The 72,089-nt window shown below is 39.5% G+C and overlaps 2 protein-coding genes, 1 long non-coding RNA gene and 1 other non-coding gene across 5 annotated transcripts; all 4 read right to left on the bottom strand.

The window, feature by feature from the left end:
• Window positions 1–10,857: 10,857 nt before the first annotated feature.
• LOC136217650 (uncharacterized) lies at window positions 10,858–12,782 on the bottom strand. Its single transcript, XR_010683518.1, has 3 exons — window positions 12,652–12,782; window positions 11,729–11,790; window positions 10,858–11,128 (listed from the first exon to the last, which is right to left on the bottom strand). It is a non-coding gene; the product is annotated as an uncharacterized lncRNA (long non-coding RNA).
• Window positions 12,783–29,148: 16,366 nt separating this feature from the next.
• On the bottom strand, window positions 29,149–33,998 carry LOC136220051 (DELLA protein RGL1-like). 2 transcript variants are annotated; one of them, XM_066007722.1, is made up of 2 exons: window positions 32,086–33,855; window positions 29,149–30,285 (listed from the first exon to the last, which is right to left on the bottom strand). In XM_066007722.1, the coding sequence occupies exons 1-2, from the start codon at window positions 33,704–33,706 to the stop codon at window positions 30,236–30,238; spliced, it is 1,671 nt and encodes a 556-aa protein (XP_065863794.1). In that variant the 5' UTR covers window positions 33,707–33,855; the 3' UTR covers window positions 29,149–30,235. The 2 variants fall into 2 exon arrangements, with proteins under 2 accessions (XP_065863794.1, XP_065863795.1); XM_066007723.1 differs by lacking the exon at window positions 29,149–30,285 and adding an exon at window positions 33,866–33,998 and having other exon boundaries at window positions 30,768–33,697.
• Window positions 33,999–34,240: 242 nt separating this feature from the next.
• LOC136220052 (ubiquitin-conjugating enzyme E2 32) lies at window positions 34,241–37,002 on the bottom strand. The gene is made up of 5 exons (XM_066007724.1): window positions 36,771–37,002; window positions 35,709–35,840; window positions 35,540–35,624; window positions 35,007–35,170; window positions 34,241–34,928 (listed from the first exon to the last, which is right to left on the bottom strand). Exons 1-5 carry the CDS (start codon window positions 36,879–36,881, stop codon window positions 34,500–34,502), a joined length of 921 nt encoding a protein of 306 aa, XP_065863796.1. The 5' UTR covers window positions 36,882–37,002; the 3' UTR covers window positions 34,241–34,499.
• Window positions 37,003–44,684: 7,682 nt separating this feature from the next.
• On the bottom strand, window positions 44,685–44,791 carry LOC136221283 (small nucleolar RNA R71). Its single transcript, XR_010685057.1, has one exon. It is a non-coding gene; the product is annotated as a small nucleolar RNA R71 (small nucleolar RNA).
• Between the last annotated feature and the right edge of the window lie 27,298 nt (window positions 44,792–72,089).

The following is a 72,089-nucleotide window of genomic DNA, read 5'->3' as shown; positions in this document are numbered from 1 at the left end:
GTAATAGGGGGTACGCCCCGCGTGAAAGGTAGCCCTTGCATTATTTTGGATCAGAGGCACAAAGACGTGGGGCGTGTATAAGGAGATGCCCCACGTATTATGTCGGAGTATAATTGGGATTTGGCTTTCCGTGGTAGTGAAGCGAAACGAAGAAAACAAAAAAAATGAATGGATATATACAAGGTTTGAGAGCATCAAACCAGCGCTACATTTATAGTCAGAGTAGCTCGACTTTCCTTGGTGATGCGCAAGCTCACGGTGTGGCGAGGAGTGTGGTTTCGCCTTGTTGTGGAAAAACGCCGCCGCGGTATATCTTTAGACGGTGGCCATTGACCCGGAGGGTTGCATTGTCGGGACCTTGGATCTCAATTGCTCCGGAGGAGTACACATTGATTACGGTGTATGGTCCCGACCACCGACTTTTTAATTTTTCGGGGAATAACCGGAGGCGAGAATTGTAGAGGAGAACTTGATCCCCCTTGGTGAACTCCCGAACTTGAATGTGCTTGTCGTGCCACCGTTTTGTACGTTCTTTGTAAAGTTTGGCATTTTCGTACGACCCTAAGTGAAGTTCATCAAGAGTATTGAGTTGGAGGAGGCGGTGTTCTCCTGTAGCCTGCATGTCAAAATTTAAAAATTTCAGTGCCCAATATGCTTTATGTTCTAATTCTACGGGCAAATGGCACGATTTTCCAAAAACTAGACGATAAGGGGACATCCCGATGGGCATCTTAAACGCCGTGCGGTAAGCCCAAAGAGCATCATCGAGCTTCATGCTCCAGTCTTTCCTAGAGGAGTTAACCGTTTTTTCTAAAATGCGTTTTAGCTCTCGGTTAGAAACCTCAACTTGCCCACTAGTTTGCGGGTGGTAGGGCATAGAGACTCGGTGTGCAACCCCATATTTAAGTAAGAGTTGATCGAATTGTCGGTTGCAAAAGTGGGAACCTCCATCGCTAATGATAGTTCGAGGGGTCCCGAACCGAGTAAAAATGTTTTTCTTTATAAATTTCCCTACCGCCTTAGAGTCGTTTGAAGGTAAGGCAACGGCCTCTACCCATTTGGAGACATAGTCAACTGCTACAAGAATGTAAGCGTTGTTATGCGACTTAGGGAAAGGTCCTATGAAGTCTATCCCCCATACGTCAAAACGTTCACAGACTAGGATTCCTTGTTGGAGCATTTCATGTTTTCGGGAAATGTTTCCGCTCCTTTGACAAGCGTCACATGATTTGACGAAGTCTTGGGAATCTTTGGACAAAGTAAGCCAATAAAACCCGCATTGTAAGACTTTTGCCATAGTCCGACTAGGGCCAAAGTGGCCCCCCGGCTCTTGGGTATGACACATATGTAGCACATGATTAACCTCTTCTTCCGGTATACACCTACGAATAATGTTATCGGCACAAGATTTGAACAAATAGGATTCTTCCCAAAAATAGTGCTTAGCATCGTGAAAGAATTTCTTACGCTGCTCATATGTAAGGTGCGGGGGAAGAATATTACCGGCTTTGTAGTTTGCCATATCGGCATACCAAGGTAAAGATGTTACCGCGCAGAGTGCTTCGTCGGGAAAGGTCTCCTTAATCTCAATAGCTTCCGGAGATTCGCCTTGCTCGCCTTGTAAGCGAGAGAGATGGTCGGCCACAACATTCTCCACTCCTTTTTTATCTTTGATCTTGATGTCGAATTCTTGTAGGAGTAGGATCCACCATATCAAGCGTGGTTTGGCGTCCTGCTTAGTCATCAAGTACTTGAGAGCTGCGTGGTCAGTGTATACGATAATTTTGGATAACACAAGATATGACCTAAATTTATCGAAAGCAAAAACAACGGCAAGCATCTCCTTTTCCGTGATGGAATAGTTTTGTTGGGCCTCATTGAGCGTTTTGCTCGCATAATAGATAGGGCGAAAGAGTTTATCCACCCGTTGGCCCAAACAAGCTCCTACAGCCAAATCACTCGCATCACACATTAGTTCAAAGGGGAGGTTCCAATCGGGTTTCACCATGATAGGTGCATTAACTAGTTTTTCCTTTAGCGTATTAAATGCAAGTAAACATTCGGGGGAAAAACTAAATTCCGCATCCTTTGCAAGGAGTTGGGTCAAAGGGGTTGCTATCTTAGAGAAATCCTTGATAAATCGTCTATAGAACCCCGCATGACCTAAGAAACTCCGAATTCCCTTAACGTTGATTGGTGGAGGTAGTTTTTCAATTACCTCGATCTTGGCCGGATCAACCTCGATCCCCTCCTCGGACACCTTGTGTCCCAAAACAATGCAATCTTGAACCATAAATTGACATTTTTCCCAACTGAGCGCAAGGTTAGTGTCTTCGCAACGTTGGAGGACTTTATCAAGATTACCTAAACAAATCTCAAAGGACGACCCAAAAACAGAAAAATCATCCATGAAGACTTCCATGAAATCCTCAATCATTTCGGAGAATATAGCCGTCATGCACCTTTGAAAGGTGGCGGGGGCGTTACAAAGCCCAAATGGCATCCGCCTATATGCAAATGTCCCATACGGACAAGTGAATGTCGTCTTTTCTTGATCCAAAGGATCGACGGGAATTTGCATATAACCGGATAAGCCATCGAGGGTGCAAAAGAATTTATGACCCGCCATTCTTTCCAACATTTGGTCGATGAAAGGTAAGGGAAAATGATCTTTTCGGGTGGCTTCGTTAAGTTTTCTATAATCAATGCATACTCGCCACCCGGTTACTTTCTGTGTGGGGATTAATTCCCCCTGATCATTTTCCGTCACCGTTGTGCCCCCCCTTTTTGGGAACACATTGGACCGGGCTAACCCATGGACTATCGGAGATAGGAAAGATTATACCTGCGTCGAGGAGTTGGATTACCTCGGCCTTCACTACCTCTTTCATGTTGGGGTTAAGCCGTCGTTGCGGCTGCACAGAGGGCTTGACTTTATCCTCCATAAAGATGCGGTGTGTGCAAATGGTGGGGCTGATCCCTTTTATGTCGTGAATGGTCCACCCAAATGCGCCTTTATGTTTTTGTAACACCGCAATTAATGCTTCCTCCATTTCCGCTGTCAAAAGTGAAGAAATAACAACCGGTAAGAAATTAGGAGGTTGCAAAAATACATATTTTAAATTAGGAGGCAAGGGTTTAAGTTCCAAAGTTGGAGGTTCCTCAAGAGAGGTCTTCGGCTTTTCTTTGCTATCCCGATCTAAACCCTCGAACCGGCTCCTTGCCAACAGACATTGTTCTATTTCGGATGAGTATTCAAACGGCTTGTTCAATGGCTCCTCATCCAAATGCTCAATACCATCTATTTCCGAAGAGGTTCCCGCAGAAGACCTATCATAAAATTCTTCAACAAAAAGATCAATAGAGTCCACGGAATTTAAAAAAATTACAATCCGCCATGGTAGTAGACGGGAATTTCATGGAGTTATAGACGTTAAATTCTACCTCTTCGTCTTGCAACCGTAGAATGAGCTTACCTTCGTGGACGTCAATGAGAGTCCTATCTGTTGCAAGGAATGGTCATCCTAGGAGGATTGGTACCGAATCGTCTTCCGCCATATCGAGCACTACAAAATCGGCGGGGAAAATGAACTTGTCTACTTTCACTAAGACATCCTCCACAATTCCTTTTGGCCGGGCAATGGATCTATCGGCCAGCTGGAGCGTCATATTGGTAGGCTTAGGTTCTCCCAAGCCGAGCTTCCTAAATACAGATAAAGGCATTAGATTGATGCTAGCACCCAAATCACATAAAGCTCTCCTAAACTCAACATTACCAATCGTGCAAGGGATAGAAAAACTACCCAAATCCTTGAGTTAAGTGGGAGTTTGTTTGTTATAATCGCGGAGCATTCCTCCGTGAGCGCTACCGTCTCATTATAATCCAACTTCCTCTTTTTGGCGAGGATTTCTTTAAGAAACTTCGCATATGTGGGCATTTGCTCCAATTCTTCCGCAAGTGGAATGTTAATGTGAAGTTTCTTAAAAATTTCCAAAAACTTGCCGTATTGGTGGTCCAATTTTTCCTTTTTAAGTCGTTGTGGAAAAGGGAGCTTCGGTACGTAAGCTCCAATTGGATCACACACATTTTTATTCTTATCCAAGGAAGTCGCGGGTTTTGGATCCGAACCGGGGTTGCTTACCACTTCTGGTTCATCACTTACCTGTGGAGCGGGTGGAATCGCCTTTGGAACCGGTGGTTCCAAACCCTTACCACTACAGAGAGTTATTGCTTGTGCGGTCTCCCAATCTTCTGGTCTCGGGTTTTGTTCGGTGTTAATCGGGGGAGACCCATGTTGTCTCCCTTATCGTTGGCGACTTAATTGGGCCACTTGCTGTCCCAAGTCCCTGCAAAATGCTTCATTGTTAGCAAGACGGGAAGATATTTCTTTAAGGAGATCAATTACCATTGCGTCTTGTGCATTGCTACGAGGTTGTGATTTTTGCCCTTCTTGGACATGAGGGAATTGGCCCAACCCTTGTTCCACAAGTTTACCATGGAGTTCAGATAGGGGCTTCAACACATCCCGCTTGTTATCATAAGATGGAATGTGTTGAAACCTCCTTCCGTTATTATTATTGTTATGGTGGTGATAAGCATGCGTGTTAGGATAGGAGTTATAATGAGAATTATACCTTTGTTGTCCCCCTACATAACTTACGCTTTCGGTGTCACCGGTAAAAGGGCTTCCGGCTTGACAATCCTTACCTTGGTGGCCACCACCACAGTGAGAGCACACTAGGACTTGTGCTGAATTTTGGAGGCTCATTTGCGACATTAAAGCGTCCAACTTCTTGTTCATTTCGATCATGAAGATTGTGGAAGCCTCGTCCTCTACGGCAAAGGTTTGATGTTGCGAGGTTCGGCAAGCCGATCTTCTTGCCATTGGACGCTTTTCCTAGCTAATTCATGAATGAGCTCATACGCCTCGCTTGTCGATTTGCGAAACAAATCCCCACCTGCGGCAGAATCAACGGTTGCACGATTAGTAGGTGTTAAACATTGATAAAAAGTACTTACTAGATCATGCTTAGGGATATCGTGATGGGGACAGCTTCGGAGCAACTTTCGGAACCTAGCCCAAGCTGAGTGGAGGGCCTCGTATCCAAGTGGCCGAAAGGAAGTGATATCTTTTCTCAACTTAACCGTTTTAGAGGGCGGGAAGTAGTAAGATAGGAACTCCTTCTCGAGTTCCTTCCATGATGTGATCGATCCCGCCTCTAACGAGTGCAACCATTCCAACGCCTGCCCTGTCAAAGAAAAAGGGAATAGTTTTAGTTGGACGGCCTCAACCGGAACATCGTTTTGCCGTGAAGTTTCAGCACACATAAGAAATTTATCAAGGTGTTCGTTAGGGTTTTCATGGGGTTCCCCTCCGAATTGACCGAGTTGTTGAATTAATTGGATCATGCTAGTCTTTATTTCAAATGTGTCGGCCGGAATGGTGGGGGCAACGATTCTGTGGCGGATTTGAGGGCGATGTGGAGCAAGAATCTCCAACATCGAACGCGTGTCGTTGCCTTCACCATTACGGTCGTTATTCACGGGTTGTTCCGGCACCCTTTGGTTGATCTCGGGCTGGTTAACTTCATTGTTGAGATTTGCCATTCTCTCTTTTCGAATCCTACAAAGAGTACGTTCAATTTCGAGATCAATAGGAATAAGAGAATCACTTTTAGATCGGGTGTGCATAAAGTAAAACAAGTATAAAAGAATTATCAACAAGAAAGAATAATGTTAGTAAAAGTATATATAAACAATCTATACAAAAAGAATGCTTAAACTAACAATGGAACGTTTTTGTCTAATATTGTAGGAGATTATAAATCCCCGGCAACGGCGCCAAAAACTTGATGTGCGTACCGTCTAGTGGTAGAGTTTTCACGAGGACAAAATATTTATATTATGAGTGCGGACTCTATATCTATGGATGTGATCTTTATAAATTGCTCTTAACTCTACTAGACGCTACGACTACTTAGGGGCAAGTGTACCCCGTCGTATCAAGAAATAATCCGGTTAAGACCGGGTATCGAATCCACGGGATTTATAATTACAAGTATTAGACGACTCGGTTTCGTATGTTATTTAAGCGGCGATTACTTTGGGGTAAAGTAAGACACAACTACACACTATCCCTAACTATTGGCGACTCAGATTTGTGTAGCTAAAACCCTATGAAGTGGGATGAATATCGATAAGTTATAACCACGATAAATAACGACTCTAAATGTATACGGATAATAGTTTACTCTTGCAAAGATGACTAAGTGTAGTAGGACCGACCCGTGAAGCACTTAGACTACGTGATTCCTAATCAAGGCGTGTCTAATGCGGGGGAATTAGAAACTAGGGCCCGTAAGTTCCGTGGCTTGTCAATTCCTACGGTTTCCGGTTTGTCACTTCCGGTAGGGCAACACCTATATAACTCCCTAAGGATAGCCCGAATGGCGTCGGAAATCACGTTCTCCTACACAATAATCAATTATCAATATCAAAACAAGTAGCAAACACTAACACGTAAAGGGAAATAGAGATTATGAATCATGAAATTATAAATATGAAATGTATATAAATGGAATACAACCAAGCCTAGTACATAGGAAGAGTACAAGCTAATTAGCATGTAAAAGGGGAGAATCTGCCCTTGAAACTAGCTAACCGGACTCAAAGTCGTCTCCTAGGTCGTGGAGGTGGAACTCTCGAGCTTGGTGACGAATGGTGGAGCGGAGCTTCGATGAAATGCCGGAACAACCGAACAAGCTCTCGAGGTGGAGAGTTTAGCTACAAAAACTGAATCTATACTACAACAATAATCAAAACAAGTATAGTTTGCTCTCTAGTGTGTGATTGTTTCTTGGTGGTATCAAATGAAGTTCAAGAGCTTCCTATTTATAGACATCAAGCAAGGGCAATGTTGTAATTTTACAAAGTACAAGTATGGAGCAACATTATTTGGTGCAGAAATCCCATGATACGCCCCGCGTAAGGTGGTCTACACCCCGCGTAAATGCCCATTCCGTCAGAAATCTCCTGCATGTGGACCAATTCCGTGTCTTGTTGTCTCAAGCACGCCCTGCGTAGCTAAGGTACGCCCCGCGTGTTTGAGTCTCTGGAGTTTTATTGCTTGAATTGGAGCTTTTACGTCGTGCGTAGCTGAAGTACGCCCCGCGTAAAAGAGTCTCTGAGTATTATCATTGAGGAATTGCCTAGTACGCCTCGCGTGTATGGTTATACGCCTCGCGTACGAAGAGTTTGTTGGTCCCTTGTAAGGTTGTAAGTATAGTTCCAAGGGGGGGTTAGGAACTATTTAAACTTTTTCGCAATTAGGGCAGACTTCTTTTTCTAAGGAAAAAGGTTTCAACAGCGGCGCTGAGTAAACAGCAAGATACTGGCTTAGTCAACTGGTGACTAGGTCAGTTTCTTAGCTTGAGTCAGGAGATAGCACTTAGAGTCTATTCCTGAGCTCAGACGTTTAACGCGCACAACTCAACTTGACCTCTTTACTTGGTCAGTTTTTGGTTATTTTAAGCAAGCAATATAAATAAGGAGTTAAAGGTAAGAAATACTTTACTCAGCAGATTTATCTAGGTTCGGCTTCTTCTAAGCCTACGTCCTGTCCCCGGAACACGTTCCGAGATTTCGAATCCTCTACTGAGCTCTTTAAAGGTAGAGCCTCAAACCTTTTACAATCTTAGCAACTGAGTATAACAAGAGTACCTTCCTCTATACCTCTACTCAATCCTAATCTCTCGCTGAGTACTATAACCGAGTACTCAGCCTCTCCTTTCTATCTTCTAGAAATGATAAGTGTTTGTCCTATACAAAATTTGCTAAGACACTTTAGACGATTGAAATAATCACTCTAGACTTTTACACAGATATAAGAATTGTAGTGTAAGATTTGCTTTCTTTCTTTGCTTGCAGAACTTGTGTAGAAATTTGGTCAGCGTAATGGCTTGATCAAGTTCTGTATCGAATGAAGCTTCTGATGGCACTATTTATAGAGACGTCTGGGCATCGGTCATTTCGAAATAACCGTTAGAGGGAAACGGCTACCTGTCGTTGTCATCCTAACTTGCTCAGAGCTCTCGGCCAATCAGAATTGTGTATCTTCTGTCCTCGGTCAGCTCAGCAGACTGTCTCTCCTTTTATGGTAAAGTCAACTAGACAGCATACTGTGTCGTCTGAACTTTACCAAAATAGAAATACTTTGTCTGGAAGTTTTCATTTGCCAGCTGCTGTCTTGTACGCTTTGTCGAGACTACTCAGCAGCTTCATCTTGAAGTTGTTCCCGAAGGTCTTCTAGATCCTTCTCTTGCTGAGTTGCGTTTTGTCCAAAGCGACAACGTTTTAACAAACGCGGGCCGAGTTGTACTGAGTTGTTTGACTTGGGCTTTAACACTTGTATTGGGCTTGGGCCTTTTAATTCTTGTGACTTATAAACAGTTTTAACTCAACATTGAACAAACACATTAGTATAATAAATCAAAGCATTTAAACTTAGTGTGTTTAGAATATGTATTTCAATTATACTTAAACAATTTTGTCAAATCAAAATTATATGGAAAGGTGTTTCAACAGAGTTGACTCAGGGAGACAGTGCAGTCTGACTTTCAGGATTAGGCCAATCATTTCCGACATGTGTCATACGCCCCACGTAGGGTGGCATACGCCCCGCGTATGCTGAGTCAATTCCACATGGCGCCTGCGGATAAGGCAATTATTGCTGACAACATGTTTCACGCCCCGTGTAAAGGATGATACGCCCCGCGTATTTGAGTAGATTTTTGCTCCTAGCTCGTACCTGAAATACAAATCTTGCGAGCCGAGTTAGCTTGACGTTTTTATTTCCTAAACTGATCAAAAGCACGGAAAATTAACTGAAAGTACGATATTTATTTTTATTTCTTTATTTTATCAAAACACTTTATTTTTGTAATTAAACTTATTTATTTTATCCAAAATCAACCCGTAAATCACGCTAAAAGATAGGGGTAAAATACCCCTATCAGTAGTCAATGCCTTCTTGCTGACTATAGCCTTGAGCTACAAGTCGGGCTTTGTTCCTGACTACATTGCCTTGCTCATCTAGTTTATTTTGGAAGACCCACTTAGTTCCTATGGTCTTTTGATTCCTAGGTTTTGGTACTAAATCTCATACCTCATTTCTCTTGAACTGATCCAGCTCTTCTTGCATAGCGTTGATCCAGAACTCGTCGTGCTCAGCTTCGGTGAAGTTCTTTGGTTCATGGACTGAGACGAACGCAACATTGCTAAGATATCTCCTGAGTTGAATTTTTGTCATCAGGTTGTTCTCAGCAGCATCAAGAATGGACTTCTCCGAGTGTCCTCTTGGAATTTTGATCTCTTTGGGTACTGTTGAGTTGTCAAGAACAGGTGTTTCAACAATCTCTACAGTTTTAGATTGGTCAGCAAAGGTAATTTCGGGTTCGTTTTTACCTTTGGTCAGCCCGTGCGGTAATGACTCAACAGCTCCATTTTGGTCAGCGGAAGCTGAGCCTGGGTCATCTTCGGCAGACTGACTTGACTTACCTGCAGGGTCAGTTTCATCGAACTCGACATGGACAGACTCTTCTACAACTGAGTTCGTTTATTGAACACCCTATATGCTTTACTGTTAGTTGAGTACCCTAGAAAGATTGCTTCGTCAGCTTTAGAATCAAATCTGGCAACGTTGTCTTTCGTATTGAGTATAAAACATTTACAACCAAAGGCACGAAAGTATCCAATATTGGGCTTTCGTCCTTTCCAAAGTTCATAGGGGGTTTTCTTAAGAATAGGTCTAACTAAAGCCCTATTGAGTATATAGCATGCTGTGTTGACAGCTTCACCCCAGAAATACTTTGGAAGCCTATTCCCACTCAGCATTGTCCTTGCTATTTCGACTAATGTTCTGTTCTTCCTTTCAACTACCCCATTTTGTTGGGGAGTCCTAGGAGCAGAGAAATTATGGTCAATGCCGCTGACTTCATAGAATTCATCGAACTGTTGGTTTTTGAATTCTCTGCCATTATCACTACGGATGTGAGCTAATTTTAAGTCCTTGTCAGTTTCAAGCTTTCTTATCAATGTTGAAAACATCTCAAAGGCTTCATCCTTGCTACTCAGCTAAATGACCCAAGTGTACCGAGATAAATCATCTACTATGACCAAGGAAAATCTCTTACCGCCCAAGCTGAGTGGTTGGACAGGTCCGAAAAGATCCAAGTGTAGCAATTCCAATGGACGCTTGGTTGAGACAATATTTTTACTTTGAAGAGACTTTTTAGTTTGTTTACCTTGCTGACAAGCATTGCATAATTGATCTTTCTCAAATCTGAGTTTGGGCAAACCCTCAACTAATTGCTATCTTGCTAATTTGGCAAGGAGGTCTGATACAGATTGAAAGCGATAAATGAAGGTTTTAATCGTAAACCAACAAAGAGGTTCTTCTCTAGCTAAACTAGAAGGAGTGAATCCCAATAAACAAGGTATAAACCTTAGGTTCTCAAAGAGAATGATATTTGATTGATAAAAGTTGCCTCATCCTTACAAAATGGGGGTTTAAATACATCACCCTAAAGATAAGAGAAAGGACAAGGACTACCCCTACTAGGGTTACAATAAGATTAACAACAAAAGGGTAAAATAGGTAATATGCCCCGACAATCAGTACAAAGGTACAGGTACGGAGCGTCAGGGTTGTTGGTGAATTCCTTCGGGAGGAAGTAACCCTGGAGATCCGCCCATGAGTAGCTTGAGCATCCTCCCCTAGTCAGATGTTGATACGCCTCCTTGTGTACTCCTAGATCCGTCCCGCTCGTATGTCCTGGGGATCCACCCTCCTAGGTACACTGTAACCCCCTCACTTGGATCACATGATATCTCACACAATATCAGTTATAGACATGCTTTCAATTCTCAATCATATAAACTTCCATCTCATATAAACTTTACATATTATACATAAGAGAAATCATTTACAATACACGTTTAAGTCATTATCCCACATAGAGGATTTATAAAACAAAAGTACATCACAAGACTCCAAAATGCCTAGATGAGAATGGACTGACACTGCTGGTGCGACATTAAGCAAGAAGAACTCCACCTAACCTGTAAAATCTGTTGGCAAGGGGCGAGCTGCCTACTCAATAAACATATTACGCATATATGTATATACAAAAGTAATGTAAAGAGCACAAATCAAAATATATCATCAGTACCAAGTTAGAATTTATTCACCTGTTTCACTTATTATAGTAATACTTATTTTAGAAAGGCCTTGCTGTACTTAGACAATATATATAAAATGGTCCTTGGGCCCAATCTGTATTTCGGCTCACTAAATTCGGAATACAATCATCTGTGCTATGGAGGAGTTACACTCAACTCACGTACTCATATATCTCAACACATGTGCTTCCGGCTCACAATATTCGGATAGCACTCTCAACTTGGACCATTTCACATATCCATCTAAGCAAGCTCATATTCATTTATAATCCAACCATTATTCAGTTCCAGTATGTGCACAAGGCTCAACATGTCGTTTTTACTCATAACACTGCAACATACTCAATCATATCACTTTCTTATCAATCATGATGTATCACAAACATTCAAACATTATCCACATCATTCACATCAGATTCAACCACATCTCACACTCAACAAGTCACAAGGCACAATACATTCATACACACATATAAGCAATATGCTTACCGTCGCACTTGGTTCGATCTATTCAACACGATCAGGTGTGCGTTCAATTGCACCTTGTCCTCCTAATGTCACATAACATTTGTAAAATTAGCCTTAACATAAATTTAATGAAAATATAAACTAATGAATGCTATATGATTTACAAGACACTAACTCCACAAAGTTCATGCAATCTACTCTTTTTGTCTTAGATCATCACATGACCTACTTGCACACATTCTGCCATAACTTTCTCTATATGAAACCAAATGCCCTGTTTCTTGAACCTACTGAAACTAGACATATATGAGTATAACATATCCAAAATTCATGTTAAGATAACTTCTACACGATATATGGCATGCAAAAGGATTCTGTCCTATTTCCAGCCAAGAAACAGACTATCCAGATTTGCATCTACCATATTTCACTCAACCTAGCTCATACTAAACACAATGGATTGACAAATCCTTTTACATACTTATACGTAAAGTAGTTAGGAACACTTTTGTATAAATAAACTTTCCCAAATTATGAATCTAAGGTCCTCAAAATGCTACATCAACATGGCTGCCTCACATGACATTCAATTTCGAGGCAGTCATGTTCCATCTAGGTTTTCTTCCTCTATATATGGAATTAAAGTCCCATATTTTACAGAGGGTTTCATAACACATATAGGAACATAGTTTATGCTTTATGTATCTTCAAATTCGTACAATATCAATATGAAAAACATGCTCCAAAATGACTGAAAGCAGTACCCTAGATTTCTGTTTAGGGCACTTGATACATATCTTTCATTTGGACAGCCTATAACCACTTTAAACAACACCAAAACTCAACAAACTCAATCACAACCCATCCACAACAAATCCTATGATCATACCTAGGTATTTCAGAATCTCAAACTCATAGAAAACAAGCTAAAACAACATACTAACCTTCAAGTTGTGTCTATCACCTAGTATGCTTCCTAACTTAACTTGTTTGGCTTGAAAATGGAAGAAATTGGAAGAGTTTTGTTTAGAGGGTGTTAGGGTATGAACAAGGAAGGTTTTTCTGAAGCTTTGGTCGAAATTGTGGCTGGAATAGATAAAGAATGAGTTGTGTACATCTTTTTAAAAGTGAAGAGGCATCCTTTGTCTTACTATTGAGTGACATCATGCTTTGTGAGGTGCTACTTACTAAACTTCCTTTTCAGCCCTCCATAAGTCTAATTTAATCAATTAAGGACATGTGCATTCATTAGTTTAAGTCCAAACTCAATTAACCAATCGTTACATCTTAACGACACACTAATCGCCTCCTAATCGCACGGTAATCGCATTATGAATACGAAACTTCTAATGACAATGAGATGAATCTAAAATGCATGTATTCAATCATGAAAACATATATGAATGTGGGAAGACTCATATGTTAGGGTTTTAGGGATGTTACATACACCCTCCGTGGATGTGATGTCTGAGGATCCGCCCGAGCGCGCGTGATCAGTGATCCCAGTTAGGATGTCCGCATCATTCTCTCCTTCTTTAAAAGATCTCGGCACTGATTCGTCCTTGTTGAACTCCAAAGGACCGTCCGGCTTCCACGGGCTAAGGTCACGGATGTTGAACGCTGGTGAGATTTTACCAAGCCAATTCGGCAATGCTATATGATAGGCATTGGCATTGACCTTCTTGGTGACCCTATATGGCCCGTATTTCCTAGGTCGAAGCTTGCTTCTTGGGGCGTTGGCGAGTCTCTCTTTGCCCAAATATACCATAACCTCATCCCCAACTTCAAACTGTAGGTCCCTGCGGTGCTCATCTGCCTTAGCCTTTAGTTTCTGATTTCTCTCCTCAAGAGTCTCTTTCACCTCTTGGTGCATCTGTACATAATTCTTGGCCAGCTGGTTGGCAGTCACGTTTCCTTTAGGAATATGGGCTATATCAAGGACATGATTCGGGGTCTTCGTGTATACCACCTCAAATGGGGATCTCCCGGTTCCCGAATGTACAGAACCGTTGTAGGCGAACTCAGCTTGGGCTAAAACCACATCCCACATCCTGGGTTTATCCTTACATTTGTTGCGCAGTAAGTTTCCCAAAGTTCTATTGACCACCTCTGTCTGTCCGTCCGTCTGTTTGAGGGTGGGAGGTGGTACTAAACTTCAGAGACGTAGACGGTGGTACTAAACTTCAGAGACGTATCAAACAGAGCTCACAACGTCCGCCAGAAGTGACTGAGGAACTTCGTATCACGATCCGAGACAATGCTCTTAGGTACGCCATGTAGCCTGACAATCTCTTTGAAAAATAGCTTAGCAGTCGCTGAGGCATCATTAGTCTTTCGACATGGTATGAAGTGGGCCATCTTTGAAAACCGATCAACCACGACAAAGATGGAATCCATGCCTCTCTGAGTTCTGGGTAACCCTAGGACAAAATCCATGGACAGATCCTCCCATATGGTTTCTGGTACAGGCAAAGGTAGCTGCAAGCCAGCATTCGTAGTGCGTCCCTTGGCGGTCTGGCAAATATAGCATCGTTCTACTAAGTAGGCAACATCTCTCCTCATCTTAGCCCAGAAATAACGGGAACTCACTACTTCATATGTCTTGTCTCGCCCAAAATGTCCTCCCAGGGATCCGCCATGTAGATCACGAACAACCTTCTCGCGGATGGAAGTGCAGGGTAAGCAAAGTTGGTTGCCCCTCATGAGATACTCATCCATCAGGTGATACGCCCCATCCCCATGCTGGTGCTGACACTTTTCCCAGATACTGCCAAAATCAGGATCCGCCAAGTATTCTCCTCTGATGTGTTCAAAACAATCGGTCTCCAGGTTTACTGTTTTTATTAGTGACACCCTTCGACTCAAGGCGTCCGCCACCTTGTTCTGTTTTCCAGCCTTATGGATAAGCTTATAGGGGAACTTATCTATGAAGGCGGACCACCGGGCATGCATAGAGCTTCAAAGTTGCTTCTGACTTCCCAGGTATTTGAGAGCTTGGTGGTTAGTGTAGAGAATGAATTGTTTCCCTACCAAGTAATGCTCCCATACTTTTAATGCCCTAACTACGGCATAAAATTCTTGATCATACGTTGCCCACTTTTGTCGTGCCTCAAAGAGTTTCTCACTGAAATATGCAATGGGCCTCTTTTCTTGCATCAAGACACCACCAATCCTAACTCCACTAGCATCGCATTCCACCTCGAACAGTTTATCAAAGTTGGGATACGCCAGTACAGACGCGGTACTCAGCTTTTCCTTGATCAGGGCGAAGCTCTCTTCTTGAGCATTCCCCCATTCGAATCCCCTTCCCTTCTTCAAACATTCCGTCAACGGGGCGACTATCGAGCTGAAGTTTTTAATGAATCGCCGATAAAAGGTTGCTAGCCCATGAAAACTCCTGATGTCCCCCACATTCCTCGGAGTAGGCCATTCTCGGATAGCTCTTACCTTCTCCCCATCAACTTGGACTCCATCGCCACTGACCACGAACCCAAGGAAAACCAGGCTTTCCATGATGAAATCACATTTCTTAGTATTGGCGTATAACTGGTGTTTCCTTAACAGGTCAAACACTATCTGTAAATGCTCCACATGCTCCACCAAGGTCTCGCTATGAATCAGGATGTCATCAAAATACACAACTACAAATTTTCCAATCACCGGGCGAAGCACCTGATTCATCAGTCTCATGAATGTACTGGGGGCGTTAGTCATCCCAAATGGCATAACTAACCACACATACAATCCATCTCTGGTCTTGAAGGCGGTCTTCCACTCATCCCCAGATCGAATTCGTATCTGATGATACCCACTCCTAAGATCAATCTTGGAGAAAACTCGGGATCCGCCAAGTTGGTCTAGCATATCATCCAGCCTTGGGATAGGGAACTTATACTTGATAGTGATCTTGTTAATAGCCCTGCTGTCCACACACATCCGCCAAGATCCATCCTTCTTGGGCGTAAGTAGGGCTGGGACGGTGCATGGACTCATATTTTCTCTAACGTATCCCATTTCAATGAGCTCTTCCACTTTCTGCCTCATGATGTCATTTTCCTTTGGACTCATTCGATGATGAGGGAGGCTTGGTAAACTAGCCCCGGGCACAAGATCGATATAATGTTGGATGTCCCTCAAAGGTGGTAACCCACTTGGCAATTCCTCAGGGAAGAGATCCGGATACTCGCCAAGTAGGCGGGTCACTTCATTCGGCATCTCCCGTTCATCCACTGGGAAGGCTTCGTGATTCGCCTTAACCATTACCACATACACCATCTAGCTCTCTTCATATTCGCTGACAAAGGATTTGTGTGTAGGACAGACTACCAAAGTAGACTTCTCGTCTGCCTTTGGTTCTCTCATCATTGGTGTAAGTACGAACTTCACCCCATTCTTCACAAATCTGTAAGTGTTCTCTCTTCCTGCGTGGATGGCGTCGTTGTCAAACTGCCAGGGTCGGCCCAACAATAGGTGACAGGCGTCCATATCGACCACATCACAACAGACTTCTCACTATAATCACAAATCTCAATAGGTACCCTGCATCTCTGGTTCACTCTAAGTTCACCCACGTTCTTGATCCATCTCACCCTATAGGGGTCGGGATGCGCCTCCGCCAACAACCCAAATTTCCGAATGGCGCTGCTGCTCACAATGTTCTCTTGGCTCCCACTATCTATTATCACATTGCATCGCCCACCTTTCACAAGACAGCGGGTCCTGAATATTCGGTGCCTCTGATCTCCCTCTATCCGGCTGGAGACTAACAAACGCCGTACTACATGAATGGTGTATCTCTCTTCATCCGCCTCATCATCATCTTCTCCTAAGGGTTCACAAAACACTTCATCCCTCTCGTTATAGTCATCCTCGTACCTCTCCACCATGTTGGCGCTCTTCCTCCTAGGACATTCGTTGGACCTATGGCCTGGCTCATTGCACCGAAAACATTTAAAAGGCGATGGCCTCGTGTACGGATTGTTGCTCTTAGGTGGTATGGGTGCTTTCTTGTACGGCCTAGTATCTTCGATAGATCCCCTTCCCACACTGTTGACCTTGGACCCACTGGCACTCGCCACCTGCTTACCTTTGTCATAAGGCTTCATGTTATCTCTTCCTCCAGGCGTATACTCAGTAGTGGCGGATCTCCTGGATCTCCCGGTTAGTTGGGATTCAGCCTTGAGGGCTAAATTCCTAGCATATTGTACCCGAACCACCATCTGTGTGCCAATACGATCCTGGATGTTGTATCTCAACCCTTCTAGATACCTAGAGGTCTTCTGGCTTTTAGTTTCTGACAAGTTGGCCCTTGCCGAAAGCCTCAAGAACTCTGAGGTATATTCATGGACACTTCGGGTCCCTTGAGAGCATCCCATGTAGGAGCTGTAAATATACTGCTCATAATCCGGCGGTAAGAACCACTCCCTCAACATCGCCTTCATCCGTAGCCAAGATCTAATCGGATCTCTGCCCCCTCTTCTTCTTTCTTCCCTCATCTGATCCCACCAAACTGATGCGTCACCCTTCAAGCGATACGCCACCAGCCTCACTTTCCTCTCATCAGGAATCCCAGCATACTCAAAGAAACGTTCGACTTCCGATAACCAGTCTAAGAATCCCTCTATATCCAGTTCGCCTCCAAAAGATGGTAAGTCTATTTTTAGCTTAAAGGCATCATCTCTATCAAAGTTCCCTAGACCTGGGTATACTCTAGCAACATCCACACGTCGGTTGTCAACAGGCCCAACATCCCTAATAGCTCTAACGGTATCATCATCCCCAATACCCTCAAAGTCATCACTATCACTATCAGCATTATGCACAAGGACAAAGTTGGGTCTTCTTACCTCAGGATCCCTAGGACCCATTTGTGGGAGCTGTTGTTCAGGGACTCCTTCCTTCCTCTGGGTTGATCCTCCCGCGGTTGGTCGGATTAGAGCCAGAACCTCCAGTTTGAAGTTTTCTAGGGAGGTGGCTAGCTCCAGAAACCGTTGGTCGGTTTGCCTCTGCCGCTCATGGCTGGCTTGGATCTGCTCCGTGAGGTGCTCCCTCAGCTCCTCATACCTCCGGTCACTGGTCTCCATGGAATCTTGCGGTTGTCGGGGTTGAACCATTGCCAAAAGAAGTTTCGGGTCAGGAAACGATCGGCTCTGATACCAACTGATACAGATTGAAAGCGATAAATGAAGGTTTTAATCGTAAACCAACAAAGAGGTTCTTCTCTAGCTAAACTAGAAGGAGTGAATCCCAATAAACAAGGTATAAACCTTAGGTTCTCAAAGAGAATGATATTTGATTGATAAAAGTTGCCTCATCCTTACAAAATGGGGGTTTAAATACATCACCCTAAAGATAAGAGAAAGGACAAGGACTACCCTACTAGGGTTACAATAAGGTTAACAATAAAAGGGTAAAATAGGTAATATGCCCCGACAATCAGTACAAAGGTACAGGTACGGAGCGTCAGGGTTGTTGGTGAATTCCTTCGGGAGGAAGTAACCCTGGAGATCCGCCCATAAGTAGCTTGAGCATCCTCCCCTGGTCAGATGTTGATACGCCTCCTTGTGTACTCCTAGATCCGCCCCGCTCGTATGTCCTGGGGATCCGCCCTCCTAGGTACACCCTCCTTGGATGTGATGTCTGAGGATCCGCCCAAGCGCGCGTGATCAGTGATCCCAGTTAGGATGTCCGCATCAAGGTCCATGCTTACATGACCAAGTCTCCTATGCCATAGCCATGAATTGTCTTCCTTTGATACTAAGCATATATTTTTTGAAAATTTATTTTCTAAACTCAATATGAACACATTGTCAACACGAGGAGCGGTTAAAATCAAATCATTTGTTTTTCCCTCGAGTATCCGACACTCAATGGCATCAAATACAACCTTTCTACCGCTATCACATAGCTGAGCAACGCTCAATAGGTTATATTTGAGGCCCCTGACTAAGGAGACTGACTCAATAGTAGGGTTTCCTCCGATAGTACCTGAACCTACTATCTTACCCTTTTTGTTGTCTACGAAGCTTACACTTCCACCTCGTTTACGCTCAAGTGTGATGAACTGAGCTTTATCACCTGTCATATGCCTCGAGCATGCGGTGTAAATATACCATAGCTTCGACTTCTCTGCGCACCTCAGGCTCACCTGCAATTTAAACTATTCATCTTTAAGTACCCAATTCTTTTTGGGTCCTCGTTGGTTAGCATGAACAAGTGAAGCATCATATTTCATTTTGTGACGACATACATTTATGGTGTGGCCATCTTTTCCACAGAAGTCACAATAAACTACCCTTTGAGGGTAATTTTGTTTTTGGTCAGCATGATTGTGCTGAGCATACCAACATACCTTTGTAGTATGGCCTTTCTTTCCACAGAAGTCGCATTGCACATTCCGCCGAGTATACCAACACACATCCATGGTGTGTCCTCTTTTTCCACAACAGTCACACTGACTGTTCTGCTGAGTGTACCGTCCATGCTGACTGGTACCATGATACTCAGCATTTGGATAGAACCTTTTCTTAGCCGATGTGCTCAGTTGGTTCTGTATATTTGTGATGTCCTTCCTCAGCTTCTTTGAATCTGATTGGACTTCCGAGACAAAACCATGCATGATTTTCAGATTTTCATCTTGCCTGGTGTTGTCTTGGAGGAGATGTCGGAGGTCACTTAGTTTGACCTCTTCGATCTCATCACATCGCCTGCTGAGTGCCTTTATTTTCTTGTTACACTTTTTGGTCAGTGTATATAGATCACTCAGGGCGTTAACCATTTCATTTCTAAGTACGAGAAGAGATGTTACCTCATTGGAGTGTTCCTCTTGGTTAGATTCTCCTGAGAGGTCAGCTTGCTCAGATCGGCACAGGACAGTAGATTCATCGGCCATGAAGCATATGTTTGCTGACTCATTGGCATCAGCTTCTGATGAGGTTGACTCATCACTGTCGCTCCATGTTGCCACCATTGCTTTTCTGCTACCTTTCTTTTCTTTCTTCAGAGTTGGACAACTTGATTTAATGTGCCCAGTTTGATGGCATTCAAAGCAAGTGACAGGCTTTGAGCTGTCCTTTTTGTATCTGCTATCGCTGGGCTCAGTTTTGTATTTATCGCTTCTTCTGAATGGCCTTTTGTTGTTCTTGTCGTTCTTTCTAAACAACTTCTTCATCTTTCTTGTGAACATGGCCATCTCCTCATCATCTGATGAGTCAGCTTCTGTTGAGTCAGCTTTCATGACAAGAGATTTTTGCTTCTTGTCCTCTGACTTTTCCTTAGCTTCAAAGTTCTTCATTGATATTTCGTGGGTCAGCAGAGATCCGATCAGCTCATCGTATTTGTATGTGGTCAAGTCCTGAGCCTCTTCCACAGCTCTCTTCTTAGCTTGCCAGCTCTTGGGTAGACTTCTTAAGATTTTCTTCACCTGCTCTTCTTCTGTGAAGTTCTTGCCGAGTCTTTTCAGCTTATTTATGATGTTGGTGAATCTTGCGTTCATTTCAGAGATGTCTTCATTGTCATTCATCTCGAACAGCTCGTATAGTCTCATGTGTTGGTTCACCTTTGACTCCTTGACCTTGCTGGTACCTTCATAGGTCACCTCTAGCTTCTTCCAGATTTCCTGTGCTGACTCACAACCTGAAATTTTGTTGTACTCTGCAGCATCTAACGCACAGTGAAGCACATTGATAACCGAAGCATTATTTTGCAGTTTTCTAAGGTCATCCTCTGACCACTCAGTTTCACTCTTAACAACTTTCTCGTTGTCTATCGTTTTGTAAGGCACATATGGGCCTTGAACTATTGCAAGCCACGCACTCATGTTTGTAGCCTGAATAAAGTTTTTCATCCTGTTCTTCCAAAATGTATAATTTGATCCGAAGAACAAGGGAGGCCGACTATTAGATAATCCCTTAGGGAGTATCTGTGTTGTTTGATTTCTAGGAAGGAAACGAGTGCTGTTCTCATCCATTTACAGGGATTAGCTCAAGATAGTTTTATCTTTGAGTAGTGAGCTACTGAACTTTGATACCACTTGTTGGTCCTATGTAATGTAATAAGATTAGTTCCAAGGGGGGGGGTTAGGAACTAATGAAACTTTTTCGCTTAATTGCTGACTTAATTTAACTCTTTAAACAACTTCACTCAGATTGGGTCAGCAAGGCTGAGCGCGATGCAAGACAGCTTTAGTCAGAGGCTGACTAGAACTGTTTTACTTGTGAGTTGGGAATTAACACTTAAGGTCAGCTTCCAACTAGGCACTCTAGTTACTCAGCGTCGGCTTATACGGATTATATACTGAGTAATTTAAACAAGCAACACATACATATATATATTAAGAGAAGGGTTAGAAATTACTCAGCAGTCTTATCCTGGTTCGGCCTCACCGCCTACGTCCAGTCCCCAGAATCCTTCCGGGCTTTTTGAATCCACTACTGAGCTCTTTAAAGGTAGAGCACAAACCGTTTACAAGCAATTGAGTATGCAAGAGTACCTTCCTCTATTCGTCTACTCAACCCTACTGAGCACTATAACCAGACACTCATATTTTCTCTACCACTGAGTACTAAAACTGAGTACTCAGCACCACTCTCTCAATCTTTACAATTGATACAAATTTGTTCTTTCTAGATGAAGAACACTTTAGATGAATACAAATTCAATCTAGACTTTTACACAGAAATGGGATTTGGGTGTAAGTATTTGCTTTTTCTTGTTTGTATGTGCTTGTATGTATGCTTTTCTTTTTGTACTTCGGCAAAGGATCCAAGAGATGAACTTGTCCTTTTATAGTGCAATCTGATGCCTCAATCATTTGAATTCGGATCTATCCGTTGAATTCAAACGGTCTTCTTACGTCATTCACTGGTCAGCATACAATTTTGCAGGCCAATCCTGTCGTCTGAATTTAGCAGGCGTCAGACTTGTCTTCTTCCGCCAGGTTCATCTTCTAGTGCCAGTTTTGTCTTTTAGCCAAATGTCAGTTGACCCATGCATCTCGAAACTGTCTCCTTGCGTAATTCCAAGGCTTCTGAATTGGCGCAGATCTCTGTCGGGTCTTGTCTTTTAGTTAACGGATCATTGGCGCTATCCTGATGAACACTCAGCTTGACTCAATAGACGTTGCCTTCGATCTTCATCTTTGGCGAGACTGAGTCACGTTCTACTCAGCTTCTTCGGTCAGCTTCGTCTTCAAGCGTTTGTTCTGAAGAAGACTTTTCTTCTATTATGCTGAGTTGTGTTCTACTCAGCTTCTGTAGCACATGCTGAATTCGTCCTGTCTTACTTTTTATTTCTGTTCTCATTTATATTTATACTCAACATTGAACAAAAACATTAGTACAATTAAATCAAAGCACATAGATTTAATTGTCTTAATCATAGGATTAACTTAAATAATTTTGTCAAATCAAAATCATGTGGAAAGGTGTTTCAACAACCTTTATGCCCAAATTAGGCCCGTCACTGAACCTGGACAGGAGGAGCGTCTGCCTAGGGCCAGGGATGAGAGAGGGTCCAATTATAGTAATGTATAGTACTAAGGGTTTTAAACTATACTTTTTTTTGAATGAAATCGGGAAAGACCATCTAGGCTTATGGACATCCCAACTATGTTGGCACCCCCGACCACTAAGAGGACCAACCCAAAAAATAAATAAAGAATAGAGTTTACAGGCTAAGAGGGGAAATTAACAAAAACGATACTGAACTAAGTTATAAGCATCATCAGAAATAAAAACAGCACAGAACGGCGGCGCGGGATTCCACCAGATCAGATCAGAGCAGACATTGTCGTGAGGGGCTAAAGCGTCTGCAGAGTGGTTACCTTCACAGAAGATATGTGTTGTGACCACGTCCATGGAGTCACATTGGCGTAAACATTTCAACCAATCCTGTCGGACAGTCCACGGAACCTCAAGCGATCGACTTTTCATCAAATTAACAACGTATGCAGAGTCTGATTCAATCCATAATTTTGTCCACTGTCGTTCCCAAGCACTGTTGACAGCGAAGATAACAACTTTCAACTCAGCCAAATAAGCATAAGAATCAGCAATCAGGAAAGAAAAACTTCCTTTTGCGAAACCCCGGTAATTCCTGAAAATTCCACCTGCACCCGCTACACCTGGAGCCCCGAGAGCAGCCCCGTCGGTGTTAACTTTAATCCATTCGCGTGGCGGAGAAATCCAGCGAACTGGAATAATATTTGGAGCCAGAGGGGGTCGATCGAGGACAAATAACCTCCCAACAATTCTGCTATCAGACGTTGCATACCCGCACGTACCAGGCACACCAAAACTCGCTTCTTTGATGCTAATCCGCAGGTTACGAAGGACAATTTGGATTGAAGGGTGCTCTCCATTGAACACAACCGCATTTCTGGAAGACCAGATTAACCAGAAACACGAAGTAACAGCCAGCCGCCACAAGCCAGAAATGAATTTGCTGAAATGAAATTGCACTAGTATCCAAGAAAAGCTCAAAAGAGGAAGTAACATCAATTTGGACCCCAAACAGAGAACCTAAATCCGCCCATAGGCTCACTGCAAACGGACAACACAATAACAGATGATTTCGAGTTTCAGAATCCAATTGACACAATTTGCACCTAGAGGGGAATTGAAAGCCATGCAACTGTAATCGATCATTGGTAGCAATAGAACCACAGACAATCTTCCAACTCGTAGTGGAACGCGAAAGAGGGATGTAAGCCCGCCAAATGAAGTGGCTCCAAGCGACCTGTTCAAAACAGGAACACAAATGGTTATAAAAACGTTTTACTGTGAAACAACCAGAAGGGTCCGGCTCCCAAGCACAAAAATCGGCCATATCCCATCCCCTTTGAACATTGTAGATGTTTTGCTGAACTTCCTCAGGCAAGTCCTATAAATTCTGCCACAAATGACCCTACAGGAAGTTTCCAACATTACAAAATAGAGTCTGTTGCAGTTTAACCGGTAGACCAATTTGATCAGCGACAGTAGGTGTTATCCAGAAATCTATCCAAAAATTCAGAGTCGTATTTTCACCAATCCACCATTTTACCTCTGAGCGAAGCTTGCCATATACGTTTTTACAAGAGGTCCAAATAGTCGATGGCCCTATAATTTCCTTAGGGAGCCCCGCTACCGTTAAGAACCTAGTCCTTAACATATTTATGATGAACCCTGAACCTTGAATAATTTCCCAGCAAAGCTTCCCTAGCATAGAGGCATTAAAGAGACTGAAGTCTTTAATACCAAGACCGCCACTATCAATACTGCGGCAGTAGGTCTCCTATGGAACCGTAATAAGCTTTCTAGAATCACGACAACCCGTCCAAAGAAAGTTCCTCACATTCTTGTTCAGACGCTTTATCAAAGCCATAGGCCATTTGTAAACCATAAATGAGTGGACTAATGCCTCGGATAAGGCCGATTTTATCAAGACCAACCTGCTCGCGAAGGAGAGAGACGTACCTTTCCATTGATTAAAGTTTGCCAAGAACCGGTCTGCTAGAGGGTTGAGGTATCTCACCTTTGGAGCTCCCTTGAATAACGGAATCCCTAGATAAGTCAAAGGAAGCGTTGCCTGACGAATGCCCAGATAGCGAGCCAGGTGGTAAGCCCTGTGGCTGGTTACTTTCCTGCCAAAATAAACATTTGATTTCTCCCAGCTCACCCGCTGGCCAGAGATGTCACCATATGAGGTAAATAACTGTCTAATAGCATTAAAATTAGAAAAAGTGCCCTTAGCAAAAAGAATCATGTCATCAGCATAGAGGAGATGGGTTGCAAAATTAGAAGATCTAGAGTAGAGCATTGGAGATAAAGAGCCTTCCAATTCCAATTTCCCAATCCACCTGGTATAAAGGTCTTCAGCGATCCCAAACAAAATCGGTGAAAGAGGATCACCTTGTCTGACCCCTCTAGAGCAGCCAAAATAACCTTTAGGGGATCTTGCTATCATGATAGAAATCATGGCTGAGTGAAGAATAGCTGAAATCCAACCTCTGAACCTTTCTGAGAACTCGAAAGCCTTCATAACCTCTAATAAGAAAGACCAACTGAGTGTATCAAATGCCTTCTTTATGTCTATTTTTAGAGCCATATTCCCCCCCGAAGCAGTTCTTGTCTAGCTGATTAATACCCTCTGAGGCAGCTGCAATGCACTGATGAATATTACGATTCTTTATAAACCCAAAATGATTAGGGGAAATAATTTTTGCCGCCACCATAGCCAACCTTTCCGCCAAAAGTTTAGCTATTATTTTATAACTGAAATTTCCCATGACAATAGGCTATAATTTTCAATTTGATTAGCAGCCTCGGACTTTGGAATAAGAGCCACAAAGTTGAAATTCTAACCCGGGAAAATGCAGCTGGGGTCGAAAAAATTAAAAACCATGTTACAAACATCATCTTCAATGATTTCCCAGTATTGCTGATAGAAAAGACCTCTGAAACCATCCGGCCCTGGGGCACTATCTCTGTTTAAATTAAACACCACAGTACGGATATCCCCCTTCGACGGCCTAACAATTACACTATCATTGTCCGTTGAGGAAACAAGAGCAGGGATTAGCGAATTTACAATAGAACAATCAGCCCCTTGGGCAGAGCCATTGAACAAGTTAGTGTAATAATTCACAATATGGTCTGCCACTTCATCCAAATTGTTGTTTAAAGACCCATCAATCATTATCGAGCCAATGCTAACCTGCAGCTTTTTGATCCTAGCAGAACGGTGGAAGAACTCCATGTTTTTATCCCCAGCAGTGAGCCATTTGGTCCGCCTTTTCTCATGGAAAAGTAGTTCCTGCCGAAATAGTTGTAACTCAAGGTCTATGTGAGCTTCCGTCTCAAGAGCCCGACATTCGGAATTCAAGCCCTGCCGACTTATTTCCTGTTGAATGTCAGATAGCTTCCGTTTAGCCGCAACAATGTTATTATCCACCAAACCAAACACATTACGATTCTAATCCCGTAAAACCAGTCTCAAGGATTTTAATTTGTTACAAAGGAGTTGTGCCGAAGGGAGAGAGAGGGTAGAGGCTGACCAGTGATTAGTGATTACCTCTCGTAAAGATGGATGAGTCACCCATATAGAAAGGAAGCGGAAGCAGGAAATTCGGCGAGGCCCTTTAGAACACGAGAGTAGGAGCAGATAGTGATCAGAGAGGTGACGGGGCAGAGCATTGAAGTGAAGTTATCCCAATGATCCATGAATTTAGTGGAGACTAGAGCACGATCCAGACGACATTCTACATGTGCAAAACTCTGTCTACCATTTGACCAGGTGAATGTAGCCCCAGCAGTGTCAACATCTAAAAGAATGCTCTGAGCAATAAAACTCCGGAAATTAGAGCAAGCTCCCTGCGCCGGAGGAGATCCAGATTTTTCATGAGAACTTGTTACCGCATTAAAGTCTCCTATAGCAAGCCAATTCTTATTATGGTGTGGCACGAATGAGAGCAGGTTGATAGGGGTCAAAAACCCCTATCTTTGGGTACGGTTTTAGGACGGTTTTTAGTGTTATTTCATGAATAAGCGAGAAATTCTCGCATTTTTATGCCTTTGTGTGAGTTAGTTAGGAATTGGAAATGTTTTATTAACTTTTCGTTGTTTAGGCCCATTTTCTGATCATTTTAGGCAAATAAGGCCAAAATGGCATATATGTTATAATTCCGTTATCTTTTATAGCTAATTGATCCGTCAAAAGTCGCACCGAACGGAGCGTTTGCTCAAAATGAGCGATTGGCGGGTCAATTTAGCCTCGAGACTAATGTTATTTGGAGTTTTCGTGCATGCGCAGGGGTAAATTCGGGTGAAAATTACATCGTGGAACATCGAGCAACCGTGCGGAAGCGTGCAGGGCAAAACAGCTCGTCAAACTGACCTTTTTAGGCCAGCTCGTCGAGCTGGCTACACCAACTCGCCGAGCAGGCCTCCAGGGGCCTGCTTGGGCGAGCTGGCCATGCCAGCTCGTCGAGCAGGCCTCTAGGGGCCTGCTCGGGCGAGCTGGCCGTGCCAGCTCGCGACCGAGTGATAAATTGATTACATTTGTCTCTTGAACTTATCTAAAAAGTTTGAATTGACCCTCTAAACTTTCAAAGTGTCTCGATAGCCTCCTGAACTTACGTAAAATGTAATCAATTTCTCACTCGGTTGCAAAAAAAGCAAAAAAAAAAAAAAGTTAAATGCGGAAGATGTATTTCACGTGTCTTAGAATGTTATTACATAATTCAATAACAGAGTAAAAATAAAGTTCTTACTTGCTCAAGTATAAACATTATATTCTCTAATATTACAACCGCAATACTCCGATCTTGATTGTTTTATTTTTTTTTGAAGACGCGTGCAATACATTTTATGCATTTAACTTACTTTTTTGCAACCGAGTGATCAATTGATTACATTTTACGCAAGTTCATGAAGCTAACTGCACATTTTATACAAGTTCAGGGGCTATCGGAACACTTTGAAAGTTTAGGGGGCCAATCAAGCTTTTTGGACAAGTTCAGGGGACACATAATGTATTAAGCCAATGTTGTTTGTTTAGGAGAGTGAAAGTGGTTATCAAGAGAAATCTCCGAAAATAGTGATTTGATAAATCGAAAATGTAATTCTATGTGAAAAATGCAGTTCCAAATAATTTTAATTCTCAAACTTTTTCATTTTAAGATCGTCAACGATCATTTTGAAATCATTTACTTAAGAAAGGGACTTTTTGTAAGTAAAACAAAGTGATGTTTATCTTTTTTTTTTTATAATTTGGACGCTATAAAGAAAATAAAACTAAAATTGAGAAGTCATAAGTATAATTTTAATTAAATGAATACAGAAAATCAACCACGCCCTTATGCCCAAATGAACGAGAAAAGTCGACTAATGCTGAATAAAATAGCTTATCGGTGCTTTAATTAAGAAAAATTATATGGTTTAAAAGTTTGCAAATACAGGTTTAAAATTAGTGTTATTTGTACTCAACAATATGATATAAAATCAGACCATATATATAAGATAATTTACAAATAAGTCTTTTTTAATTTTTCCAAATCGATTCCTTTTGCAATAAATAGTCATGAAAATAATTTTTAACCAAATATTTAAGTTTGTAAACTACACAAACCATAAACTCATATTTATAAGTGCTGCAAGTTTTTAAACCATATAACTGTTTTATTTAAGGGTTTTAAACCACGGTATTTTTTTACTTCCCTAGTTACAATAACAAATCTTTTATAGTGGAAAGCCGGATAAAGCTCTCTTCCCATAGTCTTATTCAGAGTAATTTTATCGGTAACATTATAAATTAATAGTTTGCTTCGGGCTTTGCCGGAAAGAAGCTACTCGACTAATTCAGGAGGCTGCTAGCAGCGAAGTTTGCTTCGGGCCTTAGCTTCATAGCTGCGTAGCTCAAGGGAAGATCGGAGAGCTACTAAGTCAAGCAACAAGATAATATGAGTTAGTTAATCGGCATCAACAAGCCCGAAGAAGTCCTAGGTAGGGCTACATAGGGCGATACTACCGCTACTGTCGATTAACTAAATAACTTTCTTTTTTTCTGGTCCGTTTCATTTCGAGCTCTTTTTTCGATTTAGCTTCTTACCGACCAGGGAATCGCCTTTTTTATGCTTTTTCTGCGGCGTATCATCCTAAGGATGATATTTTTACCCTTGTCCATGTCTTCTAGTTGATGTGGATTACCGATAGAAAAATTAGCTTAGCAGAAAAGAATTGGCTATTGAGTAGGCACTCGTAGCAGCAAGATAGATTGTCTTTGCCTCTGTCTCTGAGTCATGTCCTAAGAGAAGGATAGACTTACCTATTCATAGCCTTAGCGGTAGCTTCATCGACTACCAAAAGGCCGGAGCAGGATCCGAAGCTACATTAGCAACAAGGGTAACTAGTCCTTTGTCTCTGTTAGCCGAGGAAAACACAATCCCGGCCAACTTAAGACTTTTGGTATTCTCACTCACAGCTTACCTCGCTTTTCTTTCTCTGCTTACCAAGCTTTCACTGCTAGTTTGAACTTGTAGTTAATAGTTTGAACTTTTTTTTCTTTTTTCTTTTTGAATAAATTAATAGTTTTAATTTCAAACATTAACATAGCTTTCACCATGGTCATAAATAACTCCTTTAATCAATTTACAATTAACTTCCACTTCCTACCATTAATTGGCCTATCGTGTAAAAATGTGTCACTTTTAACGAGTTTTTTCATTCTCTTGCTTTGTTTCTCATGTAAAAATATCCGCTTTTGATGAATTTTTTGACTATAGATCTAGTGGATGATTTGTGCACTAAAATGGCATTAGAAGAAGGTAGGTTACAGCATCTCCAATATGATATGATGAACTTTTTATCGCACACTTATCAAATTAATTGATTAAGTCTTTTGACTATTTATATATATTTTCTTTTAATTTTTTATTTTAAAACGAATATAATATAGAGTTTAATTAATTAGTGGATCTTTTATAATTAAGTACTTATAAAGTTCAACCATTGAAATGGATAATTTTTTTTTTTTGGTAGGAAAGGGAAAGAAAAAACAACAAAAAACCAACACCTAACCCGGGATTAGCCTAAGAAAGCTAACCTCCACACGATCATCCGACAGAATCGAACAAAGGAAGTTCGGAGGAGAAGAGAAGGTTAAAATTCCCGGCATCCTTCAATGGCCCTCCGCCGCAAGGCGATCAGCCACCCTATTCTGCTCTCTGTACACATGATAAAAGGAGATGGTATCGAAAGAAGAGCACAATCTTCTGATCTCATTAACAAGGTTTCGACTACTTAAGCACATAGCCTTTTTATTAGCAATCATATTAACTGCTTCAAGGTTGTCAGAATCCACGAGCAGTCTTTTAAGCCTCAGGTCAATAGCCAATCTGAGACCAGAGAAGATACCCCAGAGCTCAGCAGAAAAGGAAGTGCCCATCCCCAGATTCTGAGAAAAACCAAACACCCAATTGCCCCCAGCATCTCTCAGAACCCCTCCAGCTGCAATTCTGTCGTCCACAAGACACGAGCCATCGGTATTTAATTTCACAATCCTTCCCCCCGGTCTACTCCAGCCTAAAAGATGCTACACAGAACTCTGGCAATTACGGGCTAAATAATCCCCTTTGAAGCTATTGATAATAGTGTTAACTCTCTTGGAGAAAAAACCAGGCAAATTAGGAATCACAATAGCTTTTCCATCAAACACCTCGGTATTCCTCCACTTCCAAAGTTGGTGGCAGACAACGGCAAAGAGGATAGCACCATGCTCCAAATGAGGCATTAACAAACCATTCACACCATTTAACTACCAATCGTTTTCAGAGTGGGCAAAGAAGTTAGGAAGCAACTCCCTCATAATCACTTTTTCCCACACTTTTACTCCTCGCACAATCCCTTAGAACATGACAGATGGTTTCTGCCTGCACTTTGCACCTACATCAAGTATCAGCCTCAACTAGATGGCGTCTCTTCCTTTCCACATTAGTTAGCAACCTATTTTTGACGCTAAGCCACAGAAAGCTCCTAATGCGATAAGGAACTTTTAAGGCCCAAATATTCTTCCAGCAAATAGGAGGGATATCCAAGTTAGGACTGAAATAATTTAACAACATGAAATTTATTAAATGGACCTTATAATAATAATGATATGGCATGTACATTGAGTGATTACAAGTATATAAAACATTAAAGATACTTTTCGTTGAGTCAACCACGCTCTTATTGTTGGAATTTGGTGTGACGATATCTGAGATACCAAGGAATAAAAAGTGCCTACAATGAAGAACTCCGACAAATCCATGGAGACCATCGAAGGCTGTGTATAACAGAGTTGTCACTCAATCTGTCCCAATATGATTTTTTTTTCATCCTCTAGAACATAACGTGGGATCAAGGGAGATCTATAGAATTTTTTTGAACACCACTTTATAATTCGAAAGTTGAAAAATGGCCAGAATCCATGTGGAATGACTATGCATTGGATTAAATACGTTTTCTAGATCCCAAAACACATTTTTATTTTACCTCTAACGTCTAATTATACAATTAAAGATCAATCGTTAACAACCTAAATGCAGCTTGTAGCTTTCGGTAAATGCGGCTTGTAGCTTTCGGAAAAAAAGTATTAGACTTTTTTTTTTTTTGACAAAAATAGCCCTGACTTTTCTTTTAACATAACCGAATATGTATATTTTTTTTATTTTTTTTAGATTTCCTACAACACTTCCCCCACAGCAAGTTCTAGTGGCCACAATAATATCAAAACTGGCCATAAATATTTTGTTTACAGGTTTTGCATCCATTTTAGTTGGTTTATAGAGAGAAGAGCAATTGAACTGCTGCGATGTCGCATTTTTGCTGCGTCAACAGTTGTCGCATTTGCGACGAAATGCGATAAATTTCGTCACAAATGCGACAACAATGGTGGAAAATAGAAGAAATTGAAACGATACCAGATGAAGAAAGAGACAAGACCAACGAAAAAACCAGACGTAGCTAAAAACATACCATTTCTATGGGAAATTGAACATAATACGTCAATAATCTCAAAAATCGCTGACGATTGGTATCAGAAATTGAAGAAGATGAACTGAAGACGAAGCAGGAGCAGATCGATCGAAGAGAACAAAGGGTAATTTTGTCCAAAATGGTTGAAAGTGTCTAATTTGGTGAGATGGAAGCAAAGTGGATTAGATATATAAATGGCCCCTCTTAGTTGGGCTAGATTTGTAATTAGCCCTTAAAAAAGCAAGAGTTGTGTGTATGTGTGTGTTTTTTTTCAATTTTAGAAAAAGTTTGAGAATGAAATGCCATTAAACTCTGGAAGATACCATGGTACACATGTTAATGTGGAATCACTATACTCATATTAGTCATGACAGTAAAAGCTCTGTTAGAGCTTATATGAATTTGGCACAACTTCCAAATGTTAAACCCTTAATTATACCATATAAGATACAATTACTCTTAGCTATAATAAGTAGCAACTTCCCAACATTAAACCCTTAATTATACGATATAAGATAAAAATTATATTTTTACACCTCACCCTTTGCTCAGGTGAAGTTAATTAAAAAAAGATAAACAATTTATTAGTCTCTATATTTTTACCCAGCACACGTCTTCGTATTTTAAAAATACATTATTTAGTCCTCAACCTTTGTTTTATTCAACGGAGTTAAGGCCTAAACAGTATGTTAGGTAAAAAATGTAAGGACTAATAAATTATTTACCCATTAAAAAATGAAAAATCCATATGGCCCATTATTTTAGGATTACACAGCTATAGATTTTGATGAACTGAGAGGCTAGATTACATCATGTTTGCTATTCTATTCTTCTCTTATGCTTGGCAAATGAACTTCCAACTAGAAAGAGAAAGAATTGGCGTACCTTTCCACCCAAAGATTAGGCTTTTCCCATCCATGCCAAGTGTACAAAATCTCCCAGAAGCAAATTTCTTAATAACCAGCTTTGCTTGGTACAAGGAGGACTCGCTCAGTTCCTTCTCCACCATATCAAATTGGGCAAAGAAACTCCTCCAAACATTGATTTTCACGTTGCGAACGTCTCGGTCCTTGCCTTCAGTAGACACAATATTCCTGATTCCTTCACCTAAGAATAATGATTCCACAATCATCCTATTTGGATCATCTTGTTCCATACAAGCATCAATACAATCAAAATAGGCACTGAAGTAAAACAAAGCTTCGGTGAAACGATTAACGAAAACGGGCGAGTTGTGATTAGCTTCACAGTCGATTACCACCATTATGCAAGGTCTGATATAGTTGATAACTCTGATTATAGAAGACAGTTGTTCTTGTTGCACAATGAGGTTGTTTAGTGCATATTCTGAGTAAACAGCTACTGCTTCCTCGGAATCTATCTCGAATAATTCTTCTCGGAGATCTATCAAGTCTGTTACGGTGACCAATTTGAAAGAAAAGGGAATGTTCATAGCTTGAGCATAACTCATCAACCGTTTACCTGTATCCTCGACTGATTGGTTTGGAGTTGTTTTCAAAGCAGTTATCTTGAGAAGTTCGAGAGGACGGTCAGTTCGAGAAGCTAAAGCTTGCATCAAGCCAATGCAATGCAGTCCATTCCGAATTTTAAGATCGATTACGTGAACCCTCTTTGCCTCTGCCACGTTTTCTACAATGGCTTGGATTGCAGTCAAATTTGCAGCCTGGTAAAAGGGAATTCCTTCAAAACATGCTTGGATAATGGAGTTCGGAATGTGTGTGAAATTATCAATAACACCAGACTGGCATTTTCCATTTGTTCTGATTTTCCCTATTTCTCGATCAATCCTCATACGTAGAGCTTCAGAAAAGTAGTACACTATTCTTTGGACTGGATTTCCGGTACTGGAAGAAGAGCAATCACAAAGATTGAGCAATCTGTTCGCATGATCAAACTGTTGATTGCCTACTTTATCAGCAGCAGCCAAAAGGACTTCAGCAAGCTCCACCTTTTCAGCCTCCTCTCCGGGAAGGCCAGGAATGGAGAAACCAAAAGGATTATCAAGAATAGAGATAACATCAATCCTTGCCGTACGGGATTGTATAAACCTTTCTCCTGCCATGCTCACCAATTCTACAGTAGACAATCTCCGGTCAGCCACCTCTGTGCAAAGTGAAACATTGCATGGTTCAATTGTTCTTTCGCTGCTCAAACTGTTAAACCCATTAGCATAATCATTTAGCAGCTGAAGCGATGCCAAGGAAGATGGTCGCTCATTTTTCTTCTTGGGTTCAAGAATATCTTGAATTCCATTTTGAGTTTGATCACTTTGATCTGGCCATGATGAGAATTGTTGAGGAGAAAATACACTGAAGCTAGGATCATCATAAAACAGCCACCCATGCGTATTTGATTCTTGTTGCTGATACTCCGACAAAAAGTGTTCCTCCAGGGATGAGTCAACAAGTCTGAAGTTGTATCCTGCTTGCATGTTAGTCTGCTCCCTTTCCCCCTTTCCACACTTAGAAGTATTGTCCTGCACCATAGCTCAACTGCTAAAAAAAAAGCTGATGTTGCTTTCTCAATCTTAAAACTAGTACAAATTTACAAATACGTCTAGTTATACACAGATAGAACCATTGCAGAACGTTTAGGTCCCCTCTATAAAGGACAAAAAGGTTGAAAGGGAAAGTGAAACACTTACCTTCGAATAATTTTGTCAGCTTGGATATCATCTTCCAAGAGAAAACAAGGCTAGGTATCACATATGCTGCATTGATAGCCAACGGAAAACCCAAAGTAAGCATCATCAAAATCATCTAAAAGCCAGAACCATAAAATATAGTATTCAATCTAAAATTTAACATGATGTTAAAATCGACAGCTCATTAATTGCTGCCTTGTATCTGCCACTCGTATTTGTATACAAAAAGATAATATAAATGAATTAACCAAACAATTGTACAATCAGATCGCCTTGCACCTTCCTTCACCAAAGTAAAATATCTTGACATTGATCATATAAAGAAATAACAATACTTACAAACTTATATCCATGCTCCTAAATTATTGTAATTCCTTCACCAAAGTAAAATATCTTGACGTTGATCATATAAAGAAATAAGAATACTTACAAACTTATATCCATGCTCCTAAATTATTAATTACAATCATTGAGCATGTCACGAGGTTTACAGTATATTACAAATTATACCAATCTTGGTGAAAATCTTGGTAGAACTTTCCTCACTGGCTCTTCCTTTGCCTTTGTATGCTTTCACTTTTCTTCTCTATAACTCAGAAACCAAATTGTTTCAATCTAGATGATACTACTACATTTATGACTCATCCATGAAAACGGCACCGTATCCACTGGATTTCAAAAACTTCTTCAGCAAAAGAACCATAATAGCAATGGTGAGTCCAACAGCAGCCCATGTGAACAAACGATCATCAGCCGATTTTTGAACCATGTTCTCTGGATTATGCAACACCTGATTAGTTGAACCCCTAGCAGGAAACTCTCTTGATGCATTTGCTCTTGCATTTTCAGGATTGGGATTGACAGGAGCCTCGGGCACTTCTTCAATAATCCTATTACCTATGGAAGGATTCTCATCAACTGCTGGATTTGGAAGTTGCTCAGCATTGGCTGCTTCTTGTGAACTTGACTGGTCCTCACCCTCTCTGTTAGTAGGTTCTTCGGAATCCTTGGTAGAGCTCTGTTGAGGAACAGGTGGTGCCTTGCTTAGCATATACTCATGGATCTGCAGCATTTTTAAGTTGATCACAGAGTGTCCAAGGGAAATGTGCAAATATCATACAAAAATAGGGATTCAAGAAACCTCATCCATGAGTTTTTGGCGCTCAGTAGTCCCAAATCTAGGGGCTGCTTCACGAGATTTGATGGCCAGCGCACGCCTCTCTTCCTTCTTGTAGTCAAGCGAACCCAGTGCACCATTTGGACTGGTAGGCATAAATGCAATAAGAGCTACCAGAGCTGTCCGTACTGCCAACAAGAACGTGCAAATTCATCCAACATTAGCCAGGTTCAACAAAGAGGGAGCTAACATATTTCCATTTTGGATTAAATAGTAGGGCTACTAGCATGCTTGTGTATTCCAACCTTGATTTTCCATTAACAAACAGATTAGATAGATAATTGATTACATGTGAAGTATAAGATCTTGGAATTCCATGTACCAGCATTGGTTTCAATACACCACATACCCTAGCTCCCTTTTTCTGAACTGTACCAATAAGCTATTACCATATTACTGCTGAAGCAGCATAAAGATATGGATGTCCAGATATTTATTGAACAACACCCTCATTCTAATATCTAACACATTAGCAGTGATTTTAAAGAGAAACATACCACTCCATGATGGCTGCCAGTGCTCAGGATGGTGATTTGATATGCTTAAGCATATTTTTGTTTGGGTCTCAAAACGCCCATTGGGCTGGAAAAAGAGAAGAAACCCAAGTTAGCACATTGCCTATATGGAGGCTGGAGAACAACAAATCTTAATAGAAGTGAATCTTACTGTCAACAGCATAAAGGAAGGAGGCTTGAATGGATATTCTGAAGGCAACTGAATCCGTCCATGATAGATTCCACCCTCAAATTCAGTATCACAGGGGCCCCTGATGGCAAATTGCCATTCAAATATGTTCTCCTGAAAACAAGTATATATAAAAATATTATAACCTAAAGAGTAATTTACTACCTAACAGCCATCACCCAACAGGACCCTAAGGTAGCAAGACAGTATAGCCTTGCAGAGAGGCAAAGTAAATCAACCAAAAATGAGAGACCCGCACGAATATTTCACTTAATTTCAGCATAAAGACCTTTAGTAATTTTCAGTAACACAGTAAGGAAATATCAACCATTAATTTCAGTTGCAATTGAGGCTCTCCACCTGATTTTAAATCGCCTTCGCCCCCAGGACAAAATTACTCACATTGAATTAGATCACTATAAAATAGAAACTATCCATCAATTATAAATCACTATACAACTGCGCAAGAGCAAAAGCTACGTTTTGATTGGTTCTAGAAATCATTCTTCGAAAAAAAAATAAAACAGATACGAAATAACTTCGGACACTTCCAAGTCGAGATTAATAATTAAAAAGTAAAAAATTACATCTACGCAGCCAAAATAATGATGATAGCAAGTCATAATTAGCCGTCAAAATTGAAAACCGTCATCAATTAAACTCCGATCCAAACTTCGAAGCCCAATTCCTACAATCCAGCCTGAACCTTTGGGTGTAAAGCATGGGAGAAAGACGTACAAAGGAAGTCAATCTTTCCCCTTGCTTTCATTTCTTTCACTGGAACCAGAGTTAGATCAATTTTGAAAGCCAAAGCTGTGGCTAGAGCAGGCGCCGAGTACATAAACGAGGCGGTCCCAGGATTTCAACATTATGCTACACAATCAAAACCCGACAAATCGCCCATATGATAAGAGAAAAATCTGATCTATAATCCATCGTATACGTTTCAGGAAATCAGCAAAAACAAACAAGAGACAAATAAACCAGAAACACAACATAAATTTGAAAAGAAACAGAACATGGAATTCAGGAATAGAAACGAACCTCAAGAGGCAAACTCATGAAATCATCAGATGGATTAGATTGCATCTCTTTCACCTCCTGCAAAATCCTCTTCACCGCCGGATTCTTCAAATTATACTTATCTTCAGCCATTAGATCACCAGATCTGATCTCCAATCCGACCACGACTTTAGAAATGGTATCTGCGAGTAGACGACTGGCCGAGATAGGAGACGCCGGTATGGGAAGGTTTGAAATTAATCGGAAAATGAGAGAAGTTTGTTATTAGTAGAGAGAAGCTGGTGACGAAGACGACTTTAGCTGTTTACTTGACACGTCATTTGGATGTAATATTAGGTACGTGGCACTTAGTTATTGGATAAGGGCCCTAGTGGCTTTGTTTCAAGTGGTTCCTTGTTTAATTATTGCTTTTTCAGTCGGTACACACGGTGACCTCAATCCTCGATATTTATCTAACCTGGGCTGGGCTTAAAATTGGGCTTTCAATAAAAATAGTATAAAAATAAATAAATAAAGTATCAAAGGTGACATATTTAAAAGGCAAAAAGCATTACCTAACAATATAAGCATTTTTCCTTGCTGAGCAATCTAGATTGAGAACATCCTAATCATGTTCTAAAATTCTTTCTTTGAGCTCCTAAAAGTTGCTAAAACCCGTCTTTTTTCGATGAAAATAGAGCATTTTCTCTAATCATGACTCATGGCGTCTTCATCAGTGAGTAAATCCTCATCATCATCTTCCTCCGTAAGAGAAAAAAAAAGGGACCACGGCCGCCATGCCCCCTGTCCATTCTAGCTATCAAGGTGAACTTGCCCCTCTTTCTTCCCTGTGAGCCTCTGCGTAGCAGGCCTCGACACACCTCTGCAACATATGGCCGCCTCTCCGCCATGGCGGGTATATGCTAGCTTCAGGCGTGGTAGGAAATGCTTTTGAAAAGATGCCTTCGGTCTTCCCCTTCATACATTCGAGAGAAGCCTTCTCCTTATCTTTAATAGCATTGCTATCGCTAATCTCGAAATCTTCAAGCAACTCGATTAGGGTAGGCAGTGTGCATTCTTCTCTCGGCTCATGAACAGGAATCGGGGAAATTCGCCTTTCTTTGCCAAAGCAGGGCCCACCGTTATCATGCATGATGAAACCTCTTGGTCTTCATCTGAGGAGTGGTTTTGTTGCTCTTTTCTTTTGGATTTCAGGTGGTCCGCAAGGGTGACCGGAACCCAACATTCTTGCTTTAGGGAGTCATCGGGCAATTTTACCTTCTTCTTAGGCTGCTTCTTACTTCTATATTTTTATCATTTTTCACTTCTCTTACTTCCTTTAATTTGACTTTTTTTTGGCTGTTGGGTTTTCTTGCTTTGGGGTAACCACTCCCCAATCGTCATCCTCATGGAGATCGGGGTCTCCCCACATTCTATCTCCATCTGGGCTATTGACGGCTACCAACCCCCGCTCTATCTCTTCTGAGTCAAAAGGGGTGACCCGAATTTCGGTGTCCAGAGGATCCATCTCTTCGACGGGTATAGAGGCTAGTTGCAGTGCTTCAAACCTTATAAGACACCATGTTGGTAGTCGCTTGTCTTATGAGTGAATCTCGATCTATATCTATGGCCTATTTGATTGAAGCTGAAAGCCTATTCAAAAGATCAGATAGGCGGATGGAAGCAAGAAAACAGCTGGATTGGCTGGCTAGCTCGTGCAATCAAAATATTTAAGTCCCTGAACTTTACCTGTTTTAAGGATCAAGCCCCTGATCAATTATTTTTCCACATTGAACCCCTGATCATTGATTTTGTTATGGATTTGACCCTTATTTAACTTTTCTATCGAGTTTAGGAGATGAGAAGATCGATTTGGCAATTCTAATGTTGAAAATCACAAAATAAGAGAGAAGAAAATCGAGTTTGGAAGAATATACTGAAAATTAATTTCTATAATTTCGTTTTAATTTTTGATTTTTTATCTCTCCTAGTCAAATAAATCTTTTTTTTATTTGTCCATGTCAACAAGCCGAATCGCTCTAACGATGTATGCAGTCCAAACTCGACAGAAAAGTTAAATAAGGGCCAAATCCATAACAAAATCAATGATCAGGGGTTCAATGTGGAAAAATATTTGATCAGGGGCTTGATCCTTAAAACAAGTAAAGTTCAGGGGCTTAAATATGCTTTTTGCCTATTTAAAATTGATGATAATTGGTTTAAAAAAAATTGATAATAATCTCCGCTCATTGTTGCCGCATAGAATTTGACACAATAAAGAAAATTTTAAGGGTGTTTATTTACTCGATTTTTTTCTTGAGTTTGATGTGTTTGATTAAGGAACTGTTACATAGCTTATCTATAAAGGATAAACTCGAGTTTTTGTTGCGTTTGTTAGATTTGGCTATGGGTTAGATTCGGGTCGGGCTTATTAGGTTTTTAGGTAAAAATATTCAGTCCAAACCCAGTTCACTCCAGTCCGCTATTAATTTAGGCGGACTCGGGCCATGTTGGGTTCGGGCTTAAAAATCAAATCTGAAACTCAATCCATATAAACTCACCTAAATACATATATAATTTTTAATTATAAAAAATAAATATATATATTTATTAATTAGTATTAATAAGCGGACCGGGCTGGACTGGCCCGTGCTATTTTTATTAATCCCAAATCCATCCAAAAAATAGACGGGTTTTAGTGGACCTGAACCGGACTGGGTCTAAGTTCCATTTTCATTGTCCAAGCCCAGCTTAAGGGGCACGAGCCTAGGCGGACCGGGCGGGTACCCGGGCCAGTTGACAGGTCTAATCTCTATATATAAAATGGAAATGTGTGATAATTTAGTTTATTTTACGATTGTGACACTATGGGAACTTAATCTCAGCTTTTAGCTCCACCTTTAGAATAGAAAAGATGTTATCCTCTAAGTTTTCTGCTCCTCTGAGCACCTTTTAGAATGAGTTACATCTTTAATCTCATAGTATCGGGTCTTCTTAGACCAAATAATCGAATGTAGGAAAGCACAAAGATGTATTTCTCTTGATGCTTGTATTGCTCTCCACTATCCATTTTCACAATTTAGACTACTCCCATTTTGCCCGTCACTACTACGAGAATCCATGGGAGGGGAGGTTCTTAGAGCTTTCAACAATTGCTTGTGCATTCTGCCAAACTGAGGTTAAATGCCCTAATTTTCTCGACATGATAGTTTCAATCATATGTAATAATTGGTCATTTTCAACATGGCTCTCATGTCACTGTTCCAATAATTTGTTTATATCTAAAATGAATACAATGACTTTATTTCAATAAAATGAAATTCAATGATTTTATTGAAACAAAATGAAATTCTAAATTTCAGTAACCATTGGAGCAATTTACCCTTATTCTTAGATGAAAGAAGTAAGGAACATTGTTGGAAAGGTTATTTAATCACCTCGGATGATGCCATGTTAATAGTAGAGTTGGCATGATAGTATTTGAGTTGACGAATCACTACTGATGTTGTTTCATCTTAGAATTTTCCTACTAGATGAAATTATAAATATTGTAGCAAAAAAAATGATAGTAAATTACATTCATGGTCCCTTAATTTTTTATGGCCTTGAACGGACAAATGGACAATATTTAAAGACTTTATAAGAGATTGGGGAGATCATTATTAGTTCTCCTTAAAAACCATGGTAATTAAAGATTTTTTTATGGTGGACTGAACTCGTTACTTCAAATGATGTCACATTAGCAACAGAGTTGATGTAAATATTGTAGGATAAAAAGATTGTAAAATATATCTATGGTCCTTTAATTTTTTTTTTCTTTTTCTTTATGGTCATGAACCAACAAACCAACAATATTTAAAGACTTTATAAAGTCAAATTAGATAATTTAGGAGTTTAATATTGTATTTTTTTTAAATAAAAAGAGAAAGAAAAATAATTAATAGAATTTATGATTCCTAATATTTCTGTTAGGCTTAAATCATACAAACCTCTAAATTTAAAGACTTTATAAGATATCATGGAGATTGCTATTAGCTCGTCACTTCAGATAATGTCATATTAATAATAGAAGTGATATGTCAATTTCTAAATAGACGGATTATTACATATCTCATTTCACTTTAAAAAAATTATAGTAAAGGAAAATAGAAATATTATAACAGAAAATTGGTAAATTACATCTATGATCACTTAATCTTTTTATGGTAACGAATGTACAAATGGACAATATTTAAAGACTTTATAAAGTAAAATTAGATAATTTAGGAGTTTAATAATGTATTTTTTTTAAATAAAAAAACAAGAAAAATAATTAATAAAAATTATGCTTCCTAATATTTCTTTTAAGTCTAAATTATATAAAGCATCTTAAAGTAATTCATTTTGATCACTTTAACTCATTAGCTATGAAGCACCGATACTTCCCGGAGGTCACCGTACGCGTATCCGATACTCGGGTGCGGGGATTCGCCGGGATACGTACGGGATTCGCCTGGAAAGTATCCCCTTTTTTCTTTCTTTTTTAAATGAGGGGATACGCGGGGACACGCCGGGGACACTTCGGGGATACTTTAGGGGTTTTTTTTTAAAAAAAAAACTTTGAAAGTAAGGTTTTTTAAAAAAAACTCAGTAAATAGAAGGATTAAAATGAAATAATCCAAGATTACAGGTATATATAGGGTTATTTGTGGTTTTATAATGACTTGAAAGTATTATTTGTGTTTTTATAATGACTTTATGAATATGATTTGTGATTTATATATTTATGTATCTTTTGAATTTTCATTATAAATGATATATATATTATTAATTATATATAAAATTTGCCGTATCCCCGCCATACCCGTATCTCATATTTTTTAGAAATGCCGTTTGCCGTACCCGTACAGGTACCCGCACCAGTATGCGTACCCGTATCAGTGCTTCATAGCTCATTAGCCACTTCAACTCCCTTAAAGTAACTTAACATGCCTTTTATTTTTTTCTCTCAACCGGAGTAGATGTTGATCCGTAAGGACCACTCACCTTTTAATCAACTTCTCATATGGAATTGGACATTTTTTCTTTTATAAAAATTTACGGTATTTGAGGATAGTATTTCAAAATATGTATGAATTTAGAGAAGCTAATGCAAAATATGTTTGAAGAATGTGTAAATTATTTTGAAGAGAACACTAAAATTTTATTTGAGAAGTCAACCGAAAACGAGTGGTCAAAATCTTCTCCACTTGAGAAAAAATAAAAGACGTATTATGTCACTTTCAGCGAGTTGGAGTGGCTAATGGGCTTAATATGTTTAGGCCTTATTTGAATAAAGGATTAAATTGGCCCTTCAAGTCGGCATGAAGGGTCAATTTAGTCCAAATCAATTTTTGAGTAACAACTCAGTTCTTAAAGGTGGCGTGAAATGTCAAATTAACTTAGCTTTGATAGTATAATAATTTTTAGTATCCGAATTTTATCATGTTTACATTTTGATACTTGAAATCTATTTCTATACTTAAAATTTATTATATTCTGCACAGCCACAAAACGCTTTAGTAGAAATAAATTTCGATATATTTTATTTATATAGATCAAATTTTAGATAAGAATTAATTGAATTCAGAATTTTAATTTTCAAAAACTTTAATTTTTTTGCTAATGAATTAATTAGATTAAGTGATAAAATGTGAGAAAAATAAATAGAACCCAAAATCACACTAACAAAGAAAATCTCTAAAAATTTCTCGAAAACCATTAATTGTTAAGCCCAAAATATACCTAAAATAACATATATAAATACGTTAAATTTACATTAAAATCGTGCTAATTATATTCATTTGGAATACTTTTACGTCTTTATTTACTTCTTTGATGCAAGGTACTTAATTATTTGGTTAAATCCAAATAGGAGCGAAAACGAAGCCAAAACGGAGCTAAAATGGAGGAAAAACCTAAAAAACATACCAAGAATGCATATCAGTCAGAAGAACGCTCAAGGAGGACGAAAAGCAGTCGAGAGACAGGGAAACATCTCTCTGTCGCGACTGAGATTTTGAGAATCTCAGTCGCGACTTGCGGAGGCCAGCTCGGGAGAAAAACGAAGTTTTCACTCGTCCCTATACCCCCTGTCGCGACTGAGATTTTCAGAATCTCAGTCGCGACAGCGAACCCTTCTGCACACAAAACACATGTTTAAATCGGAAAAACGAGTCTGTTCGTTCAGATAAAAGCAACCCTTCACCAGCGGACACGACCCATCATTTACAACCCTTCAACAACTATAAATAAGTGATCCATTTCAAGAAATCAAGGTTGGAAAAAGTTAGAGAAATTAGAGAAGAAAGTTATTATGTTGAGTTTCTGATTCAGAAAAGAATCAGAAAGTTTAGATTTCATTTCTATGTAAACAATCGTGCTGTACACGAATTGTTATTAGATTAGTTATAAACAGTATTAGTTTAGTTTTCATTCTGGTAGTGGACAAGATCAGTCTCTATTCCGAAGATCCAGCGAGAAGAATTGACGGCTGAAGCGCATGAGGTTTGACGAACCTACGGAGTTTGAGAGAAAGATTGACGACCCGGATCTCAAAGTTTTCGTTACAATGCTATCCAAGTTTCTACTTCTCTGTTAACTTGTGAAAATTCACATTTCATTAATGATATACTTATTTATTCAATACATTCTTACTGTTGTTATTTTGATATTGTTCTGACAAAATGATTTTCAAAATGATAAATTGGTGTTTTTATTAAAACGTTCTATTCCATCTTATTCATATAAGAACTTTGTTGAACACTTGACAGATTTAGTTTTTATGGATGACATGATCGCTGATCGCGGCTTATCAGACATAAAACACTAGCTTGATTAAGGTAGGAATCACCTCAACATCAGGGGGATTTCTATGGTTCAAAGCCATTTAATTGAATAAATCGCTATATTGTTACATGTCCATAATCTTACAAAGTTAAAGTTGTTTTCTTTGCTTTATGAAAATAAGTTCTATTTTATTCCAATTGCGAAAATATCTGTCTTGTAATCAAAACCACAAAGACGGAACTGTTCTCTAAACTCAATATAATCCTTCTATCTAATCCTAATTTACCAAAACCAATTCAATCAATTAAACGATATTCTTTTGTTAAACCTAAACACGTGACTAAACCGAATTAAATAAAGTTTTAGTTAAAAAGCGTTCCCTGTGGGTTCGATATCTTTTATTACTACAAGCGTATACCGTGCACTTGCGGAAATCGCTCAACAAGTTTTTGGCGCCGTTGTCGGGGAACGCCAAAATTTTTGACAAAATTTTAAATTTTTCGTGTTTTATTTCGAATCTAGGTTTAAACATACTTATTTTAACTTTTATAATTTAATAGTTTTCATTTACTAATTTATTTATTTTTCAAAATTCTGTTTTGTAGGTAGTTTCGGTTCGTGCAAGATTTCAGGTTCATGCGCAGTTCTCGAAGTTCAGGCATTGTACCAGACCCTATAGACCCAGAAATTGAGAAAACCATTAGGAAGAACAAGAAAAATAAGAAAAACAAAAATAAGACCCCAGTAAAAACATATACCAAGCCAGAAAAAATGGCAGACCCACCAACACTTATGGAATACGCTAGGCCAGGTGTGGCCGGTGTAACCAATAATATCGTTAGACCCAGAATCACCACAAACCAATTTGAAATTAAGCCAGCCTTGCTTAATATGTTGCAAAATAATGTAACATTTTATGGGTTACCTAACGAAAATCCTAACACCCACTTAACAAATTTCCTTGAAATTTGTGACACTTTTAAAATTCCAGATGTGACTGCAGAAGCAATCAAACTTCGCCTCTTTCCCTTCACCTTGAAGGACAGAGCCAAAGAATGGTTAACTTCTATGCCAGCCGCAACTTTTGCCACTTGGGAACAATTAGCCCAAGCGTTTTTATCTAAATATTTTCCTTTAGCAAAAACCGCAAGAGTCATAAAGGAGTTAACATCTTTTTCTCAAAATGACAATGAGACTCTTTATGAAACTTGGGAATGTTTTAAAGAACTTCAACGTTTATGCCCACACCACCAATTACCCGCTGAACTTTTAATGCAAACATTTTACAATGGACTAAATCCTACAACTAGGGGTTCATTAGATGCTATGTCGGGAGGGCTATTTATGAAGAAAACATCAGCCCAAGCGAGAGAACTTTTAGAGGAAATGGCAATCAACAGCAGTATGTGGCCCGCGGAACGTGGACATATACTGGTGGCAAAACCATCATCCTCAACCACACCATCAGTTAAAGGTATAGTTGAACTTGATCCAGTCGCGATGCTACAAGCCCAATTTTCTGCTTTATCGCATAAAATTGACAAGTTTATGGCACCACGCGATACCAATGGTAATCCAGTCCAAACGGATATGGACTATGAAAATATGAGTGAGATCGAACAGGTAAATTTTGTCCAAGGGCAAAACCAAACTAATAATCCTTATTCTAATACCTATAATGCTGGATGGAGGAATCATCCTAACTTTAACTGGAAAGATAACAGTAACAATAATGCCAGTGCTAATCAAAATCGTACCACTAATTATCAAAATCAGTCAAGAGATACGATTAGCACTTTATCTTCTAAAATCGACAAGTTTATAGATGCTATCAGTGGAAAAATAAGTAATCACGACGATGGTTTTAAACGGATCGAAAATAAATTCGATCAGCTTATTAAAAACCACTCATCTAGCATCCATAATTTGGAGATTCAAATTGGTCAACTTGCTAAATCAATTCCATCCCGAAAAGAGGGAAGTCTTCCCAGCCATACGGAAGAAAATCCGAAAGAGCAGGTGAAGGTTATTACTCTTCGTTCAGGAAAAAATTATCAAGGGCCTGAAATGCCCAAAGATGTAACATTTTCGGGAACTGATTTACCAAAGTCCAAAGAAGATATCTTAAACACAAATAATTCACCATCTGACGCAGGTACCAAAACTTTTGTACCCAAACCACCTTTTCCACACAAAGTCCGAAATAAGGACTATGATAAACAACTTCTAACGTTTTTGGATAAACTTAAAAATTTGCACATCAATTTGACATTTATGGATGCAATCACACAAATTCCTAACTACGGTAAGTTTTTAAAAGATTTGATTTCAAAGAAAATCAGTTGGGAAGGAATTTCATCCATTTCGTTAACTGAAGACTGTAGTTCAATAGTATCAAGTAATTTGCCCACTAAACTCAAGGATCCCGGATGTTTTACTATTCCGTGTAAGTTGGGAGATATTGAATTCCCAAGTTGTCTTTGTGATTTAGGAGCAAGTATAAACTTAATGCCATTGTCTATTTTTAACAAGTTAGGTTTAGAAGAAGATATTAAACGTACCAATATGGTTTTGCAATTAGCGAATCAAACCACTAAAAGGCCGTATGGTATAATTGAAGATGTTTTAGTCAAAGTCGATAAATTTATTTTTCCTACCGATTTTGTTATATTAGACTTTGCATATGATGTAAATTGCCCTTTAATTTTCGGTAGACCGTTTATGAACACGGGACGCGCTCTAGTAGATGTGTCGGAAGGGAAGGTAGTTTTAAGGATAGGAGAAGATAAGGTCGAGTTTAACATGAACAAAGCGATGAAATACCCTATGGAGGAATTCACTTGTATGAAACTTGATTTAGTCGAGGAATGTGTCAATGATGTAATTCAAAGTGAAGAAATGATTGAACCTATAATAGATGAGGAATTAGATGATAAGGACCCAGAGCCTTTGATTAGAGAAGATGGACCAGTTCCGCCTTCAATTGTAACACCCCCTAAATTAGAACTTAAAGAGTTACCCAGTCATTTGAGGTACGCTTTCTTAGGCGAAGGCGATTCTCTACCTATAATTATTTCTAACAAATTAACAAGCGATCAAGAAGAAAAATTGAAAGAAGTTGTTAGAAATAGGATAGGAAGTATGGGATGGCAAATTTCAGACCTAAAAGGAATTAATCCTAGTATAGTAATGCATAGAATTCACTTAGAAGAGGATAAGCCACCTAAAGCGGATAGGCAAAGACGCTTAAATCCGAACATGAAAGAAGTAGTCAAAAATGAGATTACTAAACTTTTAGACAATGGAATCATTTATCCGATCTCGGATAGTGAATGGGTTAGTCCAATCCATTGTGTACCTAAAAAGGGAGGCATAACTGTTGTAAGAAATGATGAAGGTGAAATGATACCTACACGAACCACCACTGGTTGGAGGGTTTGTATAGACTATAGGAACCTAAATAAAGCTACTAGGAAAGATCATTTTCCTCTACCTTTCATTGATCAAATGATCGAAAGGATAGCCGGTCATGCATTTTACTATTTCCTAGACGGTTACTCCGGATTCTTTCAAATTTACATTTACCCGGATGACCAAGATAAAACAACCTTCACATGTCCTTACGGAACATTTGCATATAGGAGAATGCCTTTTGGTCTATGTAATGCACCAGCAACATTTCAACGATGTATGACAGTAATTTTTAATGACTTCATTGAAGACATAATGGAAGTTTTCATGGATGATTTTTCAGTTTATGGAGATTCTTTCGATGCGTGTTTACAAAACTTAGATAAAGTATTGTCTAGATGTGAGGAAACGAATTTAGTATTAAATTGGGAAAAATGTCATTTCATGGTAGATGAAGGAATTGTTTTAGGTCAAAGGAAGGATAAGAAACTTCATGTTATATATTATGCGAGTCACACTTTGTCCGGTGCACAGCTAAATTACACCACAACTGAAAAAGAAATGTTAGCAGTAGTTTTTGCATGTGATAAGTTCCGATCTTATTTGTTAGGATCTAAAGTCATCATTTATACTGATCATGCAGCTTTACGATATTTATTTGCTAAGAAAGATGCGAAACCACGTCTTATTAGATGGGTTTTTACTATTGCAAGAATTTGACATTGAGATTAAAGACAAAAAGGGAGTTGAAAACCTGGTCGCCGATCATCTATCAAGACTTGAGGATGAAAACGGTCCCATCGGTGAAACATCAGGCATTCGAGATGATTTCCCCGATGAACATCTCATGCAAGTACAAAGTGTCATAGCTCCATGGTATGCGGATATAGCCAATTACTTAGCCGCACATGTTGTGCCAGATGGATTGACTTCTCAGCAAAAGAAGAAATTCTTTTCAGAAGTTAAGAAATATTTTTGGGAAGATCCATTCTTGTTCAAAACATGCGGCGATGGAATATTTAGGAGATGTGTTAGTGAGTTTGAATATGACTCTATAATGTTAGAATGTCATGCTAGCGCTTACGGAGGTCATAATAGCGTAAGCAAAACAGCAGCTAGAATACTTGAATGCGGATTCTTTTGGCCTACTCTGTTTAAAGATGTCCGTTCATTTATTATCCGCTGTGATAAGTGTCAAAGAACAGGGAATATAGGAAGGAAAGATGAGATGCCTCTTACGAACATATTGGAAGTTGAAATCTTCGACGTATGGGGAATTGATTTCATGGGTCCTTTTCCTCCTTCTTTTGGCAAAAATTACATATTAGTAGCCGTAGATTATGTTTCAAAGTGGGTTGAAGCAATTGCAACCCCGACAAATGATTCTAAAGTAGTTGTTAAGTTTTTAAATTCAATATTCTGTCGATTTGGAGTTCCTAGGGTTATGGTAAGCGACGGTGGTACCCATTTCGTAAATAAAGCTTTTGAGTCACTTATGAGAAAATACATAGTACACCATCGTATCTCTACACCGTACCATCCTCAAACGAATGGTCAAGCAGAAATTTCAAATAGAGAACTCAAATGGATACTTGATAAAACAGTTTCGTCTTTTGGAAGAGACTGGGCACATAAACTTAACGATGCATTATGGGCATACCGTACTGCATTTAAAACGCCTATCGGGATGACACCTTATAGATTAGTCTATGGTAAAGCTTGTCATTTGCCGGTTGAATTAGAACATAAAGCATATTGGGCTATAAAAACCTTTAATTATGATTTGCAAAGCGCAGGGAAAAAGCGTTTGTTTGACTTAAACGAGTTGGATGAATTACGCTATTTGTCCTACGAAAATGCAAGAATTTATAAGGAGAAAATTAAAAAGTGGCATGATGCCAAAATCAAAATTAAAAACTTTAATGTTGGAGATAAGGTCTTACTTTTTAATTCGAGATTAAAATTATTTCCAGGTAAGCTAAAATCTAGATGGGTTGGACCATTTTTGGTTGTTAATACATTTGATTACGGAACATTGGAGCTAGAAAAGTCTAATGGCGAACGATTTAAGGTCAATGGTAATCGTTGCAAGATTTACTTCGACGGAGCTCCAATTCAAGCAATTGAATCCGTGGATAAATTTTATGAAAATTAATTTCTTTAGTTTTCATGTTTTAATTTATAGTTTTTTTTTATTTTATGTTTGTAATTTTAATTTATTTATTTATTTATTTTTAATTTTAATTACTTTAATTTTTATTTATTTTTATATATTTATTTTTTGTGTACGAATGAGTTTTGTTAACATTAAAATTTTAATTTAGTCATGTTTTGAAAATGATTTCATTAAGTATTAAGTGTTATTGAGAAATTAAATATGCAGAAATCTCAGTTGAGATTTTTTTCATATTCCAGGATTTGGAAATCTCAGTTGAGATTCCGAAAATCTCAGTTGAGATTCCGAAAATCTCAGTTGAGATTTTCTGTCTTTTTACAATTGAAATAACTGTAAGGGATTACAGTCTTCCTTCTTTAAAATTTCTGTCAGTTGAATCAAAGAGGTATCACTTTGACACCTTTTTCTTTCTCACAGACACAACCTTTCACTTATAGGATTTATATATTCCTGTAGGATCAGACTTCTTCCATTTTATTTCATCTTTCTGAATTTCTTTCTCAAATTCTCAAATCCTACAGACTTCATTTTCTTTTCTCTCACAGACATGACTAAGTCTCTGAAACATGTTCAAACCCACACTTCTTCTCAAAAAGGGAAAGTTGATATCTCCGATCGATATGGTGCGTGGTTTCCCATTTATAACCATGATGAGGGGAAACACTTTATGCAATTCAGATATGCTCAGTTCTTTGGCATGATGTATCTGGATGAGTTTCTGAACGAGGAACTCGGGATAAGCGAAGACATTGATCGCTATCTGACTAATTTGGGTTGGACCAAATTTGTTTCTATGAAATTTCCTATAATTGGAAATTGGGTTCTGGAATTTTTCTCCACCATTAGGTTCGTCAACAAGAGACGTGTTCGTCTCAGTTTTCGTTGTGAGCGGGAGGTATTCACTTTTGGATATCCAGAACTACATAATTGGTTTGGATTTCCACCCCGAGACACAACTCAACACCATCCTGGAAGGGATATGACTTCTAGAGATATATGGAGGATGTTAACAGGATTTTGGCGATTCAATCCACGTCTTGCCTTTAACAAATCCATTAATTCTAATTCCATGCTGTATCTGCATAAGTTCCTCTGTCATAGCCTTTTTGGTCGAGTCAGTAGCAATGTTGTGAAAGATACTGATCTTTATGTGTTGGGCGACATTTTCCAAGGCAACTCAGTGAACTCCTCGAAGATTCTAATGGAGGGGTTAGTTGTTGCTTCCCGTTCGAAGAAACGGAAGATTGGGTTTGCCAACATCATTTGTGGAATCATATTGGGAGCCAAGGGAACCATTTCTGTTCCTTGGACTGATACAGAACCATTCCCTATTTTAGACTACGAGTTCTTAGAGAACGAGGGACTTGTCAAACGAGTTTTCCGTTCTGGTCCAACATTCCTTTCTGCACCAGAGAGGCAAGTCTTCGTTCAAACGAAGATTAACAGAGCCAATGCACGTCGTCTGTCATCTACTTAGGGATATATTTTATGCGTTTCTGTCTGTTGTTTTTAATATATATATGAGTGTTTGATTGTAATTTATGTTTTTATAATGTTTCTATGTACATATATATTATGGTATTGTTTATAATAGTGAATAAAAGTGCATTAATTCCTTAGTTTATTTCTTTCATTTAAGGAACAACCTTTGGTTTTCCTTCAATTTAATATTTCAGTTTTGTTTATCTCAGTTTCAGGGATTAATATTCACATTAATGTCACTTACTTCACGGAGGAATTGGTTTTGAAGTGTTAAAATCATCAAAAACAGTCCCAATTTTACCCAGATTTTTCAAAATCTCAGTTGAGATTTCGAATTCTCAGTTGAGATAGTAGAGGAAAATTTTTCAGCAAAATTTTGCCCCTCTCCCTACTTGCTGTCGCGACTGAGATTTTGAAAATCTCAGTCTCGACTTGCGACCTGCAGGGACGGGATTTGGGCGAAATTTCACTCTCTTTTCCTATTCCTACTCTATTTACTACCTATTCAACTATCCTAATCACTACCTATTACTTACACCTATTTAAATCACCTCTTTTTACACCAATCCATCATCTTTTCTCTTCCCAATATCAAGATTCACTCATCTTCCCTATAAATATTTACCCTATTCATCTTCTTCTTCCTCAATTCACCACCATTATCTTTTATTCTAACTTTCATCCTTTCATATTTTCTTCTTTCCATTCACAAATTTCACAAACAAATCACTATGCCTAGATAAAAGACCGTTGCAAACAAAGCTAAGGCAACCGAGATCACTAGATTACGGGTTCAATATGGAGCACCGTTTGATATTGCGTCGGAAGCCGAAGGGCGCAAATATCGCCAATTTTCTAATGTCCAAATAGATTTCGTCGACATGCTTTTTCTTGACATCGACACGGTAAACACACTTTCTTTTACCGAGCGTATTGATGAATTTCTTACCGTTCTTGGTTGGAAACGATTTGCTAGTATGCGTTTTCCTAGTCTTAAATCGCATATTATTGAGTTTTTGGTTACTCTAACCTATGACAAGAAGAAAGGAGTTATCTCTTTTCGTAGTGATGGAGTTCGTTATGATGTTGGGTATGCAGCCATGAATCGTTGGTTTGGTTTTCCTACTCGGACTTTTTATTCCAAACCAAAGCCTTTTGATTCACACACGGTTTGGAATACTTTAACCGGTTTAGATGTTTTTAGTCCAAAGAATACATCTAGTAAGCTAATTAAGGATGATTGTATCTTCTTCTTTCACAAGTTTTTATCATTTTCCTTATTTGGTCGGGTTGAAAGTTCAAAAGTGCAAGTTCGTGATTTGGTTGTGTTTGATGCTATTTTTAAGGGTTTGACAATTGATAGTATTGAGATGATATTTACTAATTTAGTTCGAGCTTCCAAGTCCCGCAATAAGCAAGTGCCTATGGGTAATTTAATTACCGGCATTGTTTTGGGCGCTCGAGGTGAATTAGCGGATTATCAAAATATGCCTCATGTTGGTTTACCTTCATTGGATCTCACGGCACTTCAAAGAGCCAATTTATTGAAGAAATTAGGACCCCCCGCCTTTATCTCTTATGCGGATCGCACAAGACGTGTTTTTGCTACCATGAGTAGTGAAGCCTCGGGTTCTCAAGGTTTCGGTGCCCAAAATGATGATGAGGAGGATGAAGAGGAATTTGATGAAGAAGACGAGGAGGAGGAGGAGACTGTTGATATTAATGCCACCGAGCAAGCAAATGTGGAACCAAATGAAGAAGAACAAGTTGGATGGCAACGTATTTTGACACAAATGAACGAGCATAACCGTCACATGAATTTGCGGTTAGATGAAGTCGTTGCCAATAATGCCGAAATGAGTTCAAGGATCACTACATTGAGTCGTGAGCACAAATCTACTCGTCGCCGGTTGCTTTCTTTCTTCTGACGCCAAGGAGTTGAGACTACGCCTTCTCCACCACCTTCACCTTGATAGGTTTTATCCTTTCCATCTTTAACTCATTTTCGTTATTATTATTATGTCTTGTTCAATTTGGTACACTATTTAAAATTATATTTGGTACAATTTTCTTTATTATTATTATGTTTGAATGTTATGGTACTCTATTATCTTCCATTCTAATTCATATGGTTTATTTCGTACTATTTTTCGTGTTTTATCGCTTTTTGCACCTATGAGGACATGGTCCAAATTAAGTGTGGGAGGAGATATTTCATATATCATTTTATTTTTAAAGTACGAATGAATGCAACGAATGAGAATGAATGCTATTTATTTAAAGTATACATGCATATTGTTATTCAATTTTTATTCAATTTTCAAGTATAATATGCAACATTTTTTTCAAAAACAATTGCAACATTTTCATATAATGTGCAAACACTTTTCAAAAATAATAGCAATTTTTCATAAACATATAATTTTTGTTAAAGTATATTTTTCATATGTTTCAAATAAATTTAACTTTCAAAATAATGTTAAGCATATTTTAAGGTTATCATTATTGATAGAAATAATATTTCTATACGGGCTATATTTTTACAAATATTTTTTACAAATCTCCGATACGATTTTATCAAATACGTCTCGAGTAAATGTATATAAGTAAAATTTCTTTAGTTTCAATTCTCTACTTTATATCATGAATTCATGATAAATATAAATCTTATTTTCAAATTTCAATTAGGTTTATAGGCATAAATCAAACTAACAACTTTAGCTTTTTAGCTCGATATTATTTTTCGTCTTACATTAAAAACCAATTGAAGTTTTTAAGGAAACTTTAGCCATAATACATGTTGAATTTCAAGTCAATATAGGATGAATGTGCTATTTTTCTTTCCCAATTTTATTTTTATGTTAATTAAATCAAGTAGTCGTATTCTTAACTTTTGGCCACGATTGAGACCAACCTTATCATAATCGAGGTATGAAAGGGAAGAACATTAAGTACCGTTTACTTTTGGCCACGATTGCGACCACCCTTATCACGGTCGATGTATAAAAGGAACGTTAAAAAAATTAAAGCAAAAATTAAACGTGTTTAAAGTTTTAAGTAACGATTGCGTCCATCCATGGCATGGTCGGTACCTCTTAAACGAACACGAAAGAAAATACAATGCGTATAAAGTTACGATCGAGACCACCCTTATCTTGGGCGTAACTAAGCAAATATGTTAAACCTAAAGTCCTTAATAAATCTATATTTGTAATAGTTTAGGTTTGGGAAAGGAAATTTTGTGCTTAGAAATGCCTTGAGACGAAAGATTCAGAAACATGCGTGCTTACACCGTCCCGAATACTTCAATATAAAAATTGAAATGCAAGACGAGTAATATATCTCTTTTACACTAGCTAGTTTGATACTTTGCGTATAAATTTATCATGAAAAGTTTATCTTTTGGTTTAACTAATTCAAAGAGGAATATATGGATATATGTTCTATTTATAAAGAGGTTGATTAAAGAATAAATTCAGTGAAATTTTGCTCGGGACTAGCAAAAGCTTAAATGTGGGAGTTTGTTAAGCCCAAAATATACCTAAAATATCATATATAAATACGTTAAATTTACATTAAAATCGTGCTAATTATATTCATTTGGAATACTTTTATGTCTTTATTTACTTCTTTGATGCAAGGTACTTAATTATTTGGTTAAATCCAAATAGGAGCGAAAACGAAGCCAAAACGGAGCTAAAATGGAGGAAAAACCTAAAAAACGTACCAAGAATGCATATCAGTCAGAAGAACGCTCAAGGAGGACGAAAAGCAGTCGAGAGACAGGGAAACACCTCTCTGTCGCGACTGAGATTTTGAGAATCTCAGTCGCGACTTGCGGAGGCCAGCTCGGGAGAAAAACAAAGTTTTCACTCGTCCCTATACCCCCTGTCGCGACAGCGAACCCTTCTGCACACAAAACACATGTTTAAATCGGAAAAACGCGTCTGTTCGTTCAGATAAAAGCAACCCTTCACCAGCGGGCACGACCCATCATTTACAACCCTTCAACAACTATAAATAAGTGATCCATTTCAAGAAATCAAGGTTGGAAAAAGTTAGAGAAATTAGAGAAGAAAGTTATTATGTTGAGTTTCTGATTCAGAAAAGAATCAGAAAGTTTAGATTTCATTTCTATGTAAACAATCGTGATGTACACGAATTGTTATTAGATTAGTTATAAACAGTATTAGTTTAGTTTTCATTCTGGTAGTGGACGAGATCAGTCTCTATTCCGAAGATCCAGCGAGAAGAATTGACGGCTGAAGCGCATGAGGTTTGACGAACCTACGGAGTTTGAGAGAAAGATTGACGACCCGGATCTCAAAGTTTTCGTTACAATGCTATCCAAATTTCTACTTCTCTGTTAACTTGTGAAAATTCACATTTCATTAATGATATACTTATTTATTCAATACATTCTTACTGTTGTTATTTTGATATTGTTCTGACAAAATGATTTTCAAAATGATAAATTGGTGTTTTTATTAAAACGTTCTATTTCCATCTTATTCATATAAGAACTTTGTTGAACACTTGACAGATTTAGTTTTTATGGATGACATGATCGCTGATCGCGGCTTATCAGACATAAAATACTAGTTTGATTAAGGTAGGAATCACCTCAACATCAGGGGGATTTCTATGGTTCAAAGCCATTTAATTGAATAAATCGCTATATTGTTACATGTCCATAATCTTACAAAGTTAAAGTTGTTTTCTTTGCTTTATGAAAATAAGTTCTATTTTATTCCAATTGCGGAAATATCTGTCTTGTAATCAAAACCACAAAGACGGAACTGTTCTCTAAACTCAATATAATCCTTCTATCTAATCCTAATTTACCAAAACCAATTCAATCAATTAAACGATATTCTTTTGTTAAACCTAAACACGTGACTAAACTGAATTAAATAAAGTTTTAGTTAAAAAGCGTTCCCTGTGGGTTCGATATCTTTTATTACTGCAAGCGTATACCGTGCACTTGCGAAAATCGCTCAACATTAATCCATTCCCTTTGTCCATTGAAAATCAGGTCGAAACCCTAGCTTGTAAGGTAAGTGCCGCAAGAAATATAATTAGGTTAAAAATTTCTCAAGAGAGAAGACGGCAAACGCTCCAACAGGAGGGACTGAGAGCTAGAAGTCATTTAAATAGAAAATATGTTTTAAAAAGAGAAAAAGATGAGTAAACAAAAGAAGACAAGAAGTAAAGATAAAATCTTTAAGAAGCATAGAAAAAAGCTATGGAGTAGAGAAAAAAAATGAAAAAGAAACAATGAACTTGATGAATGGTAGAAGAAGACTCTCATCCGAACTTCTATTTAATTTGGTTTTGCAGCTCTAGGTTGATATGATCATAAGAATTAGATTAAAGAAATGCAATTAATTTTAACAAAATGATATGGTTAACGAGAATATCATAAGAATTAGGTTATTAGGTTTCTGGATCCTGCACCATCGAGGTTCCGTCACCTGCTTCGATTCCGGCCGCCACCATGGCCACCTCGGAATTGGCTTTCTCTATCGCTCATCTATTCTCCCGTGAAGCCTTTACTACACACAACCGGCCACCTGCTTCAACCATTAATTCCCATGGATTGTATCTCCCGGCTCTTCAGTAGGGACTCTTTCTCCTCGGTTATGGCTTCACCGCCCTTGCCATCTCGACCGCCTCCTTTCAAGTCTTTCGTCGCCGCTGTCACAAGGCCAGATGATTCGGTTCCAGTGTCGGACAAGCCCATGATTTCAGAAGAAGGGGGTTTTAAGGCTATAAAGATCCAGTAATCAATCTACAATGAACAGATTCAGGCTTGTCAGTACTCGGTAATCGACAGAATTACCCTATCCAATGGAGAGAAGCCCTGGAAACATCAGGATCTAAAGCTCAAATTGAAGCAGATTTGGGGATTGACGGTTGATTGGAAGCTCATTTCTCTGGGCTGGGGTTTCTACCACATTATAATGCCAAATGCAGAGGTTATCAGAACGATTTGGGGGCAAGGTGCAATTCCTTTACGCCCTGGTATCATGAGATTCATCCCCTGGTCACCCGGATTCGACCCGGAGGCTCACAAGTCCACATCAACTCAGGTATGGGTTCGCTTTTATAATCTTCCATGGGAGTTTTGGGATAAACGGATTATGACTAGCATAGCCAGAGCAGTTGGGGTACCTTTGAGATTTGATAGGAATACTATCGAATGGGAATTAGGACATTTCGCCAGGATTCTTATTGATGTAGACCTTGCAAAGGAACTGCAATATAAGCTTAGAGTTAACACAGATTCCTCAATGCAGTGGGTTACTTCGGAGTATGAAAGATTGCCTAGCATGTGCTCCATCTGTCGATCTATTGGTCACTCGACTATCAGTTGTCGCCGGAATCCAGGAAAGGAAGTTAATAATGAACGGCAACAGAGAGAGGGTAAGCAAAAGATGAGTTCTCTAGTGAGGCGGGGCAGGTCCAAATCGAGGAGCGAGATACCCTCAACTTCTTGGCGCCCAGTTAGCAAAGAGCCGGTCAATTCTAATCCGTTAACTGAATCCAACTCAAGGAGGTGGGCAGACTACTCGGCCTTAGAAGCCGATTTAGACAGTGAGGAGGTGAATCCTGATGCACATCCGATTCAAGTTATCCAGGGGTCTCCACCAGCAGCTCATAATGTCCATTTCAATGAGGCTTGGCAATTTACAGTACCCCTAGGCATCAATGATCCTAAAGGATTTTCGTTTAGTCTAATTAAGATTCCCCTAGCACAGTGGGAGTCTCCGCTTTTACTGGTCACATAAGGTGAAGAGGGATGTAGTCAAGAAAATCCTTCCATGTCGTTAGAGGAGCCGGTCGCAGTTATTGGAGAGAAAGAAAACGAACAGCCCTTATCCATTGTCAGTAGGAAAAAACCTAAACAGATCAGAACTCCGAGCTTCCGCAGTAAGCGACAGAGCCGCATGCCCCTTCGTTATCAATGGTCACGCTATTTTGGAATTGTAGAGGTATTGGGAATCCAAGAACTCAAAGAGCCTTAAAGCTTTTGTGTCAAACACATCGACCTGATCTTCTTTGCATCGCTGAGTTTATGGTTGACTTCTCTACGATCCTGGACGGATTCTGGTCCTCCATTGGTATGTACTTCGTTGCAGGTAATACCCTTTCCTCACTTTGGTTGCTTGTTAGGGATCCTAGCAATGTCTCTCTTCTCAGATGCCATCGCCAATTTCTTACAATTTGCTTACAATTTGGGAGCTCTATTATGAAAATTAGTGTGATTTATGGTAGTACTTCTGCAAATGAAAGATGTGATTTATGGGAGGGACTTTCTCATATTGACAGTAATTCGCCTTGGCTGATCATTGGGGATTTCAACGCTGTTACTAGGGCTCACGAGAAATCTGGTAACCCTCCTTCTTCTCATTCTTGCAGGGAATTTCGTAATTTTATTGATGACTGTAATTTGCTTGACATTGAGGCCGCGGGTCAGTTTTACACTTGGTCAAATGGCCACCGGGGCAACTCGCTCGTGGAATGCCGGTTGGATAGGGCGTTGGGTAATTCTGAATTCATCGATCTCTAGGACTCGATAAACTGTTGTGTGCTGGCCCGTTACAGATCTGATCACAGTCCGCTCCTCTTAGAATGTAAGACCCCGTCCCCAAGGATTACTAGATTCCGGTTCCACTCTATGCGGTTGCCACATACTTCACTAAAGGAGGTAATCAAGTCACACTGGGCCTCCTCCTCTCTCTCGTTACCACTAGGGCAGCTGCTCTGTCACAAATTCCGCACTCTACGGCCTATCCTGCGGAATTGGAATAAAACTGTATTCGGTAGGGTTGACCACAACATCAAACTCACAGAATCAAAGATTGCGGAACTGCAGAAACAGATTTCTGATTCGGGTTGGTCGGTTGAACTCTCTTATCAGGAAACAGCGGCTAGGGAAAACCTTGATATCCAGTTACAACGTCAAGAATGTCTGTACCGTGAGAAAAGTCGTGCTAAGTGGTTAGCCGAGGGAGATCGCAACACCGCGTTGTTTCACAGGGCAGCCAAGGTAAGGAAAATTCAATCGCACTGTAATTCCCTTATTATTTCTGGTGATCAGCCTACCTTAAATCAAGATGAAATTGCTACGCATATTGTGGATTTCTTCTCCTCTCTATTCCGCAGCGGTAGGGGAGTAAGTAACCTTTCACATGTGTCTGAGGTCGTTCCGGCGGTAGTCACTAATGATGACAATGAATTCCTCACTACTAAGCCTAGCGCACAGGATATCAGAAACACGGTTTTCAGTATGAGTGCGGATAGCGCTCCGGGTCCGGACGGATTTGGTGGTGCCTTCTATCAACATTTTTGGGATGTGATCGGCGAGGATGTGTGTAACATGGTCTATGCATTTTTCTTTAATGGTTGTATCTTCCCTGGGCTTAACTCCAATTTAATGGCTCTTCTACCAAAAATAAAGGGGGCGAATAAAATTGAGAACTTCAGACCTATTGTAATGAGCAATTTCTCATTCAAGATTATTTCCAAAATTCTAGCGGATCGGCTGGCGGGGATTGCTGCTCGAATTGTCTCCCCGAACCAATTCGGATTCGTCAAAGACCGCAGTATTCACCAGTGCATCGCGGCTGCCTCGGAAGGTATAAACATGCTTGATAGATGTGGCTATGGGGGTAATATGGCATTAAAAATTGACATTCGGAAGGCATTTGACACCGTAGATTGGAATTTCTTTATTACTCGTGCTTGAAGCTTTTGGGTTCTCTATACAGTTTAGAGACTGGATTCTAAATATTCTATCCTCTTCACTTATCTCAGTTTTAATTGGTGGTCAGGCTACAGTGTACTTTGGCTGTTCGAGGGGGTCAGGCAGGGGGATCCGCTCTCGCCTATTTTATTCGGGCTGGCAGAAGATTTTTTCTCCTGCTGGATCGCAAAAATGGAAGAGGTTGGTCGCCTCGCCCCAATGAATTACACCAGTAACACGCTATTTCCATCTCATTTACTATATGCGGATGATATGCTGGTTTTTTGCAAGGCTACCATGAATAATGCTCAAGTCCTGAAGGAGATTTTCCGATTTTATAGAGACATTGCAGGTCAGGAGGTTAGTTGGGGGAAATCAAATGTGTATTTTGGGAAACAGGTCTCTCGTGTCAGGGGGAATAGGCTCGCTGCTTTCCTTGGAATCCGCAGGGATTGTCTGCCCCTCCTTTATCTTGGTGTCCCACTGTTCAAGGGAGCCCCGAAAGCGCGCTATTTTTGTAGTATGGCCGATAAATTCATTTCTAAATTCAGCAATTGGAAGGGAAGTGCCCTCTCGTTAGCGGGTCGACTCTCATTGATCAACTCGGCGATAACGGGTTCTATTGTCCACTCATTTTTCGTCTATAAATGGCCTGCTAATGTCATTTGTCGGATTAATAAGGCGGTGAGAAATTTTTTATGGACTGGATGTATCGATAAAAGGAAAATTATTTGTGTTAAATGGAAGGTCTGCTGTCTTCGTATCAAGGAAGGTGGTCTTGGCATGAAAAATTTTGGAATTTTAATTCTGTGCTGTTAGGGAAGGTGTGTTGGAGTTTGATCTAAGGGAATGGTTTTGTGGTTGAGCTATTGAAACAGAGATTCTTCACGGCTTCCGGCAATCTAAAAGGTTGCATTTACCCTTGATAGGGGTCAAAAACCCCTATCTTTGGGTACGGTTTTAGGACGGTTTTTAGAGTTATTTGGTTAATAAGCGAGCAATTCTCGCATTTAAATGCTTTTGTGTGAGTTAGTTAGAAATTGGAAACGTTCTATTTACTTTTCGTCGTTTAGGCTCGTTTTGTGATCAATTTAGGCAAATACGGCCGAAATAGCATGCATATTAGAATTCCGTTATCTTTTGAAGCTAATTGGTCCGTCAAAAGTCGCACCAAACGAAGCGTTTGCTCAAAATAAGCGATTGACGGATCAATTTGGCTTTTGGACTAATGTTTTCTGGAGTTTTTATGCGTGTGCAGGTGTAAGTTCGGACGAAAAAGGGTATAGAAGTCACTCGGCACGGATCGAGCATGCTTCGGGCGAATTGAGCATCGGCGCGCAGCCGGGGCGCTGCTCAGCGAGCAGCCCAAGCACTGCCCAGGCACCGCCCAGGCACTTCCCAGGCACTGTGCCTGCTCGCCGAGCAGGCCCCTAGAGGCCTGCTCGGCGAGCAGGCCACCAGGCGCCTGCTCGGCGAGCAGGGGCTGCTCGTCGCAATCCTGCTCGGCGAGCAGACCTGCGGGAATTGGTCAAAAAGACCAATTCCACCCCCACGAAGCCACGTTCGGCCCCACATCTTCCTACACCAACAAGGACACGAAATTAGGTCAAAACGAGACCCGAGACGCGGCTATAAATAGGAATTTCCAATTGTAAATTAGATATCTTTTACTTTTGTAATTAGCTTAGCTTCCACCTTGAGAAATCCTCTCCACCTCCTCCATAACCTTCAAACCTCCATTGAAGACACCTCCGAAGCTCCATTCACCGAGGATTACTCAAGCTCCATCCTTAAATCCTAGAAAGACGCCTGCATTGGTAGACAGGTTCCCTGAAAGGGATTTTTCTTCTTTTATATTCTGTCTAGCCTCTGATACATGCTATGAATTCTAGGTTTATTGTAACTTCGTGACAATTCCTTCATCTTTGATATATAATATAGATTTTATTTATTCAACTATTTTGATGTTTTAATCTTTGTCTTACGCTTTGTCTGATTGGTTTAACTGATTCGATAATCCCAAAATTAGGTTGGCACATATTGCGAGCTGAAACTGACCTAGTCAGTGCCTATAGGATTGACGACCCTATAGAAGATTAAGCCCAAATTACTGAGCCTTAGAGCTAGTTTCGGCCTTACAAGGGAATCACGAACTAGGGACTTTAGGAGGATAGGTCGGGTTAATCGCCTTGGACATAAGCGACTTAGTTTCAATTCAATTGCTTAAACACTCTATCATTGTTATCATCGTATTCCTTCATGTTCATTCAGTTAATTGCTTTGGTAAAAGATCAATTAGGGGTAGAGTAATTTAGTTAGGGTTAGAATAACTTAGTCAGAATTAGATAATCTAGTTAGGATTAGTGCAAACCAACCTAGGAGTAGATTAATTAAACAAAACCAACTCAAACCCCTTAAGCCTAGATAACATCCGAGACTTAGTAATTCGGTACTTGCAGAAATAAATCCTGTGGACGATAACCTGGATTTAAACCCAGAAATTTATTACTTGATAACGACGGGGTACACTTATCCCTTAGTGAGTTCCCATCTCTAACCTTAGGTGGGGACGCATCAAGTTTTTGGCGCCGTTGCCGGGGATTTATTTCTTCTGCAATATCGAACCAAAGGTTGATTTGTTAGTTTAGGCATTCATTGTGAATATCTTTGTTTATATCGTTTATACTTGTTGATATATGATTTCTTTATACGTTTCTATACTTGTTCATATCTGTATACTGTTACTTATCAACTTTTGTGCTAGAACTTCACTTTTTCTCAGCATTCTCTGATCAATGAATTGGCAAGAAAAAGTCGAGTGGCAAGCTCAAAAGTTTACTATCCCATCAAGACAATACATTCATACCCTGGAGAATGAGGCTCCCAATCCTTCCATGGCCGACTTAAATGAGAAAATGGATATCTTGATGGCAAATCTGAGCCTCAACACCAATGAAAGTGTAAGTTTTGTGGGTAATCACCAAAGGTATAATTCTAACCCCAATTCTTACAGCTTTTATGGTAGTGATTGGAGGAGACCTCAACACTCAAATCTGTCCTACGGGAACCCTAACATATTGAGGCCTCCAAATAGGTTTGTTAATGAGCACAGGGAAAACGAATTGGGAATGTTTCCTTACGAACAAGCAAGCCAAGTTCCTCCACAACCCTCTAGCTCACGAGATGAGGTGCTGTCCCTTTTGAAAGGAATATCAGCCCGACTTACAATCAACGAGGAGGTTTGCAAGGACTTGAGCAACCAACTGGCTCAAATAAACCAAGAGATGCAAAAGCAATCCCGAGATGCTCTCCCAAGCATAAAGGAAAACATAGAAATCCCACAAAGGGAATCAGCTCAAGCCATCTCTTTGAGGAATGACAAAAAGGTAGAACCAAGTCCACTATCACATGCATCACTCGAGGTAAGTGAAGAACCGGAAGCGGTAAGCAACCCCGGTTCAAAATCTGAAATTCTAAATCATGTGGTAGAGATAAAAGATCAAATCAAAACTTGTGTATCTCAAGTACCTTTTCCTCAAACATTAGAAAAGTTTAGGTTTGTTTCATGCTCAGAAGTTTTCATTCTCTTCGACCTACCAAGAGAATCCAAAAGGGAGCAAACCAACCTTTTTCATAATATGTTTAAATTCGGCCTCCTGCTTTCATTAAACTTATTAGAGGCTCTTAATCCGTTTTGTAGGTACGGATTATTTATTCAGGAATTTGAATTCCTAACACGAGTAGAAGCATACACCTAGGCGGGAATTCTATGTCGAGCTCACCGACTATAACGTAGCGCTTCTTGGGAGGCAACCCAAGTTTTAATAAAACTTTTCAGGTTTGTTTTATTTAGATTATACATTGATCTCTTAGTTTAGTCTTTTTTGTTTTCTTTTACGTTTTTTTTAAGTGTTCGTTTAAAAAAAAAAATAATAATAATAAATAAATATTTTTTTTAGTTGTTTAGTTTTCTTTTATTTTCTTTTATTTTTATTTTTATTTTTATTTTTTTTAAGTTTTCAGGTTTAAAATAAAAAAAAAAAAAAAATTGGCCCCAGGAGGCCCAGCTCGGCGAGCAGGGCCCTGCTCGCTGGCGCCCAGCACGCCGCTGGGCACTGTGCCCAGCCTGCCGCTGGGCACTGCGCCCAGCCCGCCGCTGGGCACTGCGCCCAGCCCGCCGCTGGGCACTGCTGCCCAGCGGCAGTGCTCGGCCGCGATAAGGAATTTTTTCGAGATTTTTTTTTTAAATCCCGAACGAAGCTGAAATAAATAAATAATAAAAAAAAAATTTTTGCCACCGCAAATCGTCAAGCTTTTGCGATTGCGATAAAATCCGTAAGTTTTCTTCTCCACCATAACTTTTTACACTCGTACTTCATGATTTATGATGCAATGTTGGAACTTATTGCATAATTTTAGTGTGAGGAGGAGGGGTAGACAAACTTACAAAAATTGTATAAATTTTTAATTTTCGTTGCGTCGTGTCTAGTTTAGGTTTGCGTTTTGGTGTTTTATTTTTGCTTTATTTATGTTTTTGCATGTTTAGGACCTAAAACCGTGAACCTCCTTCGAATCTAAACTTCGTTATTTATCTTTGAGGGCTGAGAACCAAATCTAAAATTGCATGACAACTAGTTTAGGCGTAGGACACAACTCTTGTATCTGTAAAAGCATGAGCTACAGTTTGCATTTAGACCCTACTTTTGAAGAAATGCTAAAATCATTACTTAGGTAGATAACTTAAGAATTGAAGGCATGTGATATTAAACTTGAGTTTGGGGAAAACTAGTAAACACAAAATTGAAACCCAACGAATTGCGAGCTGAATTTGAGCCTAAGAGCGAACATCAAAAAGCTCTTTTTCTTGACATTTTTGTGTGAATGCTTTGACTTGTGGAAGATTACAGATTTTGCACCTAATACTGTGTTGAACCTACATGCAATGATTTGAGATGATAAACGATGAATCAACCTCATTAGAATTAACCCTTTTCTCTACCTTATTTTTTTTTCTTTTTCATCCACTCTAGGAAGCCCTTTGAGCCGACATTTTTTTGTAGTTTGTAGATCTTTCTTTCGTTCTAACCCGTTTTTGCGAACCACAACTTGGTTCGCTACTTAACCTTCATTTTTGCAAAGCTCGAACTGAGCCTTTGTTTTCTTCTAGCGCTTTATCTTTGTTTATGGCATTACAGTAGCAAGCCAAAAGGCTAAGAAGTGAATGAGCATCACTATCCCAAAAAGAAAAAAAGGGAGAGAAAAACAGAAAAAAGAAAAGAAAAGAGACGAACAAAAGGGAAAACAAAACTTCATTCCCCAGTTCCTAAAAATAAAAAACGTCTCAAGAAAACATCCCAAAAGAAGAAAATAAGGGATGAATAAAAAGCTCAGTCACTTCATATTTGCTAAAGCCATTTGAACTTTGTTTTTTTGTAGCGCTAGAACTTTTAACCCTTGTTGTACCTTTAACCCTCTAACCACATTACAACCCCAATTAGAGGATGTTTTTTATATCATCGGAGTCATGTAGCATAGTAGAGGAACTCGGATGAACGTGCAAAATCAATGTAATCCTAAGCAAGAACATAAGCCGAGAGTAAACACTTTAGCCACCAAAATTGTGTGAATGAGTGAACTACCTATGGTGAGGTGTTTTACTTAGCGATCCCCTTAAACTCGTTTAATTGAACATGTGTCCATTTGCTTAAAACTATGACCTATGATAATTGAAATGCGGCTTTTGGATATCGTGTCTCTACTTTGTATTTCCGAATGCATGTAATTACAGATGCTCGAAATTGTGTCAAGCACCTAGTCAAACTGGGAAGTTTTCTAGCTTGCTCGTGATGGCGGGTTTAGTTTTTTAGTTTACTTGGGGACAAGTAAAGTTTTAAGTGCGAGGAGGTTTGATAGGGGTCAAAAACCCCTATCTTTGGGTACGGTTTTAGGACGGTTTTTAGAGTTATTTGGTTAATAAGCGAGCAATTCTCGCATTTAAATGCTTTTGTGTGAGTTAGTTAGAAATTGGAAACGTTCTATTTACTTTTCGTCGTTTAGGCTCGTTTTGTGATCAATTTAGGCAAATACGGCCGAAATAGCATGCATATTAGAATTCCGTTATCTTTTGAAGCTAATTGGTCCGTCAAAAGTCGCACCAAACGAAGCGTTTGCTCAAAATAAGCGATTGACGGATCAATTTGGCTTTTGGACTAATGTTTTCTGGAGTTTTTATGCGTGTGCAGGTGTAAGTTCGGACGAAAAAGGGTATAGAAGTCACTCGGCACGGATCGAGCATGCTTCGGGCGAATTGAGCATCGGCGCGCAGCTCGGGCGCTGCTCAGCGAGCAACCCAGGCACTGCCCAGGCACCGCCCAGGCACCGCCCAGGCACCGCCCAGGCACTTCCCAGGCACTGTGCCTGCTCGCCGAGCAGGCCCCTGGAGGCCTGCTCGGCGAGCAGGCCACCAGGCGCCTGCTCGGCGAGCAGGGGCTGCTCGTCGCAATCCTGCTCGGCGAGCAGACCTGCGGGAATTGGTCAAAAAGACCAATTCCGCCCCCACGAAGCCACGTTCGGCCCCACATCTTCCTACACCAACAAGGACACGAAATTAGGTCAAAACGAGACCCGAGACGCGGCTATAAATAGGAATTTCCAATTGTAAATTAGATATCTTTTACTTTTGTAATTAGCTTAGCTTCCACCTTGAGAAATCCTCTCCACCTCCTCCATAACCTTCAAACCTCCATTGAAGACACCTCCGAAGCTCCATTCACCGAGGATTACTCAAGCTCCATCCTTAAATCCTAGAAAGACGCCTGCATTGGTAGACAGGTTCCCTGAAAGGGATTTTTCTTCTTTTATATTCTGTCTAGCCTCTGATACATGCTATGAATTCTAGGTTTATTGTAACTTCGTGACAATTCCTTCATCTTTGATATATAATATAGATTTTGTTTATTCAACTGTTTTGATGTTTTAATCTTTGTCTTACGCTTTGTCTGATTGGTTTAACTCATTCGATAATCCCAAAATTAGGTTGGCACATATTGCGAGCTGAATCTGACCTAGTCAGTGCCTATAGGATTGACGACCCTATAGAAGATTAAGCCCAAATTACTGAGCCTTAGAGCTAGTTTCGGCCTTACAAGGGAATCACGAACTAGGGACTTTAGGAGGATAGGTCGGGTTAATCGCCTTGGACATAAGCGACTTAGTTTCAATTCAATTGCTTAAACACTCTATCATTGTTATCATCGTATTCCTTCATGTTCATTCAGTTAATTGCTTTGGTAAAAGATCAATTAGGGGTAGAGTAATTTAGTTAGGGTTAGAATAACTTAGTCAGAATTAGATAATCTAGTTAGGATTAGTGCAAACCAACCTAGGAGTAGATTAATTAAACAAAACCAACTCAAACCCCTTAAGCCTAGATAACATCCGAGACTTAGTAATTCGGTACTTGCAGAAATAAATCCTGTGGACGATAACCTGGACTTAAACCCAGAAATTTATTACTTGATAACGACGGGGTACACTTATCCCTTAGTGAGTTTCCATCTCTAACCTTAGGTGGGGACGCATCAACCCTTCTTCCATTTGGTCTTCTTGCAAGATGATGTTTTCTATCATTAACAACAGTACTCGCTGGTGGATTGGGAGTAATTCGTCTCTGAAATTCTGGACGGGTCATTGGATAACCCCAACAATCGCCGACCGACTCTTCATTCCAATTGCAGAACAGCGGCATCTGTCTGAGTCAGTTGAGGATTACCTTTCCAGCAATGCTTGGGAGAGGCTTGATCAGTTGCCCGTCGGCCTTCAGTTTCAGATTGAACAAATACAGCGAGGCCGAGACACGAACGACGTCTGCGTTTGGGAGCCAAGCAAGAAAGGCCAGCTCATGGTCAAGAACATATATGCTTCAATCAGCGGATCGGTTTCGGGGAATAGTTGGACGCGGTTTATTTAGGGGAAGAATATTCCGCCATCTCGATCTGTTACCTGCTTGAGGGTATTGCAAGGCAGAATACCTACTTTTGACTGCCTTTAGAGCCGCGGAATTCAGCTAGCACCGCGATGTGTTGTGTAGCTCGAGCTCGGAAACAATAGATCACCTGTTTGTGAGCTGAACTTTCTCGGCTGAGCTTTGGCGGAAGCTTTTCTGTCTGTTCCAGATAAACATGCCTAACAGCGCGGATATCCTCGCCTTTTTCACTAACATTTGTGATACTAATTTTGGTTCGCAGGTAAGAAGCATTTGGCGAGCCGTTGTGGTTGGTTGCATTTGGCTTTGGTATACGAGAAACAAAGCCATCTTTGATTCCGAGCCCCCTTTAGTCCAAAGCTCCTTCATTATGCTTCGTTTAGCTATTCGTGAAGCGAAAAGCGGGTTATCTGGATTCTGCAGCACTAGTTCTGATCGCTGGGTCCTTGACGATATTCAACTCACTCCACGGCCCCCGTTGGCTCCAAACATAGTGACTGTCCATTGGAAATTCCCTCAATGCGGCTGGTTAAAGGTGAATACAGATGGCTCGGCACTTGGAAGTCCAGGTCTTGCTGGTGCAGGCAGGATCTTTCGCACTCACAGGGGCTTCGCTAGAGGTTGTTTTGCCTTCTCAATCCCAGAATCTTTTGCTTACATGGTAGAACTAAGAGCAATCATCTTTGTCGTGGACGTTGCGTGGGAAAAGGGGTGGCACTGTCTTTGGATTGAGTCGGACTCATCTTATGCTGTCAACTTATTGCGGTCTCGTTCAACCTCGGTTCCCTAGACCATCCGGCAAGATTGGCTGCAATGCCTGTCTCAATGCTTGAGAATGATGATTGTCTTGTCCCACATCTACCGTGAAGGGAACAGGGTTGCCGACGCCTTAGCAAAATATGGACTCACAGTCCCCGCCTCTGACGTCTGCTGGTGGCCCGCGGCACCGGTTTTCTGTAATTCATTTATTCTGAACGACATTCACAATGTTTGTCAGTTTCGTGGTTCTTAGATTAGCTTTTACTTTTCTCTTGACATTCTTCTTGTAAACTCTCTCCATTTTTTATTTTTTATTCTCTCTCTAAAATCATAAACCCGAACAACAATAATTGAAATTATGAAAATAATTGATACGGTGACAACCCGAACTCTTGAAATGGATGATTACAAGTCGAAAACATTAAAATTTACGTTTTTTTTATCAAAGAACTCATGAAAATAATATATAATTTTTTATGACGATTTTGTATTTTTCGTCACAAAAAATTAGGGAATTTTGCATTTTTCGTCATAAAAAATTGAACGTTTAGTATTGTTCTTAAGTAAAAAATTTAAGATTTTACACCGGCCAAAATTTGGCCTAAACAGATGCCGCATCCGTTTAAAAAGTTATACAAAGGGTAAAATTATCCAAATTAGGACGGTGATAAGTAATTTGGCACGCTAAATAACAAAACTCATAATAATATATAATAAGAAATTTTGATCAAATGTGAACTTTATTTTAAAATGGATTGAGTACTAAGTTAATTGCAATTAATTCTAAATTTTCCAAGTTGACTGAAACCTCTCAAACTCCCCCAAAATTACAAAACGGCACTGCACACTGCATCACTTATTGAATTTACTTCTTCTGCTTGTGTTCATACGTACTCAATTCACAAAGAAAGAGTTATAATTTAGAATGAACGAAGTCAAAAAGCTTGTGATAGACTTGGATATGGCTGGAATCGATAGATTATCGACACACGAAATCTTGACGGTATCAAAAGACACATTCAAGAAACTATCTTCTCAACAGGACGTCGACATCTCGGTGGTTCACAAGTTCTTTAATTCTGTTCGGTTCAATCTTTCCGATGAGGAGATCAAAGATGTGCAACTCGGTGTCGTACTTATAGCTGCTGCTCACAAACTGAGCGAAAAGAAGTTCGATGAGGCGAAAAGATTGCTCAACTTATCTGATTTCTTATCTTCTTGTAATGGAAATCCTGTTCAAAAGGTTGTTCATTATTTCACCAAAGCTCTTCAAGAGAAAATTGCTCGAGAAACGGGGCAAGAAAGTTGCGAAAGTAAAGATCATCCTGATCCTGATCATCTAACAAAAGCTGAAGATCCTGCTTTCATTTCATGTTGCTTAAGAATTCCATGTATTCCAATATCGCAATTCGCTGCAATTCATGCCGTTCTTGACAGTTTATCTTCAGCGACAAAAGTACATTTCGTCGATCTCGCAATCCGTAGCGGAATACACTTCTCGGTGTTAATGGAAGCTTTAGCAAATCGTCACCAAAAACCAGTTGAGTTTCTGAAGATAACAGCATTCGGAACGCCACAAACGAAGAAAAAAATTGAAGAGATCGGTAAATGTTTAACCTGTTCTGCTGAAAGATTAGATCTACCTTTTTTATTCTGCGTCGCTATGGTTCCCGACATCAGAGATCTCGAAAAAGAAATGCTCAATATATCTGATGATGAAGTAGTTGCAGTTTTTTCCTTGAATGTACTGAGACATACAATTTCCGTGCCTGATTTCTTAAAATCTTTTTCTAGATTCCTAAGAAATCTAAGTCCATGTGTGTTGGCTGTCGTTGAATCCGAAGAACTTGGCGATTCGCTAGTATTTATCGATCATTTTCACAAATCATTAATGTGGTATGGTTCGTTTTATGATTGCATTCAAGCTTTTATTGATCAGGAAGACCCGAATCGGGCGGTGCTGGAGGCATTGGTAGGATATCAGATTAGATTTAGTGTAGCAGCTAAAGATGAGGAAAGAATTTACAACGAGGAAATGAATATTGAAGAATTGAGAGCATATTTCACTTGTTTTGGAATGGTTGAAACCGAAGTTAGCATTCCGTCTTCCGATCTGGCGACTTTGGTGCCGGAAAATTCAGCTGCCGAGAAATCATGCTTACTTGTTAGGAATGGAAAATGTCTTGTGATTGGATGGAAAGGAACTCCATTTTTTTCAGTTTCTGCTTGGAAGTTTCAATAGGGCATTCTGCAGGTCTTTAATGAAATGTATACGGATAATTTTTGGGATACTCGGAAGTTATTTAGCGTCGATTAGCTAGGGAGTTGTTTAATTGAATTTGTGATAAAAGAGATGTTTGTTGTAAAATGTTGTTTAACTTGGTGTGTTCGATGTAGACTTGAGGGGTTCTTTTTCGGTGATTTGTCGTTAATTCGAACAGATTTCGTTGCTAATTTCCATGAAAATAGGGGATTGATTTATGTTTTGTTTATATTTCCTAATTACTGATTGCATTCAATGTCCTCCGATTCTTGTCCTATTGTAAACTTTCAAAAGTTCCTATTAGATCGGTTCCTTATATCATCAAAGCTTTTTGGACCAGTTTCAAATCCTATCAACTTTATAAAGGGCGGCCTGGTGCACTATATGTCCCCGCTAAGCGAGGGTTCGGGAAAGGTCCTACTACAAGACTGTATTGGGAGCAAGCCAGTTTTTTTAGCAAGAGGCCGTTCCTGAGACTGGAATAAAATATATAATTGAGCTTTAACTATAAGCTTGAACTTTTAGTTAAAGTGGTTAGAACCATGGTATCAGACCTCTTGGTCCAAAAGTTCTGCAGAAGCAGAATATAGAGCCATGTCCACTACATCATGTGAGCTCAAGTGGTTATCATATTTGCTGAATGAATTTCAGTATCAACCACAGTTGCCTATCCCTTTATTATGTGATAACCAAGCTGCAATACATATAGCAGTTAACCATGTGTTCTATGAACAGATGAAACATGTAGAGATTGACTGTCACATAGCAGAAATGAATGAGGGTATTATTGTCATTGTATGAAAGTCAAGTTGCTAGGTTTAGTTGCAACTGTATATAAATACTTGTAATCTCTGTTTTCATTCTATTCAAAACAGAAATCCTTTCTGTTCTTTTCTATCTCGATTCATAGAAAGTTAATATTATTCAATAAATTTCTTCTACCTTCGTGTAAATTTGATAAATAGAATACTTGCTTTCACTCATCTGATTGCTTCATGTGAATACAATGTTTATATCCATTTAAATTGTGGATTGCTCGCTCCCATTTGAAAGTTTTTGCTCATATAATTTTGATAAAAAAAACTCAAAATTTTCTCTCCAAAATCACAAACCCGAACAAAAATAATTGAAATTATGAAAAGAATTGATGCGTGACAACCCAAGAACCCCGAAAATGGATGATTATGAGTCGGAAACATTACATTTTACTTTTTCTATCAAAGAAATCATGAAAATAATACATATAAATTTGTGAAAATTTTGCATTTTTCGTCACAAAAAATTGCACGATTTTACATTTTTCGTCACAAAAAAATTGACGATTTCTCATAAATAATTTTTTATTCCTAGGCAGATGAATCTCGCGGTTAGCCTATGGTCAGGTGATGAATCTCCCACCTGGCCTATGGTCAGGTGGGATGCAGGAGATCCATCCCACCTGACCATAGGCCAGATGTGAGATTTATCCACCTAAGCATAAAATATGCGGATTATCTCTAAAAAAAAATCAATTTAAAAAAAATTATAAAAAGGAAAAATTGTCCAAATCTAGGTGGTGATAAGTAATTTGGGAACAGTAAATAGCACCACCCATAAATTTCTTCTGCCTTCCTGTGAATTTGATGAACCGAATATTTGCTTCTGTTTTTAGATCTTTGTCAATCTAATTCTAATAAGTAATTCCAACAAGTGGTATTAGGGCATGATGAAACTCTTAGCCTAGTGGTTGA

Source organism: Euphorbia lathyris, chromosome 2, assembly GCF_963576675.1.
Source record: "Euphorbia lathyris chromosome 2, ddEupLath1.1, whole genome shotgun sequence".
Taxonomy (NCBI): domain Eukaryota; kingdom Viridiplantae; phylum Streptophyta; class Magnoliopsida; order Malpighiales; family Euphorbiaceae; genus Euphorbia; species Euphorbia lathyris.
This window is presented reverse-complemented; position numbering and strand designations above follow the sequence as displayed.

Coding starts and splice junctions, on each gene's coding strand:
- LOC136220051 (XM_066007722.1), bottom strand. CDS start 33,706: ATGGTGCAGGACAATACTTCTAAGTGTGGAAAGGGGGAAAGGGAGCAG. Junction 30,286..32,085: donor CCTAATCTTTGGGTGGAAAG/GTACGCCAATTC, acceptor AAATTATTTCAG/TCCTAACTTGGATATCCCTC.
- LOC136220052 (XM_066007724.1), bottom strand. CDS start 36,881: ATGGCTGAAGATAAGTATAATTTGAAGAATCCGGCGGTGAAGAGGATT. Junction 35,841..36,770: donor TCATGAGTTTGCCTCTTGAG/GTTCGTTTCTAT, acceptor ACTTGTTTTCAG/GAGAACATATTTGAATGGCA. Junction 35,171..35,539: donor CTGGCAGCCATCATGGAGTG/GTATGTTTCTCT, acceptor TCTTGTTGGCAG/TACGGACAGCTCTGGTAGCT.